At 38.7% G+C, this 72,089-nt stretch overlaps 3 protein-coding genes and 2 non-coding genes across 9 annotated transcripts in view; 2 read left to right on the forward strand and 3 right to left on the reverse strand.

Moving 5' to 3' along the window:
- Positions 1-1,606, reverse strand: part of LOC149831271 (single myb histone 5-like) — a 9,903-nt gene extending 8,297 nt beyond the window's left edge. Inside the window, exons 1-2 of one of the 4 annotated variants that reach the window (XM_090013784.1) lie at positions 1,437-1,606; positions 390-477 (exon numbers count right to left, since the gene is read on the reverse strand). The gene's annotated coding sequence lies outside the window, so the exon portion shown is untranslated. Of the gene's footprint in view, positions 1-83; positions 484-1,436 lie in introns of those variants that run through there. The other 3 variants (XM_090013783.1, XM_090013786.1, XM_090013785.1) reach the window with 3 other exon arrangements.
- Positions 1,607-17,587: 15,981 nt separating this feature from the next.
- On the forward strand, positions 17,588-19,452 carry LOC149831272 (photosystem I reaction center subunit psaK, chloroplastic-like). The gene is made up of 3 exons (XM_090013787.1): positions 17,588-17,746; positions 18,921-19,004; positions 19,164-19,452. Exons 1-3 carry the CDS (start codon positions 17,657-17,659, stop codon positions 19,389-19,391), a joined length of 402 nt encoding a protein of 133 aa, XP_089869913.1. The 5' UTR covers positions 17,588-17,656; the 3' UTR covers positions 19,392-19,452.
- Positions 19,453-23,068: 3,616 nt separating this feature from the next.
- Positions 23,069-23,149, reverse strand: LOC149831273 (small nucleolar RNA Z195/SNORD33/SNORD32 family). The gene has a single exon (XR_016433500.1). It is a non-coding gene; the product is annotated as a small nucleolar RNA Z195/SNORD33/SNORD32 family (small nucleolar RNA).
- A 245-nt stretch (positions 23,150-23,394) lies between these two features.
- LOC149831274 (small nucleolar RNA U31b) lies at positions 23,395-23,475 on the reverse strand. Its single transcript, XR_016433501.1, has one exon. It is a non-coding gene; the product is annotated as a small nucleolar RNA U31b (small nucleolar RNA).
- Positions 23,476-57,947: 34,472 nt separating this feature from the next.
- On the forward strand, positions 57,948-63,112 carry LOC149831275 (uncharacterized). 2 transcript variants are annotated; one of them, XM_090013788.1, is made up of 7 exons: positions 57,948-58,208; positions 59,185-59,252; positions 60,017-60,060; positions 60,468-61,471; positions 62,031-62,120; positions 62,206-62,267; positions 62,770-63,112. In XM_090013788.1, the coding sequence occupies exons 1-7, from the start codon at positions 57,993-57,995 to the stop codon at positions 62,873-62,875; spliced, it is 1,590 nt and encodes a 529-aa protein (XP_089869914.1). In that variant the 5' UTR covers positions 57,948-57,992; the 3' UTR covers positions 62,876-63,112. The 2 variants fall into 2 exon arrangements, with proteins under 2 accessions (XP_089869914.1, XP_089869915.1); XM_090013789.1 differs by lacking the exons at positions 62,031-62,120; positions 62,206-62,267; positions 62,770-63,112 and adding an exon at positions 61,610-61,657.
- The last annotated feature ends 8,977 nt before the right edge of the window (positions 63,113-72,089 follow it).

Consider the following 72,089-nt stretch of genomic DNA (forward strand, 5'->3'; position numbering starts at 1 on the left):
AGGCATAAAAAAATTCAGTTAAAGATCTACAAGACAATTCGAAAACAAACAGATGAAACAAAGCATCCAAAATCTCAAGTCACCTCCATCTTCATCCACTAATTCGCAGTGACTTGTTGAAATCATCAAGATGAGAAATTATTTTCTACTACAACCCAACCTAAAAGGCCATCTCTACCCACAAAGGTGAATGTCAAAAAGACAAATTCACCAACATGAAATGGCTGAAATATTAAAGAGCAAAAGTTGCCATGACCTAAATCAAGTAAAAGAATGGAAGATCGTCTAAAAACATAAAAATAATACTTAGCAAAATGATGATGGTCTTAGAAGAAGAAAATAAGCGACAATTACTCGCTCAATTCTAAAAGAAAAAAACCCAAATCCACCTGAAATTAGCTGCCAAACTCTAATTTTCCATCCCTTCCGGAATTAGTGTAGCACCCCGTACGGAATTTCTAAATACAAGTATAATACCTATTAAAAAAGAAACTGGTATCAATGAATTATCAATTTCAAATAGCATAATACATATTCCGTACTATAAAACCAGCATAGTTCTCAATAGAATCTTTAATTCTACCCGAAAAAAGATTAATTGAAAATACGAATATCCCTAACAAGAATTGAAATTAAAGCTCAAATTCTTACAGTCGATAACATCTGGCTACGAAATTACAGAGAGAACAAAATTCCACATTATTGCAAAGGAAAAATCCCTTCCGCTTTTATTATTTAAATATCTCGAAAGAAAATTACTAGATCTTGAAAAAAAACCTTATATTAGCTCCAGAACTAATAAATCCAAAGCGAAAAACCGTCTAAAATCCTTAATTGGCTCCAAAATGATCAAAGCTAAAACGCAAAAAATCGTTCAAAAACCCCTTAATTATAACCGAACCATCAAATCTAAAAGCCAGAAACCGTCCCGAACCGAAAAATTACAGTCTGTCTGATACCAGACAAGATAAAATTAATGAAACTACCGATTTCAACCACAGAGATCGTTAAAAAAAAAGAGAAAATAAGAAAAACAAAAAATCAGGCAACCAAAACACAACAGAATTAGAATTCCGAAACGGAACCCCAATTCCTCCAAGAAACCCTAAAATTCAAGAGAACTCAAGATCCGACGAAGCGTCCACATCCTCCCCGCATTTTAAAAACCCAACAACGAACGCAAGAAAACGGAGAAGGCGGGGAGATTCCCCAGATGCAGACGAATCGGGAGGGTGAGACGCCGTCGTACGGACGGTGTTGCGTCGAGAGAGGGAGAGGTTGAAGAAAGAAAAAGGGAGAAGAAAGACACGATTACGTGCTTAATAAATACTGAATTAAAAAAAAATCAACGAAAACTAAAAAAAGAAGGAAGAAGAAGAAGGATCAGAAGAGGAAATAAAAAACAAAATAGGGTAGGGAGGAATTAATAATAACACCTTTAATTGTGGCCATGGGCGTGATCGGTTGCCGAGTTGTTTCCCCAGCTAGTGGCTTTTGCGATATTTTTTTTTTCCTTTTTTTTTGTTGTCTTTCAAATCTTTTTGTGTCTATCGTCGAGGGGAGGTGGGCGGTAGCGAAGAGTTCGCCATTTTGGTCTCACTCTCTCTCTCTCTATTGCATTCCCTTTTATACCGGCGCCTTCCCTTAATCTCATTTTTTTTAATCTCGCTAATTTCATTGTTAATCTATTTTTTTTTTCTCACATAGACCGCCCAAAGGCGCATAGACCTAGCCGCGCTGGCTCAGCTTGCCATACTTAAAGATCTCTGTCAATGTGGGCGTAAAACTTTGAAGACTTACCCCTAAAAATGGCAGTGGACTGAGGCGGGGTGTGGAAGTCTCCACCTTCCCCCATCTCAAAATCCTACCTTTCATCCCCGCTTTCATTCTTGGTCCAAACGGTGCGAGGCAGGGTGGAGCTCAATTTCTCCTCGGTCCACTGCCATCAGGGACTACGCGAGGTGGGGATCAAGGATGGGGACAAGGTGGGGTGGGAAAAGCGTAAGTCCATCCCCGCCTCCATCCCTCATGAGTTTTGATTTTAACTTCTATTCCCGCCTCCATCCCTCATGGGTTTTGATTTTAACTTTTATCCCAGCCTCCATCCCTCATGGGTTTTGATTTTAATTTCTATCCCAGCTAAGGGCGTAGCGAGGATTCATGTGAGGGGGGAGGCAAATAGGGGTGTAGAAAAAAAAATTGTGTGATAGTCGGGGGTTCGGGGGCAGCCCCCCCCCCCCCCCAATTTTTTTTTGAGATAAAATAAAAAATGGCTACAATTATCAATAAAAATCTATTTCATATGGAGAAATCAAACTATTTGCTGCAGTCAGGGCTGGGCTAAAAAATGGATAAAAATCTATTTCATATGGAATCAGGGCTGGGCTAGGACTGGACTTTTAAAAAAAAAAAATTAACTGTTTCGGGAGGCAGGACTGGGCTACAGCCCCCCATCCAAACACGGTGAGGCTCCGCCTGTCCAGTGTCATCCCTACTTACCCCTCAACCTCAGGGAGTGGCCAAACTTGGGCTTATGAAAGGGTTGATGCCCATGGGTTTTGAACCTAGACTGCCCCGTCAAATATGCCCATTCCACTATGCCAAACCCCTTGAGTCTACTGTTAATCTGTTTTACGTTATTGTTAATAATCATGATTTTTATTTTTAACCCTTTTTTTCTTATTTTTCTCTGTCGATGGCGTGGCTGCTTAAAAAAAGGGGCTTCACGTGGGAACGCGTTGCTGTGGAGAATTTTAGGTCTGGAGCAACGCTGTTAGTATCGCTGGGAATCGGGTTGAATCTGCTCATTCGTATCGTATCAGCCCAAAATTGATACCAAACAAAGCTGATTCAGCTTATTTAAAAAAAAAAACTTAAAAATCGTTGTAATTATTTTTTAGTTTTAATAATTTAAATATTATTTTAATATGTATTAATATGCATCATCCCCTAAATGAAAACTGGCCATTCAGATCAGAGTCTGAATCGGCCGATTCTCTAAATCGTTTTGAAAATGGATTCGGGCCCACAGTCACACAGTAACACACAAGCTGAATTTTTAAATTGGTTCGCTCAACACAAAACCTAAGTCCACTATGGAGTCTCTCTCCATCTCTCTTTATTCATGCACGTCTCCCCCCTTTTTATAATAAGATCCAAGGCTTACACATTTTGGTGGTCTCTCTTCCTTCACACAAGGAGATCCAGTTACAATTTGAGTTAAACTCTTTACAATTAGACTCATTACAAGACTTTTTTTTCTTCAACAAAGAGTCTTTCCTGGATAATAAGTCTTTATGAAACAAGGAGTCCTTGGATGAAAAGTCTTTCTGAATAAGTGGTCAAAAATTCAACTCAACGTGTAGATTAGTCGGTTGAGGATCCAATTTAATCAGGTTTGGACTAGGGTCCGGATCTAGGTCTTCCTTCACACGCCCCCTCAAGCTAATCTTTCTAAGATTTAGCTTGTCTCAGAAATATTGAAACTTTGGTCCTGGCAGAGCCTTGGTGAGAATGTTTGTTAGCTGAATTTCAATCAAGATAAACTTGACTTTAAGATCTCTATGGACACCCTTTTCTCAAACAAAGTAATAGTCAATCTCTATGTGTTTTATTCTAGCATGAAACACATGATTGATTGTTAAATATGTAGCTCCCAAATTATCACACCAAAGGATTGGTACTTGTGGAGAACTCAAACCTAAATCTTTCAAGAGTTGTTTAAGCAACATTAGTTCTGAGGTTGCCTCAACAATGGTCTTGTACTCAACTTTTTTACTTGACGAAGCGATTGTATTCTGTTTGGAAGAACTCCAAAATAACACATTATGTCCTAAAAATGTGAGATATCCACTGGTAGACTTTTGATCATCTTGTCAACTTGCCCAATAAGCAGTGGCGGAGCCAGAAGTTTTTTGTTGGGTGGGCAGACTTCGGGTGGTGATCATCGACCTCTGTCGGTGGCGCAGTGGCACGAAGCTTCCATGGTGGTGAAGATCATACATCGAGATCGAAAGCCTGTTTCGGTAGTTGAGCCACCTCCTTCTCGGTGGTGATCCAGCAGCAAGCCGAAGGTCTTCCAACTGAGGTGCCTCCTCAGCTCTCTCTCGGAGGGGACGATCCTCGCCACAGCATCGAGGCAGAGCAACTCTGTATCGCAGGGAGGCGTGATCTCCACTCCTGCACGACCCTGCTCTGATCTTCTTCGACAAGCATTCACAAGGAAAGAATGCAATCCAAATCGTGGGGAATGAAGAAGAAGACTTGAGTCGTATCATATTTCGACTCGGTTTCTAATTTTGGGGTGGGCGACCGCCCACCCATGCCCACCCCTGGCTCCGCCATTGCCAGTAAGCATCTAAAAACCCTGTAAGTCTAAACAACTCTGAATGTGTAACCCATAGTTGAGCATTTCTTTGAGGTATTTTAGGACACGTTGACATGTGTTCAATGATCCTGTGTGGGCTCATGCATAAATTAATAGGCCTTTGTTTACAATAAAGGCAATATCTGGATGAGTAAATGTGGCATACTAAAGAGCTCCCACAATACTCTTGTAGTGTGTCAAATTTTCTAGTAATTCATCAGAAAATCTTGAAAGGAAAACATTAGCGGGAGTAACAACATCTTTGCAGTCTATCATGCTTGACTTAATTAAGAGATAATTAATATATTTTTGTTGAGTTAAGATAACCCTTGACTTATTCTAAACAACTTCAATACCCAAGAAATAGTGCAATGTGCCCAAGTCTTTAATATAAAATTCTTGAACAAAAGCTCGAATAACGTGTCTGACCTCCGCGTGAGAACTTTTTGTTATAATTATGTCATCCATGTATATTAAAATGTACATCTTTACACCACGCTTGTGGTAGATAAACAAAGACGAGTCGGCTTGAGATTTAACAAAATTTAGTTTTTACAAGTATACATTTAGCCTTTCAAACCATATGCATGGAGCCTGCTTTAAACCGTACAAGGCCCGACTAAGTTTATAAACATAGTCAGGATGTTGTCTGACTTCAAAACCTGAAGGTTGGTGTTTGCAATAGGTAAATTTGCACCATTGCCCACAATATCATTGTCCTTCCCATGACATTCAGACTTGTTCATCAAGAAGGGGTTAAAACGACCAACCCCTCTTTCACAATCGCCACGACCACTACAGCCTCAACCACTACTTTTTTTTAGAAAAGAAGGTAGTCGTAGTTGTTTTTTGTTGAGAAGGCTGGGGATTTAATAACTAAAGTCTCTTTTCTTGATTTAGTAAGAGATAACAAAATTCATAAAACTTCAGGAGCTTGTTGAGAGTGGAGGTGGTAACAAATGTTTTTGTCCTCCTTAACATTTTGAAGGTTATGTTTTAACCGAAGAACTCTTAAGCTAGAGTGAGACATGTAGTTTTGTTCTAACGCAATCCATGCACCACGGGCAGAGGGAATACAAATAATCTGCCCTAGAACAACTTCAGTAATCGTGGCTTTGATCCAACTCAACACGAGTTGGTCTGCCCGTATTCAAGTAACAAAATCAAGATTGATTTTAAGCTATTCACCTTTTGTAACGTATTGACATGGCACTAGATTCGATCCTTCAACATACTTGATGAAATCTTGATTGTACATAACATACTCTATTTGAGAGCACCATAATAGGTAGTTGTCTCATTTCAATTTGACACAGACTAATGAAGAAAATACATTCCATTGAATCGAGGGAGAGGACAAAGTTGATGACATTGCTACCAGCAAGGGGAGAGACAATGCTTCAACACACAAACTCGTTGGAGCCGGTAGGCATTGATACCATGTAAAAACATGAAACCTAGGTAAGATCCACAATCATACAAACACACACACAAGACAAATTTTTAAGTGGTTCGGTCAACACAAAACCTACATTCACTACGGGTCTCTCCCCCTCTCTCTTTATTCATGCACTAGAGAAAGGGTCTCTACCTTTTTTATAATGAGATCCAAAGCATACACCTTTTATGGGTCTCTCCTCACATAAGAAGACCCAGTTACAATTTGAGTTAAACTCTTTACCATGAGACTCATTACAATACTTCTTCTTAGATAAGGAGTCCTTCATGGATGAGAAGTCTTTTTGAGACAATGAGTTTTTCTTGGATGAGAAGTCTTTCAGAATAGGTGGTCTAAGATTCAACTCAACATGTGGATCAATATGATGAGGATCCAATTCAATTGAGTCTGGATCTAGGTCTTTCTTCGTACGATAGTCACACATCCAGCTCTGCTCAAAATATTTAGAAAACCACCATTTGAGCTCGTGAATTACAAAGGTGCATGTGTTCCATTGCTGGAATAACTTCTTCATGACAAACTCCCAAATAGAGGCATAAACCGAGCAGAAGATAAACAAATGCTTTCAACTTTTCTCCACCCTATAGCAAAGTAAACACCTACTGGCTAGAGCAACACCAAGACGTTGGAGTATGCTTTAAGTTAATAACCTCTTATCATAAGCTAGATAAAAAAATCCAAGTGTCTCTAGGCAAGCAACGACCATGCCAAATGAATTTTCTCTATTATTCCAATAAAGATTCCTAGAAAACAATAGAGGCCACACGACGTCACTGTGCTGAGAGAATCTCTATTGCATTAAATTAACATACCCTAGAATGAGATTCAAGGTAGCTTGACCACTTCCCACCACATAGTAGACCTATCAAATTGAATAGTTGAGCACATATTTTATTTTCCCATAATAGCTCATATCCACAAAATGTAATAAGATAGATGAATTTCATATGTCAATCCAAAATTTAACACTCTTACCATCTTCGACCTTCCAAGAAATATTTTGTTGAATACAATCTCAACCCCACCACAAGCCTTTCCATAGTCATGAGTCTTGTGAGTTATAATGAACTATCCACATACTACTCTTATGGAGATATTTATCCTTGACAATTTGACCCCACATAGAGTGTTGACAGAGGACAAAACAAGCTAGGTAAGCAAGGTTGGAGCGATTTACCTCCTCCAAAGAAAGGATACAAACACCACCCTCATCTCAAGGCCAACAAATGGTCCTCCACTTAACAAATTTTGGATGAAACTATTCAAAAGAGCTATTCTAAAGAAAATTTGCAAAACATTTCTCAATTTAACTAGAACCCATCGAGGAATATGAAAAAAGAAAAACCAATGGGTTAGCTTACTAAATAATGTTGGAAATTTTTTAAAATAAACTATATTTTATGATGGATATGTATAGATTTGCTTCATTTATTGCTTCTTATCAAAATCATTTGAAAAAATGTTTAGTCACTAGGGGTGGCAAAACCTGACACGACCCGCTAACTCGCCTCTTAGGCGGGTTCGAGTTTGGAAAAAATGAACCCGTTTAATAAACGGGTCGACCCGCCTAACCCGCTTATTAAACGGGTCAGGTTCGTGTTAGGGGTATGCCAACCCGCCAACCCGACTGACCCGTTTAATAAACGGGTTAGGCGGGTGGGTCAACCCGCCAACCCGTCTGCCAACCCGCCAACTCGACCCGTCAACCTGACCCGCGAACCTGTTTACCCGGCCCAACCCATTTATTAAATGGGTTGGCGGGTCGTGTCGGGTTACCCGTTTATTAAACGGGCCAGGTTCGTGTTTGCCACAGCCGACCCGTTTAATAAACGAGTCGGGTTCGGGTTGAGGTATGCTGACCCGCCAACCCGTCGGGTCGACCCGCCAACCCGTCGGGTCGACCCGCCAACCCGACACGATTGCCACCCCTATTAGTCACATATCAAAGAGGGAAAGAAAGTTTTGGTGGTTTAAATAAAATCTTTACTCTTTATCTTATACTTTGAAAACCCTTGTGTCTTAGGGTGAGTTTGGTCATAAGAAGGGTTGGGTGTAAGGGTGCTTGAGGCGCAATATAGTGCTTTGAAGGTGCACTTTGCACTTTACAAGCTTGCAGTGGCGCGAGGTGCATTTAGAGGCACCTAGGTTCATTTTGACTGCACTGAGCCCACCTTCACCTTTTAACTAATCTAGCTTTGACTTTGTTTCTCTCTTGGTTTGTCCTATTTTAAAGCATTTAAATGGTGTTTAAGGGGCTTTGTGACTGTTTGAAGGTTTTGGTGGTCTTTGACCATTGGTCAAATGTGGGTGATGATTCAAGCTCATTTTTGTCCAATTTTCTAAATGTTAGTTTTATGACTATTTAATATCATTTATCGCCTAAATCAATTTTTGCCTTCCTAAGTCTATAAGGACCCTTTAGTTTTGTTTTCTTGTTCCATTCAATTTTCTAATTTTCAAGCTTTTCACTCTTTCTAATCTTTTGCACTTTTTTGGCTTGCAAAGTTTCTGAATGGGAGAGGTCACCTAATCTTGCAAAGCAATGACACTCTTGAGGTTTAAGCTTAGTTGTATCGTGAGAACTCACTCATGAACAAACCCAGTTCGCATATTCAAAAATTTTAAAGTCTGGAGATTGAAGTTTTAAATATAGCGATCCAAATCCTGATTTTGCTACTGTGTGTACCAACATATAATACATGCTGAATCAAGTATAACTCACTAACATAGGAGAGACATTGAGCTTTCCACCCTACCAACTTATTGAAAATACATAAAATGAGATCTTGATAGTGCTGAAATATTAGCTTGCCCTGAAATAACGAAAGGACGAGATATTTGAAAGGTAAGTTCCCTCTTTGCCAACAAAGAATAGAACATATTCTCCACTTCGACTATCATTAATATAAAGCTATATAAAAAGATATTTCTCTGCATTAATACACATATCAACATGAAAGGTATTCTCTTGATGGAATCAATGGAACACCTATTGGTTTTACTTACCAACATAGCATCATTAGCCAATAAGAAAGTACTTAGACAATGATGAGGAAGTTTGGGTAGCCCAATAGCATCCCTATGTACCTCAAACTAAATTCTTCTAGTTAAACACTCAATCGCTACTAGGAAGAGGTACACAAAGATGGAATCGCCTTGGCAAATACCTATCGAACTAGCAAAAAATTGCTCGGGAGAACTATTGACTACCATAGAAAAAAAGTCATTGAAATGCGTAGCATAATTTTTTAAACCCATAACTAATGTAACCCAAATCTCAAAAGGGCCTTCTCCAAAAAAACCACTCTACCCTATCATTGGCTTTGGAAAGAGCAATCTTTAAGCAAACAAATGGCTTTTAATATTTCATGATAGAATCAAGCACTTCATAGGCAAGAAGAATATTATCTTGAATAGTCCTCTCTAGCAAGAACACAACACAATTTTGAGACAACAATATGGCAATAGTGACGGCTGACCTCTTCCATATAGTCTCGATCATAAAACATGTGGAAACCTCCTGCAAGAAGCTGCAACACAATAGAGAGTTGAATAGTGAATGGTGCGGGGATGCACCCATGCTGCACTTGGGAATCCCTTCAATCCATTCTCATGCTTCACCTATGTTTCTTAATACCATATTACATGGTTGCATCCTATTTTTGCTTAATAATCTGATCACACCATTATGAATTTGCTGAGGTTCATTGGTTTTGGCGATGACTTGCAAATTGAAGAAAGCAACAAGATTAGCTTCAACCAGAATGTGATCGACTGTCTCGCACGGTTCATCGAAGAAAGATTCAAAATCAGCATCTAGCAACACATGATCCATGACCTTGCATGGGTTAACAAAGAGTGATGCAAGATCAACTGCTAGCATTACATGATCCATGTTCTTACATGCCCCAAGATCAACTTATATTAGTGTGTAACCTTCTGATGTATTTTCCTCAATCTTTTCTTCAAAATTATGTTGTGAATTTATGTCTATAAGGTTTTTTTTTCTCAACTTTCTATTTCAGATGTCTTTTTCTAACAATTAGCTTTATCATTTTTCCATGCATTCTTCAGCCAAATTATGTCTTCGTTAAGTCTATACATGAATAGTTCACATCCCCAAGCTCGTATATTGAATATACTCCATCCTACATGCCAAAAAGCCTCCTTGAGATGTCTTTGTTTGTCAAGAGCTTACGAGTTTATTTTTTTAGCTAATTGTTCATTGATTGCAACATATCTATATATCTCAATTGTTGTATCCATCTCAGTCCAGAATGGGATCCACTTCAACACATATATATCAAACTCTGTGCATGACAAGTTGATGTTCCAACGGGTAAAAAGATGACTAAGGTCACCAGTCTTCATTGTTGTCATCGTAAAGTACCTCTCTGCACATTGTTTTTGTATTTGTAGAAGACAATAGGGTATTGTAAGAGTAGGGTTTAGGTTAAGTTTTAGCTTAATCTTGGAATAAAATATCTTGAAAGTATGTGGTTAAAGTTCGGGGTCAATTATCTACGTTTGCACGAGTTTAAGGGGTCACAAGTGGAAACTGGTCAGGTCTAACAAGTTCAAGTTTACACAGTCTTGAAATCTATAGATTTTATTCCAGAATTTGTATATTGGAATACAGGACACTAAAAATCATGAAATTTGGTCTAGCCAACATCTATAGGAGTTCACATACCAAAATTCAAGCTTAAACTCTCAAGGACTAGGGAGTTATGATTTTTTGACGTTGACCATTTCTCAAGATTTTGACAAGGCATTAGAGAAGGATTCATTGCTGAATTTTTATTTATGAGTAGATATGTTTAAAAATTCTAAAATTTGTACAACAGGTAGTGGATAGGTGCATCAATGGATGGTACAAATTTTAGGGTTAAACTTTATAGATTTTATGAGATATAAATTCTTGAATGAATGTCAGTTTCTGGCTTGGAACAAGGTAGGTTAAGTTAGGGCAGGGGTTAGGCTCAAGATGGGTTGTCAAATGGAAAGAATTTTAACTTCCATAAGAAATTTCAGAAACTTTTGAAATTTGTATGTCAGATAGTGAATTTTTTTTGGCAAGATCCAATTCTTTGGCTCTTAGAGATATGAATTTTTTAACATGGAACAATAAAACATGTTCAAGCTTTATTAGATAGAGAATGGAACAAGTGAGTTTGGGTGCAGAATTTTTATCTCTCCATGTGAAACTTAAAAAATTATGAAGATTGGTCAAAATTTAGGTGACATGTGGGGCTAAGTATGAACCAAGAATCATTGATTAAGTTCTGACGGATTGGGAGAAACATATTCTTGAATCTTTGCTAAATTTCAAGACTACACAAGATATATCTCAACGGTTTCCAATGAATGCACATGGAATCAATCTTCAAGAAGCACCCAATTCAAATAGCAACTCAATTTGCATAAATTTCTACTTCAAACAATCAATCATCAACTAAATGTGTCATATGTAGAACCAAAACAAGAACTCAACAAGACCTTATGCAATTCTCAGAACCTTGTTTTTAAAAAAACACATCTCAAAGAACTATGCATAATCATGTTAGCATTTCTAAGAAACTCACTGGGCCTGGTGCAGTTGATACTGAACACGGGTCCTCACTGGAGCACGATTGAATGTGATCTTGTGGCTGAAATGGCTGGTCCAAGATTACTACTGTTGAATGCTAGAGAAATGGCTGGTTCAATATGATCAATTCCACGTCATCGCCACCTTCTACCAGAATGTTTTTGTCAATATAATCCTGGATGATGTTCTTGAGAACAAAGCAATTCTTTGTGTCATGTCCAACTGTCTGGTGAAACTTGCAGAATCGGTTCTTCATCTTTCCCATGACGATGGGAGGATCATCCACCTTCAGGAGCTTCACCATATCTTTAGCAAGCATATACTCGAGCACAGTCTCAAGTGATTAGTCTAGGGGGTAAACTTTCTCTCATAGCTTTACCCTTCACGCTTTGGTCTTGGCTCTTGCTGGACAATCTGCTGAGGCGGTTTGTCATTCTGCTGGAACGACTCGCCTTTCTTCTCATTCTTGCCGGGATTCGAGCTTCCCAAACTACAACTATAAGCTTTTCTATTGCCCTCACGATGGTTCTTGCTATTGTTGCCGCCTGACTTGGCGGAGTAAGTGAAATGGGTTTTCTTCTTCGAATCCTGATCTTGTTCACTCTGATGAGTAAAGATCGTTCACCATAATACCAATCTATTATACCCTCAAAGAATTTTGGGTACATGTTGGACGCACCAGAGTCAGAAATGAAAGAGGGACCAATTGATAGATCTAGATTGCAACAAATGAGTACTTTAATTGAAGTCCCTTATATTCAAGCAGATCAAACTTGTTGTGACTTAGGCTTAAGCCTGTGGGTTATGAGCCTTAGGTCAGTGCTCTGGTTGGCATAGTGGAAAAGAGGTGCTAGGGTCCTTGAGGTTGCGGGAGAAGATGTGTGATAGGTTTGGGTCAAATCAGCTGGCTAGGTAAGGACTATGTTGACTCGGTGAGAAACATGGGTATGAATCTAGGTCCAGAACTTGGGGGACCTGGTCTATGGGTTCTAGGGTTGTTTTGAGACATGTGCAAATATCTGGTACATGTTCTAGAGGTCTAGGATATAAGGTATGGCTTCAAAGTTGGCTGGTGAGGTTGAATGGTTAAAACTGTATGCATAAGACTATTTCGGGTCAAGGAAATGTTATTAGGGTTCAGCGAAGCTTCTCAGTCTTGGTGACAATGGTTTAGGGTCTAGCTCAAGATATAAACAAGGCTGGTCTGTTGGGAAGGGTGTAGATAGTCTGAAGATGTCAGATCCATCCAACAAGTAGGTCAGGTTCTCAGTAGGTTGCAGTTTCATGTTTTCAAACCCGAAATTTATGTAAAGGCTAGGTTAAGGCTAAGATAAAGGCTTAGGGTGCATTTACATGTCTACAACAGGTTGAAAAAGTGTCCCACATGTTCTAGATCATGAACACACAGTCCATAATGAAGAAATATTGCCCGCCTTGTCGGGGAAGCAAGATCGCACGATCCAGGCATCAAAAGCTTGGGCTATGTGATCAACCCGTCTATGGAGGCTTATCCTCATGTGAACCAGAGGGAGATAAGAGAGAAGAGAGTAAAAGATCCTGAATCATAAATCATAAAAGGGGGGCCCATGCCTCTATTTATAGTGTTTAGCATGGGTTTGAGTTAAATTCGAATAAAAAAGTAAAATACAAACTATAAAACCCATACAATCTCTAACTGCCAAAATAAGACCCAATTGAGACTCATCGAAGTCCTTCCTTAACCAGATCCTAACTAGGGATGGCAGTGGGGCGGGGCGGGGGACAAGGTCTCCACCCCCGCCCCGCCTCAAGATTTTATCCTCCACCCCCGCCTTTATCCCCGGTTCATGTCCTCCATCCCCGGTTCAAACGGAGATGAGGCGGGGCGGGGATATTGCGGGGAAAAGTGGTCGGGGCGGGGTTTGGGCGGGGATCGTGGCGGAGACGGGGCGGGGCGGGGAAAAGTGTGCGTCCATCCCCGCCTCCACTCCCGGACGGGGATGGATTTTAACCTTCGTCCCCGCCTCCATCCCCGTTTCATACCCTTCATCCTCGGTCCAAACGGGGCGAGGCGGGGCAGGGCCCCGCTTTCCCCCGGTCCACTGCCATCCCTAATCCTAACTAGACCTTATTCTTATAAAAAAGAATAAATTAGAAAAAAGAGTTATTAACTTTTGTTGGTCCCTCTTTCCAATTCTCATAATTTTGAAAGTTTGGAAAGTAAGGGACTTCTCTACCTTTCTTTTCTTTCTTCTTCTAAATTGGTGCCTCCTATGGGCCCCACTACTTTTCTTTTTCTTTCTTGGAATTTGCCCTCTCCCCATTAGCCTCACTTGCCTTGTGTTCATTGACTTTTTTTTTTGGGAAAGAGTTATGTTAGCAGCTACATCACCTCCTTGGGCCCCACTTTGATTTGTAAAGCCTCCTTAATTGGATGAGGTGATGTTTGGATTTACATCTACTCTTGATTTTTGGGGTGTAACACATGCAAACTTTCACTTTTCACTTCTTTTTTTGGCTAATTCCTAAATCATTTTTCTCTACTCATTCAAACGGTCTAGCTTCTTTTAATTTATACATTTTATCTATATTATAGGTAATAGGTTTTTGTAAAAGAAGTCTTAGTTAACAGATATTATGTCATATGTAAATAACATCCATGAAGGGATTTAATATTAGATGCAAAAATCTTGCAGTCTATGACTAATACAAATAAGTACAAAATTAAAATTAATGCTTGGTGTAGTCCAACCTTAATTAAAAACATGTATGTTCAACAAAATTTTTACAACGGTTGCAACTTTATCATCTATATACTAAATGATTTCAACATTTTTATTGGGATCTTTTTTCTTTTCCCTTCAATGGCAACTGATTTAGTTGTTTTGTAGTTACGAAGTAAACTTTCCTAAATCAATGATGAGCATATGCAAATCTCTGTTTCTCCCTCTAAACTTTTCAGTGAATGACCTCAATAAGAAAATAGCACCTACGAGCAATCTTCTTAACAAAAAACCAAGTTGATATTTTGATAGATATGATTCACTTCTTAAATATTGCTATATTATTATCTCTTAAAGCCTTACATAATAATTCATAAGTTTAACACATATATGAGTGATGAGTAGCTCCTAAATAGTCTATGTTCAAAACAGTCTTAAACACTTTTAATGAATATAGTTGTGCATGTTTTTGTTTAATCTTAATGTGTAAATTCATTCATCATTGCTTAATCACTAAAAAACATGCTTTGGATCAAATCAATTTGATGAGAAAACTCGATTTACTTTTCACCAAGTTTTGGTGCAATATGGGTTGTTCTTTTATCGCTCTAAATACTCATCTAAACACAAAAAATGCCTAATCTAATGCATGCTTTCTACTAAGTAGCTCCTAAACCATGGCCACACACCCTTCCCAAAGGGAGTAGGCACGCTTCGGCTTGGGCAAAGAATAACACCGATAGGATTTGGACCTAGACTGCCTGCCTAGTGGCCTAGGTCCCATCCCACAACGCCAAACCCCTTTGGTGCTTTTGCTTTTCGGTTGAATAGGCATAATGAGCTTGAATTAGGCCAACTGTACCCTTAATCAATCATTTAGATGCATTAGAAAATATATTAAAAAAATAAAATTAAATAAAAAATCGTTGAAATGGTCTGAATTAAAAATGATCCAATTCCAATCGTTTAGAATGAATTCTATAGTTTTTTGAAAAAATGGATTCACTTAGTGAATTGATTTTTAACAACTTTGCTGTAATGACATTACTAAATTAGATTATTCTCAAAATGATTCAGAAGCTCAAGCTTTGGTGGATCCCACATACTCATGATTCTATCCTTCACATTAGTTGCATCGTCGTAAGCACAAGTAGTGAAAATTAAACCCATTTCTTTGTTAATTTTATCCAGTTCAATCATGGATTCAACAAGAAAAATAGAAAATAATAGCTGACTTATGTGTATTAATCAAACCCTTAATGTTCCAAGCATAACATTAAGGGTACGTTTGGTTCGATCACATGTGATTCATTTCCTCATACACTTTAGAAAGTGAATTTCATTTTCTTTTTTGGCAAAAGCAACCAAACGTAAAAATTACCCTCATGAGAGTGAATCTCATTTGCCGTGAAAGTGAATCTCATTTGTGTGAGATCTCATGAGACCTCATGAGATTAGAATTCTCATGAGATTTAGAAAGAGAATCTCATTTGTACAGTACCCCACAAGCAACCAAACGTACCCTAGAACTCAAGGGCTGGAATTAGAGATGTAGATGTGACATAGAAAATTAGGAAGATCGTTCCTGAAACCTACAGATTTGATACCCGACACAGAAGCTTATTTTCTAAGAATATCTAAGAATAAATGGGAAATCGTAAATAAATGCATGAAATTAAAAGGAAATGCAGAAAATAGCTAGAATTTAATTGAAAATCACAAAATTAGAAATTATCTCAAATTCAACTCTAATCTTGACTCTGTCCCTCTTAAGATGAGAGATTACAATCTTGATGTTTCAAGATTCCTATCTTGATAAACACCCAAATAAGGAAGCATCCTAATTCTTCCAAACTGCTAAATGTCGATATGGATCTGTGATTCTGTTACATATATCCGATATCTATTAAATAAAATCTAAGTCAATCTAAATGGTAAAATGGATAAAAAAATTGACCCAATAATCTAATCTAATGACCCAAATAACAAAAGACTAAATCACCAAACGGATCCAAGTGGACCCAATAGACCCAGCTTGCGACCTGCTTATGCTCTGCATCAAAACGGGCAAGATTCGGCTCCGATTTAGTCATTATTGAGTCTGATCTAATTAGATCTGACATAATCAGATTCGGAGTCTGATGGGATCAGACAAAACCAAATCCGGATCTTACTAGATTAAATCTGAATTTTACACATAATCAGATTCGGATTTGTTGGATTAGGATCTCGGTCTAATTATGATATGGACTCAGATGCTCAGCCTGTTTACTGCTCAGTTTTAAAAGGGCCCAAACCGAACCACCCTGACCTATTCCTATAAGATCCGCCCCGAACCTGAACCGACAATGTCCTGGTTCCCCTAGGCCTTAACTGGGTCCAGATTCAAAACCAATCTAATCCACATTAGTGGATTCATGTCCATGACCAGATCCAACAAAGTGTAAATAAAATTTCCATTGCAATATGCTTATTTCTTGCATACATACCAAACAAGGGAAACTAAGTTTTATGCAATAATTTAAATCGTTTCAAACAAAGTTTTACGATAACAATAGGCCTTACATGTCTTTCCTGAATCCTGCGACCTAAGGGTGCCGACGTATGCCGCATTACCATAGGACCAATTCAGGTCCAAATTCAGATTCCAAACTCTTGCAACAGATCAACCATGACCCAGATTGTAGCGAATAAATTTGCACGGATCTTTTAAATGTCTAGTCGGGACTGGATCCAAACCCGTATTTGAATAAATTTGGACTTGGGTATTATTAAAGAATAGGTCGGATCTGACCCAAGGGGTTTGGAGTAGTGGGATGGGGCCTAAACTATTTGACGGGCAGTTCACGTTCAAATCCCATGGGCGTCACCCCCTGCATAAGCCGGAGCTTGGTGACTCCCTCAGGTCGAGGGGTAAGCCCTCTGAGTTTTATGCCGATATGGACAGTGACAGCCGGCATGTCTAGGTCTCTGCGCCTGGAGCGGTTTCTCCAAGTAAAAAATAATAGGTCGGATCTGAGCAGGAAGCTGAGTCAGTGTACAAACTGATACACATTTTTTTTTTGGATAGTCCAAAGGAAAATACCCATCACTGAACCTACATTGGCTGGTCTCCGGTTGGTAAAACCCTTGAGCTCTCCCCTGCCCATCAGGGGAGTACACCCAGGTCTGACCTTGTGTCAAGGGATGGCACCACTGGATTTCGAACTCATGACATCTCGTCCACTTGGTGACATTTACATATCTCGCCTACCAGATGAGCAGAGCCCTTGTGGGGATACCCATTTGTGTTGTGGGCACCACACACACAATGCACAACCCTTGAGCCCTTATCTTCAAAAGTTCCAATCAAACACAGCCATGTCATCATCCAGTATCTGCAGCATCCTGGGTTTCATTTCAAGCCACAACCCTTCCTGTGGTTGCAGCATCAGCTTCATTTCCAATTTTATTCATCATATTATTAATAGACACCCCCAAACACATACACAAGAAAGATCACATAGGCACAGAGAGACAGAAGGGAAACAGAGATTGTCATGGCAACCAAGCTAACCACCCCCAACGCTGTCATGGCTTCCATCCCTCAATTCCATGGACTTAAAGCCAGATGCCGCGCTGAGACCCTGGTAAGTGCTTCCTTATCTGCTGCAGTGTTTTACAGCTAACACCATAAACCGTATCGGCATGGCCGCTGCCGCGGAATTTAGGCAAGCTTAGCATGTTTGATCTTGAAGCTTCTTTTTTTTATATTTGCATGGAGAAACTGCTCCCAAGATTAGAGACCTAGCTGTGCTGGCTCTGCCTGCTGTACTTACGATCACTGTCTTGGCAGCGTAAAACTCCATGGGCTTACCCCTTGCCCTCAGGGAGTCGCCAAGCTTCGGCTTGCACAAGGGGTGACGCCCATAGGCGGAGCTGGGGGGTGGGGTGCAGAACTGGGCTCTAGCCCAGTCCTGCCTCGCGAACCAGTTAAATTTTTTTTTTTTTAAAAGCCCAGTCCTACCCTGATTCCATATGAAATAGATTTTTATCCATTTTTGTAGCCCAGTCCTATCCCAGCCCTGACTGCAGCAAATAGTTTGATTTGTCCATATGAAATAGATTTTTATTAATAATTGTAGCCATTTTTTATTTTATCTCAAAAAAAAAAAATTTTTTTTTGCTACACCCCTGTTTGCCCCCGCCTCACATGAATCCTAGCTAGGCCCCTGGTGACGCCCATGGGATTTGCCTAGGCCCCATCCCACTGCATCAAACCCCTTTGGAGCTGGGCCATGGACTGGCTCAACAAACACCATGGCAGCTAAATCATGATCCACGACAATTGTACAAAGCACCCTTAATCCAATTCCCACCAACTGCTACTGAACTTAACCTAGATTCACCTATTAAATTGGTAGAGCTGGAATTTTATGCTTTCCAATTCATCCTCGATGCATACTTTGGTATTTTCTAAACCTTTATTTCAAACCAAGTTAGAATCACAACTAATTGTTTTTTTGAGAGGCAAGCCGGGGTTAGGCAGACCCCCTACCAGTTATACAACTATACCATTGGGTTTTGAATCCGCAATGTCCCAACACAAGGTGACGTGCACTAGCTGCTCCTACCAGACAAACGGCGGGGTCGCAGTGTGACAAAGCCTTTCAGGCTTAACTGACAACACATGTTTCAGCACAACACATCAAGCATTTGGCCAGCTGAAAGCCAAACCAGCATCCCCATCCCAGTCCTAGCCATCCATAGTTGCAGCCAGGGTTATAACTGTGTAAACTAACTTTTCTTCTTGCAAAAATCCAGGCACTGCCACAAACAGTTGCTTACAAGGGAAAAGGTGCACTCGGAGCCAGGTGCGGGGACTTCATTGGCTCACCTACAAACTTGGTAAGAAGGGCTAACCCGATGCTAAGCTACCAACATGCTGCTGCAAAAATTGCTTCCCTAAAACAACCTAATTTCATCTGTGTTTCAAGAATGAGCCCACTGGCATCTGAATCTGATTAGAGGCTAATGCTTTTTTCCTCCTTGATTCATGTCAAACAGATCATGATAACATCAACAACCTTGATGCTCTTTGCCGGCCGGTTTGGGTTGGCCCCATCAGCAAACAGGAAGGCCACAGCAGGATTGAAGCTGGTGCCCAGGGACTCTGGTCTTCAAACTGGGGACCCTGCTGGGTTCACTGGGACTGACACCCTTGCATGTGGGTCTGTTGGCCACATAATTGGCGTTGGTGTCGTCCTTGGTCTCAAGAACTTGGGTGTAATCTAAAAATCATGAAGTGTATTTGCATCTAGTTCAATTTTTCTTTCCATCGTGTTGAAATATCAAATCTATGATCTTTTCCTTTTTTTTTTTTTAAGGACAGCTGGGGTTAGGCAGACCCCTACCCCTTATACAACTATACCATTGGGTTTTGAACCGGCAACATCCCAACACAAGGTGACGTGCACTAGCTACTCTTACCAGACAATCGGATCCCCCATTGGTATCAAATCTATGATCTTCCCTTTGGATAAAACAGGGACTATCTCTGCACCGCATAATCAGAGCTGATAATGCTCATACATGAAAAAGAGTGAGTGATTGCGTAGATTAGGGCTGGTAAACGAGCTTGAAGTGTTGGCATATTCTTGTGGCAAGCCAAGCCAAGTTCAAGCTCATAAAGAGCCCAAGTCAAAGAAGTCGAGATGGCTTTTTTATAAAAAAAATGCATTGGTCTTGGAGCCAGGATAACAAAAAAATACATGTAAATAAGTGAAGCCGAGTACATATTGTTCATTGAAGCATGTTAGAACAAGATTTTCACCAGATGAACATAAGTGAAGCCACAAGCGCCTCCAGCTTGTTTCCCACCCATAATTAGTGGGTGTCAACTGGTCGGATTTGGTTTGGACCATTTTCGGGTATGGTATCAGTCCATATCTGGGTCTAATTAAGTCTACTACAAGAGAAATCATAGGCAGACCTGATAAGAACTACATGAGCCAGATCCAAACCATATCAGGTAAAATAATATTTTTTTTATCATTTTTAAATTTAAAAATTATGGTCCTTAATCGAAACCCAGGTTGGACCTGAGTCTGGTATAAAATTTCACAAACTATACCCTGATCCATGTATTAATCAGACCTTCATGTCCTGACCCAGGTCTTAATCGGGTCTTATTATTTGTCACCATACCCTAGCCCTATAGGGTTTGGTATGGGTCAGGTCGACGTAAAACGGCCGTAACACAGATTAAAAATAAACATTGGTAGCAGACGACATACAAGAAATGTTGTCAGTAACAAATCAGCCTGAGGGGCCGATTTGAATTGAATCGGACTAAACAGGTTACTCATGGATTTTCTTAAAAAACAGCCTAAACCAAATTCATTGATTTGTGGATTTAATCGGTCATTCACGGATTTTCTTTAAAATCAGCCTAAAGGCTAAAACGGTTGTCTACTTTTTAACTTTTATGATAATAATGATATATTTTGTACATTACATTGCCTTAGCATTAAATGCATATTTTGAAATTTCATGGACCCTAAAAGTCATTTTTTGATAATTTGGATAATTCTTACCAATTTATTATTTGTACATAAAAATTTTTAAAAACCAAGGATTTAAGTAAACCAATTAAAACCATTTGTTTAAAATCAATACAAGCCGGTTTCTGATTTTAGGAAACCAATCCCAACAACAATCCGCATAAGCTACATCCAAACACTAGATTTAAGAGCACAAGCCAAAAAATTGAGAAATATACATACAAGGAAGAGTAGAACTTGACAGAAAAAGATTCCAATTACTTGAGGTAAGAAGGATGATACAAGTTATCACAAATACAAAAAACGGCGTTCAACAATAAGCAATACAAGAAGCAAGATCGGTACTCCTTGTCGATCAATAGAAGCAGAAACCGGTACCATCGCATTTCGCTCCCAGGAGAAAGAGAGAGAGAGAGAGAGAGCATGGATGAAACATCGAAACTCAAAATATCCAATTACAAATGACAAACCGTCAAAAAGAAAAAAAACTAAATCAATAAATACAACTATCGATTCTCCGACCCTCTTAAAAAAAAAAACTTCATACTCTCACAAACGAAAGGAGAGAGATAGAGAACTGCCAGAAAATGAAAAGATGTTCTCTAAGGTCTGTTGGTAGTACAAACAAAGACATTATCACACCCTTTTACATGTGAGACAACCTTCCCCCGGAACAAAATTCTGTAGTTTTACCATTAAAATCAATTTTCAAATGGGAAGACCTGAATTCTTTTCTCTATTGAAAAATAAATTGAGTCAATCAGACACAAAAAAGAATCACCAATTCAACTGTGAACAAGTATGGTAGGGCAAAAATATCCTAGCTCAGGCATTGCCTTCACATACACTTTCAAACTAAAACATTAACTTGTGCCAAGACTGATAGATGCTGCTAACTGATCAATCACTCTGTCACCAGCAACATACAACAGATTTGCATCAATGAACTGATGAAACATTACAATAGGACATGACAAACAAACGGAACTCCGATGTCTATAACAGGTAGAAGACATTAACAATAAGCGGTTCATGCAATTGAAAGACCAATGAATGGTGTTCAGTGAAATAAGAAAACCCATAACTCAAAATTTGAAGAGAGCGTTTTGCTGGTAATTGAAAGGGGCAAGTTATTTTTCTGTGAAAGGCAAGAATACATGATAGATTAAATCTATACTTCATATCATAGAACGGACTTTAAATTGATAGAACCAAAGAGGCGATTAAGGGGCCCTAAGGATCGTCCTTCATTGCTAAACCATGAAACAACCAGATGATAGAAAGGGGATAGTCCCCTGCTTCATGAATGAGCAAGTTGACACTTTAAGATATCCAAAAAGACCAGAGGAATTGAGGACCACCAATCACAAATATAATGCCCGGGATGGCTTGTATAATTAGAAAGTAGAAACACAAGAGGCCAATAGTAGATAACAAAGCTAGAGAGTATTGACTTTTATGAACAAAACAATATTAAAAGTTGAAGTGAAAAAGACATAGATGGCCGAAAGAAATGTAGGCAGGGAAAAAGTAACAAAAAACTTGTGATAGCAAGTAATCTGTGTCGCAAGCCTCTGTCTATCAATCTCTGCCTGTTTTACGAGATGCCAAGCTACCATGTAAGAATCAAGGCATCAGATACAGCAGGCACAACATAGGATAGAAGAAATCACAAGACAGTGGAAATGAAGAAAATTTTGTATCAAGTAAAGAAAACCCATCATTAAGCACCATGAAAGATATGGGAATGTGGCAAATCAACCCAGTAATTTAACAAACTTAAGAAAATACATTAGCATCCAGACAGTGCACCCTTCAAGTAAGGTGCAGCAATACCCAACATATTTTTTCAAAAAAATTGAGTTTATTTTTAATCAAACACTAGAACATTGGCTAATTGAGAGTAGAAAACACATTTTAAATAATGTGATCGTGACTGTATAAAAGCTATTTAATATCTTCAGTGAAAAACGGCCCAAAAAATACCAAAATTTCATAAATTGAAAATTTTCATCTTTATTTCAAGAAAAAGATGATCCAACAACTATGCAGACCTGGTTGAAACAGTTAACGGGAAAAGCAAAACAGTAGTAGTTCCACCATAATCTGAACCTAGAACAGAGAAAAACCAGCTCCAAGAGAAAATATTTTTTCTGTGCAACCTCAGCCGAAAGATGGTGAATGGTTAATGAATAATCATTGTCACGCTCAGTAACAAAACTCGATATCATCATTGATTACACCAACATAAAAAATAAGACAAGAAAACTTTAGGTCGTAGTTGGTTGCACCTATTTATTGTACCAACAAATAGAACTCTCGATCCAACGCAATTTTAAAGAAAATATGCGCACCCAGAGACCCTTCAAATTCTCACAAACAACAGAAACAAATTAACGCAGAAAGAGAGAGAGATCAGATGGTAGTGCATGTTATAGATTCATCACTCTGTTACAGATTTGATTGGGTTTAACCATCATCATGTCTCCCCAATTCAGTACCCCAAATTGAAAAAAGATTTAACCTAGGAAATGATGAAACTCGCACAAAGAAACAGAAAAGGGCGAAACAAAATAAAAGAGAAAGATACTGTAATCCTTTCAAAAGTACAGAACTCAGGGCTAGATTTTCTACTTGTACAGAAAAAAAACGAGCAGAATCATAATCTTTTTCCAACGAAAAACTCAATTTTATGAAAGAACAAACTTAGAGAGAGAGAGAGAGAGAGAGAGAGAGAGATCAGATACAGGGTCGATCACCATTATCGCATAAAGAATGCGAGTAAGTCTGGGGCGACATCAAATATCATCATCTTCAACACCCATAAGAGAGAGAGAAGGAAAGGAAAATCTGCAGGATAAGAATGAAAGGAAAGAAGGGAGACGACGGAAAGAAGGGAGAAAGGAGAAATATGGTACGAGGGAAATAGGTGAGCAAAGAGATCAATAAATAGGGTTTGGGGGATTTAGGGTTTAGGGTTGGATGGGTACGTAAACGGATCGTTTAGGATTGTAATATCCGTCAAATACGGAACTTTTGACAAAACGACGAACTGCTGTTTGGGAGAGGAGTTTGAGGGAGTCGATATTTTGGGTCAGTCGATTCAACTCCTTGAAAATACTCATTTTAACTCCTCTTAAAAAGTTGACAAGAATTCTGGGCTCCTAAATTTTGGATGATTGAAATTTTTTATCTCATTTACCTCAATAAATTTTTTATCTCATTTACCTCAGTAAACAATAAGATTTTGCATCAGTAAAACTTAAATTTTTATAATATACATGCATAAATAATATATATATATATATATATATATATATATATATATTATGTATGCATACAAAATATATGTACAAGCGGAGCTGACGCCTAATTTATTAGCCCTAGCCCAGCCCAAATACCATGCTACAAGTTCTCAAACATACTGAAGAATCAAGAGTAGTTATAAGCTCAAATCCTTGAAAGAGTTGTTCTTTGGCACAGTCATTAGGCGGTCAATGAGTCGGGTTAAGGTTGATCCAGACCCTCCCATGTAAGTAATAACCAGGTTCGGGTTTTGTCTACCTAGACTCATAAATTTAAAAACGTATTTTTATTAAAAGTATATATAAAATACTCAGATCAGGTTGAATACCTGGCCAAAAAACTGGGTTGGGTAGGGTGTCAGACAAAAATCATGACCCAAACCCGGCCCATATATTGCTCGGGTCAGGCCGAGTTAACTCAAATATTATTCATGTTTGGGTGGGATTGGGTACCTAATACAAACCGGATCCATTGACAGCTTTAACGGCCTTTTTTACACATGGCAGCCTGAGTCTCCCGCCCAAACAGAAAACATTGCAGGGCCGTTATGTTTTAAAACTATTAAAAAGAAATTAAAAAAACAAAACAAAACAAATGTCAACTTTCCCCCACCGTCATAGTGTTTGGATTGAAATTGAATTCCTAGACATTCCAATTCCTTTGTTCCGGATCTTTCATAGATTTGAAACTGAATTCCTTTTTGTTGTTTGCATTCAATTAACGAAATGAAAATTGACTCTCTCTCTCTCTCTCTATATATATATATATATATATAAATATATATATATATATATAACCTTGAAAATCTAGATCTGGATCTAGCGGGAAAATATGATTGTATTGCATAAGATCTACTAAAAACAGTAAAAATATACTATTTTCAAGCAAACAATTGTAAATAAGTTGGGTTGAGGTTGGTTTTGCATTTACATTTAACTCGGAAAGAAGTTCAATATTAGGTCAAGAAATGGGACCCTAGGCTACTGGATCTATTGAGAAAGGCTAAATTCTATTCTTATTTTGAGTTTAAAGGATAAGATGGATCGGGTTAGGCTTATTTTGGATCTCATAACATATCCAAATTCTATTGAAAAATAAAACCATATTATACGAAATTCGCTGAAAACATTTAAAGTATGTCAGTCTTTTGGTGAAAATTAAAAAATGGGACAGGTCAACCTCATTGTAGACGTCGATCTCATTTGGATAACACAAAGATCCGGATCCAGTTGAAATTTATGGCCTGCTGGTACTGGATTAGCTAAAACAGACTAATCCTGATTTTTTTAAGCGACAATGAGGTTAGGTCTGATTCCAAATCTAGATCTGACTTGGATTTAACAAAAAGATTACGATCCACTTGAAAATTTGAAACTTATTGTAGTGGATCTGATAAAAAAAGTTAAGAGCAATTGGTTTTTAAGGAAAATTGTAAGCAAACCACGTTAGGTCTGGTTCCTTATTAAGATCTGATTTAGATCTCACAAAAAGAACCCGATCCAGTTCAGAAAAAAAGGGCTTGTGATAGTGGATCTGCTGACGGTAGGTAATCGTTATTGTTCTTTAAGTGAAAAAGATAATCGAATCAGATTGGGTCTAGCTCCAAGTCTACTATCACAAGATAATTTGGATCCCAAAATATGATCTACATCCAATTCAAAATACGGCGATGTGCCACTTAGTTTTTTGAAAGCAGTTAAAATGTAATCTTACTATGTTAACCAGAGAGAGAGAGAGAGAGAGTAGGAAAATCCTATCAAAGACGCTAAAGTTAAAGAGAGATATTAGAAAATTTTATGAAAATTACCAAAAGTAAAAAATATGGCCTATATCAAAAGTTGCCTAATGTTAAACTGTACATATTCGAAGTTACCTCTCGCGTAAAAGGAGCATGTATCAGGTATTATTTTTATTATTATTTTCTTTTAATTATATGTATCAAACTAATTAGCTTTGAATTCTATGATCACCCTGTTGAATTGAATTGAAGGATGTCCTTTTATTGCCCTGTCTGCTCTGTGACAAATATCGCTAGATTTATAAAAATCTGGTCGCTATATCGCGAGAAATTGCCTGAAAGTTTAAAACCGCAATTTCTCGCGAGATTTTCAAACAATAACAAATATCACGATATTTATATTTTTAAAAGATATTTATCATGAAAACCCTGAAGATTTTTATTTTTAAATGTGTTTTATTTATATTTTCTTATAAAAATTGTTTTTTTATATTTTAGTATTTATTGTTTATTCCTGAGATTTTGCCAAAAAAATGCAAGATTTATGAAAAGTTTCAAAATCTCCTAAGTTTTTTTCCTGCCAAGATTTTGCCGTTTTTAACTTTTGTCACTATGCCCGTCTGTTCTAGTGTTGTTCAAGTGTAAAAAGTAAACGGGTCATAGTTTCAAATCAAAATCTAATTTAGACCTCATAAAAAGATCTACACCTGGTTGTGAAGTAGGGTCATGCTGTACTGGATCCGCCAAAAAATAGCTAAAATCAGTTACTTTTTAGATGAAAGGAGTAAACATGCCAGGTTAGGTTTGTTTTATGATCCAGATTTGACTTGGATCTCACAAAAAGATCTAGATCCAAATGATAAATAAGACCCTACTATACTGGACCTGTTGGATACAGGTAAAATCTATTATTTTTTAAGTGAAAAGTATAAACAGGCCAGGTTAGGCTTGGCTCCAGATCTTGATTTGATTTGGATATTACAAAAAAGATCCAGATTTGGTTCTGACATGAGGTCTCACAGTACTTGATCTGATGAAAACGGTTAGGTATGGTTTTAGTTTTAAATTTGATCTGGATCTCACGGAAATATCCATGTTGGGTTGAAAAATACAGTCCTGCTACACCCTACACTGGCCTCCGGTTGGTAAATCCCTTGAGGTCCCCTGCACACCCAGCTTCAACCTTGCAGCAAGGGACGTGTTGGAGATAAGATCAAAAGAGATAGCAAGTTCTAAAATGAAGTTGCAATCCAGACGATATCATCCCAAATAAAACCGTCATTGCCTTCCTATCCAAATGTGTGATTTACATAGATTTTTGAATTTCTTTGTAAAAATAAACTTGTAGATAACATTTTCTATTTTGTAGCTATATTTTTTGTTGTATTTTGTTTTCTGCAATCCATAGGATCATTTTTCTCATTTTTATCATCATTTTTCTCTCTCAGCGTTACGGATAACCATTTAAAATGGTATCAGAGCAGTGGTTATTTTGTACTGCGATTGTGAATTAGTCCATCGTCTTTAGCAAAGTTTTTTGTTTTTCTCTTCACGAACAAGCTGCTCAAATCACTGTTCGTGAATCTGCTGATTGTTTGCAACATCAGCACTGCTCTTAAAATCCCTGTAGAAGAGTGACCTGATCAATTCCAATGGCTTCAAAAAATAGAAAGATGTACGGTAAGGGAGATGCAGGCTTGAACATCAACGAGTTCTTCTTTCACCACTCAGATAATCCAGGTATTCTTTAATCGAAAAAAATTATCCGACCTGAAAACGAGCGATGTGCATAGCCTTGACTGCCAAAAACAAGCTCGAATTTGTCGATGACTCGATTTTGAAGCCTGATTCCGCTTCTTGGCAAAGATGCAACAATATGGTTTTTTGGTGGATCTTAAATTCAATCCACAACGACTTGTCCTGCAACGTCATATATTCAGACATTGCGTTTGACGTTTGAATAGACCTTCATGATCGATTTTTCCAATGCAATGTACCATGTATTTTATCAAATTCAGTTTGATATTCATCAACCATAAGCAACTTTAGGGATGTAGGACAAATTAGCTTCTTATGTTTCATGTCCGACATGTTCTTGTGGAGCAATGAAAACAGTTCAAGAGATATAGCAAAGAGATAGATTAATACAATTTTTAATGGGTCTATAGAAGTCAAATTCTTCTTATGGACCTAATTCCATCAGTTTCAAAGGCATATGCACTTGTTGTTCAGGAAGAAAGGCAAAGGGAAATGTGTGTACGTCCTCTACCATCTGATCATATTATGTTGGCAACAACCATTGCATTCGGGAAAAGCAAGAATGTGCCTCAAAATATGCACTCAAAAGAAACTCAAATAAGGCCTCGTTAGAACCGCCCAATGCCCAAATGCAATCACATCAAAGTCTGTTATCGGCAGCAAGGTTATCCTAACGCTGCCAACAATGCAAATGAAAACCTGAAGGCAAATTCATTGACCATCGGAGAGGCTGCCATACCTCAAATGACGCCTGAACAATATAAGCAATTCATGGATTTAATATCTCAAGGTAAATCAAAACCGCTGGCCAACTTAGAAGGTAAAGCCTTGACTCTTTTCTCACACTCTCCTTTTTTTGTAGTTGACATAGGCGCCACCAATCATATAGTATAAACCTTCTCTATTCTTAATAGTTCATTACATGTCCACCATTTAGATTACCCATCGGGCTATCTGTACCTGTTACACACATGGATAACATCAATTTAAATCCATATATTTGTTTAACTAACGTCCTATGTGTTAAATACAATTTGATTTTTATTAGCAAAATCACACATGATTTGCCATGTGATATCATCTTCACTAATAAAAATTGTATTTTTCAGGACCGTCACTAAAAGTGCATGGTTGGAATGGGCAAACTGCAAAATGGCTTATACATGTTTGAGACCAAGGGTGAAGTCGCTCTCTCTTTTTTTAGTCATGGTCATATTTGGCATTATCATTTTAGACAAATTTTTCATTCTCGTATTCAGCCGCTTATTGATTTCAATAAAATATTTTGTAGTGAATTTGATGGTGTATGCCCAATTTGTCCACTTGTCAAACAAACTCTACTTTCTTTTTCAAATAGTAACATTAGTTGTACATCACCTTTTTATCTCATATATATTGATTTATGGGGAGGATACCAAACCCCATCGTTATCAGGTGCACATTATTTTCTAACCATTGTGGATGACTATACTCATTATACTGGGGTTTATTTGATGTGATACAAGTTTGACACTTTTTCATTGATCCAAGATTTTTTGCTATGGTTAAAACCCAATTCAAAACTCAAATCCATAAAGTTCAAAGTGATAACATGCATGAATTATTTTCTAACGATATGCAGACATATCTTTGGAGCCAAGGAATAATTCACCAGCATAATTATGTCTCAACGCCCCAACAAAATTGGGTAGTTGAGCGTAAACACTGAGACCTCCTTAATATGGCTAGCTTGTGCTTTACGCTTTCAAGTTATTTTGCCAATTAAGTTTTGAAAAGAATGCATATTAACCGCAACTTACCTCATTAATCGTGTACCCAACAAGGCTCTAGAGGGAAAAACTCCATATGAACTTTTGTTTCACAAGAGCACTTACTATAAGCACCTTAAAGTTTTTGGGTGGTTATGTTACGCTCATAATTTCAATCATTCCCATAAGTTTGATAGCATAGCCAAAAAATGTATCTTCGATGGATATCCTTTTGCCCAAGGTGCATATCGTTTATACGACCTTGAATCATATACTGTTTTCACCAGCTGAGATGTAGTTTTCCATGAACACATCTTTCTTTTCTCGCCTACCATGTGTGCATCAAATATTGATGGGGTTGTTATTCTACCCGTTGCCATATCTGAGTTCATACCCGACGACCATCATCCAAACCAAGTAGTCGATGTCAACCCTCTTAATGATACCCAACCGACTCCTTCAATAGAACCCATATCAAGTTCTCACATTGATCCAAACTTATCTGACACCATACGACCTAAACTGTTGGATTCTACACCACTTCGATGTTTCACCAGAAAGCGAAGTCAACCTTTCCATCTCAAGGATTATAAGTGCTAGGTTGCAGTTTGCCTACCCTGATCGAAAGCTCAAAGTGTTACAAGATATCCCATTTCACATAACCTCACCCATGACAACTTTTTGACTACTCATTGTGCCTTCCTTGTAGTTGTTATTAAAAATCTTGAACCATAAACTTTTACCCAAGTCATGAAATGTATGCTTTGGTGAGAGGCGATAGCAGTTGAAATTAGGGCTCTTGAAGATAATCACACTTGAAGGGTTACTCAACTTCCTTCAGACAAACACTCAATTGATTGTAAATGGGTTTATAAATTCAAGTATAAATCAGACGACTCTATCGAGTGCTACAAGGCACACCTTGTTGCCAAGGGATACACCCAAATTAAAAGATTAAATTACCATGAGACATTTGCTCTAGTGGCCAAACTTGTCATTGTTTGTTGTCTCTTAGCAGTGGCAACTATTAAATATTGGGTACTCCATGAGTTCGATGCTAACAATACATTTTTACACAGCGATCTTGATGAGAAAATTTACATGTCCTTACCGTCCGAATTTAGCCAACAGGAGGAGCAATGAGTTTCTCAGCTGACAAATTTATTTATGGTCTCTAACATTCATCTTGTAACTGGTTTGCAAAGTTCTCCAACTTTGACCATTGGATTTACAGAGTCCAAAGCCGATTACTATCTCTTCTTATGTATCACCAAACGTGGATGCACATTTGCACTTGTATACATAGATGACATCATCATCGCCCGAGACGATATGGTACAAATCGACCAATTAAAAGTACTCATCAATAATGCATTTCGCGTCAAAGACCTAGGGGTACTAAACACAAAATAAATATACCTTAGATATTCTTGGGGATCAAGGTTATTTGGGAGCTCAACCATTGGAGTTTCCCATGGAACAACATTTGGAGCTAAACTGAGAGGATGGCGTGTTACTAAATAACCCAACTCATTATCGTCGCCTAGCGGGGAGATTGATATATCTCACCATAACTCAGCCAAATATAGTTTATGGTGTAAATATTCTAAGTTAGTTTATGCATGCACCAAGGAGGCCACACCTAGATGCCACTCTTTGTCTTTTGCGTTATCTCAAATCAACTCCTTGCCAAAGGATTCTAATATCAACAAACAACAAGCTTTAGTTGTCAATATATTGTGATTCATATTGGGCGTAGTGTTCAAAAACTCGAAAGTCTACTTCAGGATATTGCACTATGTTAGGCTCAAGTCCTATATCTTGGAAAACAAAAAAGCAGACAACAATATCGGAGTATAGATCGATGGCCCTTGCCAATTGTGAGTTGACATGGTTAAAATATTTATTAAGAAACCTACCAATCAAGCATCATCAACACATGATGATGTTTTGCGACAATAGGCATCATTGCATATCGCAACAAATTCAGTTTTCCATAAACATACCAAACATATAGAAATAGTCTGTCACGTCATAAGATAAAAGGTCCAGAGCGGAACTCAGTTCATTCCCACTTCACTTTAGTGTGTAGATATAATCACCAAGCCATTAAGGTGTGACCAATTCATTTATTTCAAGTTCAAGTTCGGCATTATCAATCGGCACACTCCAACTTGAGGGGAACACGTTGGAGATAAGATCAAAAGAGATTGCAACTTTCAAATGAAGTAATAAGTGGCAAATTGCCAACAAGGCTGACGATATCATCTCAAATGAAACTATCATTGACTTCTTATCTAGATATTTCAATTTATTTTAAAGATAAACCTGTAGATAACATTTCCTGTTTTGTAGCTGTATTAGAATCATGGGTTACCATCCTATATAAAATCGTTTTATCTCAATTTTTCTCTCTCATCATTACCGATAACCATTTAACAAGGCGGGGGTGGAGGTTAAAATCCATCTCCGCCAGGGATGGAGGTTCTAATCTTGAGGTGGGTCGGGGGTGGAGACCTTGTCCCCCGCCCCGCCCCACTGTCATCCCTACACACAATGCAGACCGTCCAACTCTACAAGAGTGTCACATGCAGTTGTAGGGATGTAAACGGTTAAAATTAGGAACTTGGCCAAACATATTCAAATTTGGATGGTGAAAAGCTGTAACCAGGCAAATGGATTCGAATATCTGTCAAATTTGGATATTTGTCAGATTCAGTAGCAAAAAATCAAAACCATTTCTACATCCCATTATAATCCCATTATAATCAGATGTGGTTTTTGACTAAACAAATGGAATAGAATTTGGTGGGATTAATTGGCATCCCTTATTTCAACCGGTGTGCATGTACAAATCCAATGCTTCAGAGTGTAGAATGGGAGCCATGATTAACACTAAAATTATCACTAGCCTTCTCAATCAATGACAACATATTAATTACATACAATAAAAGACCATGCAGAGGAGAGAAAGTAGAGACCAAAAATTTCCCAACATTATGGACACTATTGTCTGTGACGCTCGTATTACAATGTGTAGACTATCATCATCATCATCATTTCATACAGAAGAGGAGGATGAACCCAAGAAGTTGCATTAAGAACAAACTAGGGTTCACGCTTAACTGTGTGGTAGTAGAAGCCACAGTCCTGCATGGACAAGAGAAGGGGAGGCGTAAAATTGTCAGCAGATTGGCCGAAATTGCACCACGAGTCTGTCCAAAGGTAAGAAAAAGACCTATATATGGTTGATCCTACTTTGGCTAATCATAACTTTTACTGGGCCTTGTCCAATTCAATCCATGTTTTGATGGGAATGCAAACCATAGTCACAAATCTTGTTCTTAGAATTTTCTCCACATGAAAAAAATATTGCAATAAATTGATTTTTTCTCAAAAATACCATAACAATGGTGTTCCCGTATAACTAAAAATGTAAAAAAAAACAAAAAAAAAACAGGTTAATATTTGCTACTCTAATAATAGGTAAGGAACCCCTAGTGAAAAGATATAATATTTTTAATTTTGTCAACTTTTTTACCCTCCATAAGTGATCTACATATTGAGTTTAGTAGAAACTGACCTTTGGATCGAGTTACCAAGGTTAGACAAATCAAAGGCCTATAATGTACCAATATTTTAAACTTTAAAAATATATATTTTTACAAGGGTCGATTTCTACTATTGTGATCATGTGTGATCATGTACAACACATCTATGAGGTCATATTTGGTCAAAACAACATCCTCATATGAGTTCAAACTAGAGGGTTCCTTACCCACGAGGGTACCATGAGTCTATTGGCTTGAGCTCTTTTACCTAGTCAGACCGAGTTTGTGAATTCCAATTTAGGGTTGACTAGAAAGATCTTGCAATGCCTTCACTTGGCTCACACCAAGCCTAGATCGATTGGTTCGAGCAGAGTCATAAAACTTAGAACATAAATAAAGAGAAGAGAGAAGATATGAACGTACCCTGCCGTAGGATATCTACACGATCCATAACCTGTCATTATCAAGTAAAACGTTAAGTTCATGGAATAAAATTACACAAAATCTAAATAGGCCAATGCATTGGAACAGATACAGTCAAAATGTACACAGCCAAATTACTGGTTCCGTTCCATCACCACCACACATCTCACTTGATGGAGGCTTGCATGGGTCATGGCCGTCTTTTATTTTTTGAAAGGCAGATATGCATGGGTCATAGCCGTCTTTTATTTTTCCTCACAGGGTTGAAAACAAACACCCACCTGGGTCTACCCCACCATTTTAGCAGGACACTGCTTGTGAAAACTTGTTGGACCTGGGCATGTTTGTTTCACGTAATTTTCATGGAAAATTGGTGAGCTGACACCCCTTTCACTTTCTCTCCAATTACGAGTAAACAAACATCAAATCATCATAGTAGGAAACTGTCATGCTCGTGCAAGTGATTCCCAATTTTTTTCACCACCTACCACTTTTAATCTAGAAATCCTACTATGATGACCTGGGCATGTTTGTTTCATGTAATTTTCATGGAAAATTGGTGAGCTGACACCCTTTTCACTTTCTCTCCCATTATGAGTGAAACAAACATCAAATCATCATAGTAGGAAACTGTCATGCTCTCGCAAGTGATTCCCAATTTTTCCCACCACCTACCACTTTTAATCTAGAAATCCTTTAGTACCCTCCCCCGCTCCCCCATGAAAGGATTCTCATGAGAAGGCCGAGCTCTCAAGTTTTTTCAGAAACCTGTGCACATTCCCATGAAAAGGCCTTTCCTTTCTATGAGAATGATAAGGAAGCAATTTTTCCATATCTTCGTGTAGTTCTTTAAACTGAGCCTTTGATACGGAAGGCTCTTCGCATCCTTGCCCTTAAACAAAATGGTAGGAAAATTCTGCACTCCTAACAGGTGGGTCCAATATTCTTTGGATCCATTGGGCTCCAAAATGCTTGTATGCCAATCGGTCAGAATTGGACCTAATACAAGACCCGGTAGTCCAAGCAATTCCTATGCTGCTAAACTGAAGGCCGCTATCAAGCCGAATCTGGTTCCAAGAGCCAAGTGAGCCCTAGCCCATATCAGGTGAGGTCTGACATGTTATGGCCCAACTTTCAGGTACCTTGGTCCATCCGGCCAGACCTGGCCAAATTATGCTGTTCACTTATTTAATCGGCCAGGATTAAGCAGACCCTGGACCAGCCTGAAGCCACACATTTTGCGCAGCTCAAAATGACAAAAATACCCTTCATAGAACAAAAGAATTGCTTACTTGGGTCTTTGGAAATGATAGTTGCAGTCCCACCAAAATTACAGGCGATCGGCGAATTCCCGTTCTGCTGGTAGTAACTGTTGAATGCATATGAGGCATGTGACACGAGCGTATCTGGCTGGTAGCAGGACTGGCCGGGCTGGACCAGAGAACAGTCTGCCATTCCCAGCCCACAAGCCCAGTCAAGTGCATCTTGCAGATCAACCGATGAAACTCCGGTGAGCGCGACGCACCATGACGTCCCTTGGAGGAACGTGTTGTTTCCTTCCGGCGGTGACAACGTCGGAATGGGATTCACGGACTCCGCTTTCATCTCGGGCCTCCCATGAACTACTGCAGAAGCACCAAATATGTTCAGGTGCATGTTTGGGTGCAACGTGAAATGCAACCAAGTTCATTCACCAAGTTAAAAGCCTTTGAATCACATGGAACCTGCCCAAGTAGGGATGGCAGTGGACTGGGGCAAGGGCGGGGGCCCGTTTCCAGCCCAATCCACTGCCATCCCTATGCCCAAGTTCATGTGCTACCGGGACCAATGTTGTCAGTATCGGTATCGGCCCCAAATGGTACGATCGACAGATACCGATACTCAAGTGAGTCGTTATGTATCGGCCAACAAATAATAATAAAACATTAAGTGCCAATCAGAACGTCACGACAAGTGTTAAACTACACCCATTTAAAATATTGAAAAATATATTTTGAGTATTTTTTACATTTAATAAAAAATAGCAGATTCAGGGGTGTTAAGTCTGCCGATAAGATGAGTATCGGCATGCACCGATACTGACAACATTGACCGGGACTACTTTGGCATCAAAGGGTCAAAACTCGATGAAGTTCATGAATTCCTATGTCTTCAACTCTGCCAAGATTTTCTAGTCATTAGGGACTACTCTCTAATCAACTAGTAAGAGCTTAAAAAAATCCTTGCAAAACTGGACGAAACGTTATGTGAAGCCTAAAAGATGTGCCATTTCAAGGATTTCAGTCTTTCAAATGGTTGCAGGAAACCTGAAAAAAACAAGACGCTCGTAGTGGGTGTTTGGATGTATGCACCAACATCTCTGGGATAAATAGTGGTGACCATTTTGCTCCATAGAGAAATATCCCAACTTATCCCAGTTTTTCTGGATAAGTAGGTCTATCAGGGAAGACTAATTGAAACAGCGCTTGGTGAATATGTCCAAATTTGGAGATTTGGTATTTCAACAGTCAGGAACCGTTTCCTCTATAAATTTCACAAGAGACTTCATGGAAAAGAAGAGATTTGCTTTATGAAACTTACAAAAAATAACCTCCAACATATTTGCAGAAAATTAACATCCAACCTGAGGTTCTATTCAATCCAAATCCAAAGCCGTTTGAAACAATATTTGTCCTCCAAAAAACAGTATAATCAATTCTCCATGGCTAGCAAAACCAACTTTTTAATTAATGAATGCCAAAGAATGAAGTACCAAGAATATTATATCATGGTAGACCCACCAATTAACCCTGGGATACCCACCTAAAAAAACCAAGTAATCAAACCAAGAATAGAATAGACATATTCAGCTAGGAAGGCAATATGGAAACGGCAAAAAACAAAAACGGTAATTTCCTGAAGGAAAAAAATATTTATTCCACTGAATAAATTCCCAAAAAAGTTAAAAGGAAAGTCACAACGTCCAGAGAAAATGGATAAACTAATTCAAATTCCGGTTACAATAAATAAAAAATAAAAGTGAAGGGAACTGAAGAGAGAGAGAGAGAGAGAGAGAGAGAGAGAGGCTAACAGGGTAATAAAAAGAACAGCACTAAAGAATTAAAATAGATCAGGAGAGAAAAAGACAATAGAGAGTTTTCCGATTATAGATCAGAGAAAGCAACCCTATTCTTTATTCCCGTTTACAGAAGTTATATCAGAAAATGAATGACCATTGTGGTCACCTCAAGCAAGTTTATACAGTGAAAAAACGAGCAAAGAAAGAAAAAGTTTAAAATGTAGCATTGTTTGGGACTACGTAAGCTAGGCTTCTACAAATACATAAAAAAATGAAGAAGCCTCTAGAAATAAAAAATGCATAATAAAAAATAGAAAGCCAGAGCATACACATTAAGCACCACATGATAAAGAAGTAAAAATAAAAAAAAGGAAACAAAGTGAAAAGATGTTGATATTGTCAAAAAACAATAGTTCGATAATGGATTTTGCAGAGAATAAAGTGAACATATCAAAAGCCCATGCTTGAGTAAGAAGAAAAGTCTCTTCATCTATAGAACCAGCAGTAAAACATGAAAAAAAGAGCAACGGTAAAATGGTAGATGTTAAAAAGAAGGCATATGAAAGTAACAACATCCATATGTATAACTGCAAATAAATAGAATAAAATAAGATTTTTTTTCATCAGGAAAGAATGTTCATAATATTGAAAGCAAAAAGAAGAATGGCTGGAACAAAAACAAGAACAAGGGTATGTGAAAACATAAACAATGATGGTAAGCAAATAAAAAAAACCATTTTGATAAGAAAATGCTTTCCTTTGGATGATATAAGCTGGGGTGGGGAATGAAAGATTTGTTAACGGCACAAAACACAATGAAGGAAAAACAGATCACATATTGAGAAAAAAAAAACATATGGCTAGAAGATGAATGAAGACTTAAACCTACTGAAAGATGAAAAAAAAACAATGTTTGAGAATCCACAAAACCATAGAAACCTATACAAACACAGCAAAAAAAGCAAAATCCATAACAACCAACAAACATATAGCTAAAGAATGAACTAAAAATATGAACAAGAACACATTTTTAAGCAAGAAGAAGAAGAAATCATTTTTCACTATAAACCAAAAAAAAGACATCTTCATTTAAGATACATAAATTTTTTTTTTAATAAAGGCATATAAGGTGAATAAGAGCATACCCATGAACAAGAAGCAATGAAATACCAATATTCTCTTCACTATTTCACCAAAGCCCAACCTTTGTTGTAGCCTTGAGCCCTCCATGTCTATGAGAGGAATGAAGAAAAGAGCAAACCCATGTGACACCTTGAGCATTGAGGTTTATATAAGAATACTAGTCATTGGCATAGTTGGTGTCTTCCTCTTTTGGCTCTGCAACTCTTCCCTCTCCTACTTTTTTCCTCTATTCTTTTTCTCACGTCTTTTCTTTTTGATGTATAGTTTTACAAGGAGGGAATAACGGAGATATTGAAAGGATTGTTTTTTTTATATTGCTCCACAGCCGTTTCATTAAAGGGTGCTACGACAGCGGAACTTTGTTATGGAATTAATCGATAGTTTAGGAAGCGGTATGAATCCATTGAGATGGCAATTTTGATTCCTAAAATACCCTTGGTTTTTAGGTGAAGTACACACAAGCAGGTGGATCTGGATCTTATATCTCTATTTTATGGAGCAGACATGCAGGATCCGGACTAGGTTGGGTACTGGAGCTTAGCTGTCCTGGACCCAACCAAGCAAAGCAAGTTTTTTTTTTATTTTCGACAGGCAGACCCCTACCAGTTGTATTCGAACTTGCAACGTCCCGACACAAGGGGACGTACGCTCCTGCCAGACAAGGAGAGACCCGGTTGGTAAGCAAAGCAAGTTTTTACTGCAATGCTTTAGTAGGTCCAGATCCGGCCTTTTGCTAAACATGTATGCAACACATGTATATAAAGTACTTTGGTCTTTCCTAAAATGGACCCGTATGGAGTCGGGGTGGCAATCGTGTCGGGTTGGCGGGTCGACCCGACGGGTTGGTGGGTCAGCATACCTCAACCCGAACCCGACCCGTTTATTAAACGGGTCGGCTGTGGCAAACACGAACCCGGCCCGTTTAATAAACGGGTAACCCGACACGACCCGCCAACCTATTTAATAAATGGGTTGGGTCGGGTAAACGGGTTCTCAGGTTCGAGGGTAAGGTTGGCGGGTCGCCGGGTTGGCGGGTCAGGTTGGCGGGTTGGCGGGTTGACCCACCCGACTAACCTGTTTATTAAACGGGTCAGCCGCGTTGGCATACCCCGAACCCAACCCGTTTAATAAACGGGTTAGGCGGGTCGACCCGTTTATTAAACGGGTTGGCTTAAGCCCAACCCGAACCCGCCTAAGAGTCGGGTTGGCGGGTCGTGTCAGGTTTTGCCACCCCTAGTATGGACCACTTCAAAAAGTCATATATGCAGGTGTTTTCTTCTTAGTTTCAGCCTATGAGCATGTTTATTAATTGGTTATTTTTTCACAAAGGATTAGGAAATCACCTTCGGAATAAAAAATTATAGTCGCATTATAGTCATTGCCCCGAGAGTATAAACCTTGACCACGGGCCTAGTGGCTGCCTCAATACCAAATCCCTTTGGGCATGGTTATTAATCGGTTGTTTACAACATAAATCAAACTTTATTTTTGACAAGTGAAGCAAACTCCTCAATTTTTAGATTCTTATAAAAAAAACTGTGAATATGTAAACAATCTCTAATCTATTAGACTTTTTCCAATAAATAAACTTTAAAAATAGCATCTTGAAGGCTTGGTTTGCAAGACTAGATAAAAACAAAAAAAATACTACAGCAGGATGCAACCATCCATACTCAAATTAGTAGGATATACCAATCAATCTCTTTCTCCATATATATATATATATATATATATATATATATATATATATATATATGAGTGCTAAATGAAACATGCTAAATAAGTTTTTAGGGTTTTTCTGTTTTGTTTTTTAAATTCTGACCACACAAACGTGATCTATGTACTTGATTCTATAGGGATTAGCTCTTGAAGCTTTAGATTCTTAGGTGGGTTTCTATAACCTTCAAAAAATCAACTGTCCAAAACCTTTGTAAATTTTTTAGGCTTCAAATATCATTTTTTTCATCCAAAACACATGATCCAAGCGTAGATTCTTTGTAAATCGACCATGCCCAACACATTTATGCGGTAGAAACTGTGAAAAAAATACCAAAAGAATAGAAAAAACCCATTTAGAACATTTCTCTCTCTCTCTCTTTATATATATATATATATATATATATATGATAGCATTTGCTGTTCTCGTGGGTATGGAACTCTCTAATTCGAACTCATCAAGTGAGGCTGTTTTGACCAAATATAACTTTATTGATATGTTTAGCATTGTCAAAATAGTAAGAATCATCCCTTTGATGGTAGTTTTTAGCATAAAATTATATTTTTTTGTGGTTTGAAATTTTGGTATATTGTTGTGTCTCATTTTTTGGGTATTGTTTATACTGTACTGCATTTTCTGCCTAGGGAGGATAAAAAAATATCGTTCAAGAATTGATCCCTACTGTTTCGTCCATATTAAGCATATCTATGTAGTCATATTTTGTCAAAATGGACCTGCTCCCTTGAGTTCCACCAAGGAGTTTGTAACGCATACTAAGCACGTCATCTCATTGTCCCACTCCTGTGTTTGGGATTATGCAAAAGGCTTATGAGTCATGATCTAGTGCAATATGATTGCACAAAAATTTGTGCTTTAAGCATCATATTGCTCTTCATCCATCAGGTCTTGGGTCCCACACCTGACAGGCCCTGTCCCCCAGAAGGAGGTGCACAAATATTTGTGCAATAATATTGCACAAAAAAAAAATTTACTGTTGCGACTGTGTCGTTGCATCAAATCAGCCCAAAATTGATTCGCAATTAGCTGTTTCGTTTTTTTTATGTTTTAAAAACTGGGTTTAAATATTATTTAATATTTTTTGACATTTTATTGACACGTGTCATCTGGTGGATAAAAGTTGTCCAATTGGGCTCGTTTGATAATCTAAATCGACCGATTCTCTTGAAAATCGATCCAAAGCCGATACGGATTCTGACATCATTGCGTCAAACCGAGTTTTCTAAGGTCAAAGATTCAATATCAAATCTTACCGGCATTATTGCCCGTCGCATTTTCACGAAAGAGAAAAAAGGTGTTTTCTTTGAGCATTTTCGTCATTTTTCCTTACGTTCTTCTTTCGACAATCCAAGGTGTCAAGCAGTCCAACTCAAGGACGGAATGCTCCTTGCTCATTATTCTCAATGTCATAGACGTTCTCGAGGGGCACTCTGTTCAACGAGTGGTATTTTAGTCATTCATTGACAACGTGCAGCCACTGACAGCCCTGTATGACGTACACAATTTCATTCGGACAAGAAAAGGCCTTTACATTTCAACAATGACGATGGTGTCCTCCCTTCTTAACAGATCTGATGAAAGGCCATTTTCGGCATTTCATGCTGTCTGACCAATAGATTGAGCTAGATTTTCTCATCCGAGACTCTGACTCTGAGTTCTGAACGCCTCTTAACTCAGGAAATCATGACGAGGACATTGCTTTTTGATCGTGGGTGGGAATCATTTTAGGGCAAATTTGGAAGCAAGAAAATTTTTAATTTAAAAGAAAAATTTTGCCTTGGAGAAGTTTTGATATAATAATTTTTTTTCAAAATGAAAAACTCTCACTTGTTTGTATAGTGAGAGAAAAACAGAGTAAACAATATGAGAAAAATGAGAGAGATTGGTTAACTTCACCCGGTTTTACACAGAGAGACCTGAAAATGATGGCAGTGGAAAGAAGATGAAAGTGAAAAAAGCTCTTGTTGCGGCAATCCATGGAATAAGATGCTTTGTGGACGAATGGTTTCTCTAATGCAAAAAGAAATTTTGATAGAAAAAAATTTTCACCTCTCCAGATGAAGAAATTTTTCCTATAAAAAGAATATTTCTTTCAAAAAAATTCTTAAGTTTGGAACAGGTGAAAAAGTTTTACTTTGTCTTTCTTACTTTCACTTTTCCTACTATTTTCTCACCTCCAAACATGCCCTGGGTATTCTTATTGGCGTCAAGGATGAAAGATGAGTATAAATTTTATATGATAATTCTCATGACCCTCACGACTTTCTCATAGTTTGTTGAGAGCCTATGAGCTGCTCACGTGGGAGTCTTGGAGCGTTCATGTGATTTCGAGTCACATATTCCATCTAGTGATTTGAAATCACATCAGTCTGAATGTGATTTATGTTTTTCATTTTTATTTTCTGATCTTGCAGACAATCGAAATCTCATGAAAAGTTACCAAACATGCGCGTAAGCTAAGGTTTGGGTCGCACACCATAGTGACAAACGTTTTAAACGACAATTTCTAGTTTTACACAAACTTGCGAGAAATTGAAAAATTTTCATAAGTCTCGCATTTTTTTGGCAAAATCTCGGCAATAAAAAAATATATTAAAAAATATATAATTTATTTTTTATAAGAAAATATTAATCAAAAATATTTAAAAATAAAAAAGACACATTTTTTGGCGATAAATAGCCGTTTAAAGCATAAATATCGTGTTTAAATCACGATATTTATGTTTTTTCATAAATCTTGCGATATTTTGAAAATCTCAAGAGAAATTGCCGTTTTAAACGTTCAGACAATTTTTCGTGATATTATCGCAGGATTTTTCATAAATCTTGCGATATTTTGAAAATCTCAAGAGAAATTGCCGTTGCGGTTGAAGGGGAAGTTTTATAGGACGACAATTAGACCCGCTTTACTATATAGTACGGAATGTTGGGCTGCTAAGAGACATCGTTTTCAAAAAATGAGTGTAACTGAGATGCATATGCTTCGATGGATGTGTGGAAATACATTAAAAGATAAGATTCGGAATGAGAAAATATGTAAGAAGGTAGGCGTTGCATCCATTGAAAATAAGATAAGTGAGAATCGTTTACGATGGTTTGGGCATATTCGGTGAAGGCTTAATGATGCTCCAGTTAGAAGGATAGAGAAATGGGAAAATATATTAGCTAAAAGAGGTCAGGGTAGGCCTAAGAAGACTTGGATGAAGATGATAAGAAAGGATATGAATGCTTTGAACCTCACCGAGGACATGACATTGGATAGAAATGATTGAAGGACTCACAATGATTTTCTTTTTGGTTCATATCGCCGACCCCAATTGTTTGGGATGAAGGCGTTGTTGTTGTTGTTGTATTATCGCAGGATTTTTCATAAATCTCACCATATTTGTCACTATGGCAGACACCCTGGTACCCTGGCTTACCTAGATCTAGTTACTAAAGTTTGGATCCAACCAGGTTTAATAATATATAATACACCACTAGATTTAATTTCAAGACAGTGAAAAACCGAGGGCTCATAATTTATGAAGTTGATTATATTTGCTACAATGAGATATGATGATGAAAACTGTTAACGTGGTAGATGTGTTCAACATAGTCATTTTTTGTTGTGAGTTGCCTCTTGGATCTTGTTTTTTTCTACGAGAATGTTTTTTTTTTCTTTCAATTGAACACTCATTAACTACGGCTATCGATTTTTCAATCATGCAAAACGCTTCCTCAAATATCAGAATCCTGCAGTATAAATGCCAATCGGCAGAAAATATACCATGTAGGCCCAGATCGACTAAAAAAATAAAAACATAACAAATATGCAACACCAGTTCAATTGTACTTAGGTGGCAATCGGGTCCGGTAGGCGGGTTGTGTCGAAGGGTTGGCGGGTCAGCATACCTCAACACGAACCCGACCCATTTATTAAATAGGTAACCCGACACGACACGGTTAACCCGTTTAATAAACGGGTCGTGTTGGGTAAATGGGTTGGCGGGTCAGGGTCGGGTAAATGGGTTGGCGGGTCGGGGTCGAGTAAATGGGTTGACCCACCGGCCTAACCCGTTTATTAAATGGGTTAAGCGGGTCAACCCGTTTATGACATGAACCCGTTTAAGCCAAACCCGAACCCGCCTAAGAAGCGAGTTGGTGGGTCGGGTTGGCGGGTCGTGTCAGGTTTTGCCACCCCTACCTACAATTGCCGCAACATAGCTCTATCTACCAAAAGTGGGATATAAATATATAGATACGTATAACATGATTTATTTACTAAGTTAGTAAGTTTAATCACCTTTCACATATCATTATATTAAATTTTTAAAAATAATTATAATGTACGACAAAAATGATATGTTTATCCAAATACCTTACAATTTCTTAAATCCTCTTTATGTCTAAGAGTTTCGCATAATATATAGGTATGTTGTACTGATCTCTTAGCCTTTTCCTAAAAGTATATTTGCACGATGATTTTGCAGACCTGATGAAGTTCGCATAACCAAATTTGTGAACCTCATGTAGCTGAAATTTACGTTCATTTGCAAATATTGCATGAAATTCGCATATATGGACGACATTCACAAGCTATAGTACAAATCTATTTTAAGTAACTGATTCTCAAGGAGGTCTGCAAATGTGTTGTGATATTCGTATATTAATGATTGTGAATGTCCTCGACCTTTGCACTCGGGTCGATTTTGGTAAATAAGGTACGACATTCACACGCTACCATGTGAATCTCTTTTGAGTAAATGATTTTCAAGGAGGTCAACAAATGTATGACAACATTTACATATAATTTTTATGAATGTCTCCAACTTTGCACTCTTACATGAAGATAGCAAATATGATGCTACTTTCATAAATAATGTACAACTTTCGTGAAGAGTGCTTGTGGATCTCCTTAAAATAAATTATCTTTAATGAGACCTGCAAATATGTGTTGACATGTGCAAATTTTTAGCTTGCAAATTTTGGTAGAAAGCTATTTTATTTTTGTTTTTTTTATTGTTTTTCAAAATAACCCTAAATCCTCTTCCTCTATAACCCGTAATCATTTTCCCTCTCTATTTTTGTGAATTTTTTTGCATCATTGGGATGAGGTTGCAATATCTTTCTCATCGACTTACCCGATTTAGTCAAAAAGTGAATCCGATAGAAACAATATATATGCATATTGTTATATTTTATTTCAAATGTGTTGACATGTGCAAATTTTTAGCTTGCAAATTTTGGTAGAAAGCTATTTTATTTTTCTTTTTTTTATTGTTTTTTAAAATAACCCTAAATCCTTTTCCTCTATAATTCGTAATCATTTTCCCTCTCCTGTTACTATGATTTTTGTGAAATTTTTTGCATCATTCGGATGAGGTTGCAATATCTTTCTCATCGACTTACCCGATTTAGTTAAAAAGTGAATCCGATAGAAACAATATATATGCATATTGTTATATTTTATTTCAAACTTTTTTTTTTAGATATGAACATTTAATTGCCTTGCATTATGTGTGTTTAGTTGTTTTGATGGATGTTTTATGTATATTTTTTATGTTTTATTTAATATTTGATATTAAATTTACAGTTTAGGGTCTTTTCACATATATATTTCGCATTCAGAGAGAGATATAAAGATAGAGAGAGAAAGTGATAGCTGTGAAAGCTACCTATGGGATCACGCTGGCCATCCATCCCATGGCATAATGGACAATTAGCGCAAAAATCGTTTAAAAAAAATGCTAAAACATGATTTTTGCATATTTTAGCTTTGATTTTTTACCAATGAAAAATGAGACCTTTAGCAGCGGTAAAAAATCATCTCTCAAGGCCAAGCACATTTTTGCCCCTTCGTGTTTTTTTGTTGTCGTCCATCACGCCTTGGGATGGACAACCAGCGTGGTTGTGCAGGTAGCTGAACAATTAAGGGTTGCACAGCTCTCTCTCTCTCTCTCTCTCTTACCTTTTAGAGACGGTTGATTATGTTTTGCTTTAGAAGTGCTAAGTTAAATATGGTTTCACTGTTTCGTGCCAGAGAACACCGATACCTTCCAGTGATAAGTTAGTTATGGTTTAACCGGTTCTTTCTCCTTTCATTGATCATATTTCCTCCACCACTTACATGGCTGTTATGCCCAATGTTGTATCGTTGTGAACCAACTGATTCATATAGCCAGTAATTCGATACAAAAATGACCTCATTCAGATTTTTTTTTTCAAATAAATCATAAAAATGCTATAAATTAGTTTTTAAATGTTTCCAATATTTTAAATTATTATTTTAATATTATTGTAACATGTGTCAATTGCTGGTTATAAGTTGGCCGATTCAGCTCGATTCTAGGCCAAATCAGAATCGCCTGATTCACCTGAATCGTTGGCCGACCGATTCCACGGTTGATGTTATGCCCTTAAAATCCATGCTCCTGAAAATTTTATTCAACTTACACATGGGAAACGCCCAATAAGTAAATATTTATAGGAAAGTGTCCTTTCCATTTCTTAGGGTGCCACTCACCACTTGCCTAAAATTGTGGGATACCTTGAGATATTGAATTATGGGGACAGGTGCACAATGGGACATGCCAACTCATGCTACTTTACTGGGTACAGCAATCCCTAAATAACTATGACAAGCAATTCAAGATTTTAGCCCTAATGGGTTTGGTGTAGTGGGATGGGCCTTGGTCGCTAGGAGGGTGGTCTAGGTTCAAATCCCATGAGATTACCCCCTGCACAAGCCGAAGCATGGTGACTTCCCGAGAGTGAGGGGTAAGCGCTCAGAGTTTTAAGTATGGTTGGCAGAGCCAGCGCGACTAGGTCCATGATCTTGAGGTGATTTCTTTGAGTAAAACAAAGTAATTGAACAATTTTCAGGTCTGACTAGTTTAGTGGTTGCATCCTTTCAGCCACTAAACTGTTTATTTGACTATTTACTCATGTAAGGCCTCATCATGGTATGTACAAAACTTGGTTGAGTCAAGTGAGTCATGATTCTTATGTTATTTTGGATAAAGCTTGTATTTTTTTAAAGGAATTTTGGACAAAGCTTGTAGAAATGCAGAAATGCTAGTCGCCTTGCATGCAATTGCAGTCTTTAGTTCTAGTATTTAGATTATCTGCTTGAAAAAAATAAAGAGAAATTCTTACCATTGAACATAATGAAAACTCAATTCCCAGAATGCTATGCCTCCAAACACACCTTATAACCCTCTGAACAATGGCCCCAAGGGGTGTTTGGCCTAGTGGGGTGGGGCCTTGGCTGCTAGACCGGCTATTCAATTCTCATGGGTGTTGTCTTTCTGCGCAATCCAACCTGTAGCATAGGACCCGGGGGGGGCTGCCGGCACATCGACTGTAAGTATGGCAGGTTGAGCCAGTGTGACCAGGTCTTAGTGCCGGGTAGTTATAAATAAAAAAAAAAAAAACTCTGAACAATAGACCATCAGGTTTTTTAATATGCTTGTTAAGTATTACAAAATATATTTTAGATATATTTTACATATAATTTTTTGTAATCCCGTTTCTTCCATCTAAACTAATGAGTTTTTTCTATAAACAAGCTAACTCAAACTCAGCTCATTTAACTCAGGTAAACTCGGCTCGACTTGCCGCAAAAATGAGCCAAGCCCTAGTCAGGAGGACTATTGATGCATACAAGAGGTTGACCAGTCGGCAGTGGGGATTGGATATGGATGGAAAGTGCAATTACTAGATCAAGATTTGGGATTAGCTATTTAATTAATCTAATTGGTTATACCTTTAAATGCATTAGGCTTTGGATGTCGGTCAAATATAGATCAGATTTGGGTTCAAACTTAAAAGTCCAAAATAAAATGGGACATGTTTAATTAATTAGATCTAGAATGTTTACCAATATCTAACTAAATGGTAGTCACCGGTTGAACTTGCAAAAACAAAGGTCCACGTACATTACACCAAATTTTGCAGTTATGTTGAAACAAATAGACTGAAGGTGCAGTTCCTATAGAACCATATTCACTAGATGAAGCTCCAACGTATTATTTTCTGCTAGATAGCTTTGCACACATGATAGTAGCAATTATTTACAACTATGTAAGAATGAATATATATATATATACACTAAAAATGGTAGGTGCCTGACCAAAACGAAGGTGTGCTAAGCGTCCATCGTGCTACGCTGAGCAAAAAAATCCAGCTGAAACACCATTAAACATTGTCACAAAAAAGTGTCAGACTTTTAGCAGCGCTGAAGGTCCCAGACCTTTAGCAATGATGACTTTTTTGTCGCCACTAAAGGTGTTTCAACAAGATTTTTTCATTGAGCGTCCATCGCGACACACCATGGATGCTTGGCGTGCATCTACTTTGATAAGACAACTGCTCTCTCTCTCTCTCATCAGGGGCTTGAATTGCCCTCAAAAGCGCATGTTCCATGCTAGTTGGATCCGGCAGGAAAACCCTGACCTTGTCGCTATCTGTGAAACCAAGATGACAGAGGTTTGTCGCTCAGTAGTATCTGAGATATGGCGTGACGCAGTGTCTTTCTTCAAGCCATCGTTGCTATTTGCAGGCGGTATCCTTGTCCTTGGGAGGCCGTCCCTTGGATTCTACCAGCTTGATGAAGGCACATTTTCTCTATCCGTCGCCATTCCCCTTCCAGCTAAGTCGATGCCAGCAGTGGTCACCATGGTGTACGGTCCGCACCGACCGAGCCGTTGAGAGGAGTTTTGGGAGGACCTGAATAGGATCCTTCTGTCTTTCGGGGACCAGCACCTCATCATGGGCGATTTCAATTGCCTGTTGTCCTCCTCCGACTCGAGTAATCCTATCTCCTGCTCGGCTTCTATGCTTGGGTTCCAAAATTTCATTCAATCAAACCAACTGTATTCTGTTCCGCATCATGGTGAAGCTTTCTCTTGGTCCAATCGTCGCGCTCGCCCATGCTACCGCTTGCTTGACCGTGTTCTCGTCTCTTCTGTTCTGCTGACCTCGCTAAATGACCTCTCATGTTGTCTTCTCCCTCCATCTGTCTCTGACCATAGTCAGTTGGTCATCCGATGGGGGCATGGTTTTTTCCGCCACATCAAATTCAGATTTGAGCAATGGTGGATCACGGAGCCAGATTTTGAGTCTGTAGTCCGTCTATCTTGGTGTGGCTCGTGCACCGCAGCTAGGGCGGCAACTCGTTGTGTGGTTAAGTGTCGCCGCTTGTCTCGAGCAATTAAATCATGGCTTATCTCGAGGCATATCAGTAAATTTCAGCATATAGAGGATTGGGAGTGTGAGCTGCCGTCGATCCACCAGTCTCTCTCAGACTCGGCCTCCATGTCGAACTCAGGTATTGCCTGCCTGAACGCTAGATCCGCAGAGCTGACTCTGCTTTTACGGTCGTGGCGCATGAAAGAGGAGATTCGGTGGAGGCAGCGGTCTCGTGCTATTTGGCTTAAAGCGGGTGACGGAAATACTCGCTTTTTTCACTCTGTTGCCTCTCATAGGCATCGTAGGCATGCCATTCCTTCCATATGCATTGAAGGTGTTTACCACTCTGGGGATCAGGTTCTACCAGCGGTGACTGATTTCTTCATCAAGCTTTATGCTAGAAACCCCTCGGCCGGTGGGTCGATGGGTACGGACTTCATTCGTTGCATCGACCATGCGTTATCCAAGTCTTTGCAGGTGCCCTTTTCGGAAGACGAAATCTTTGCGGCAGTTACAGCTTTGTCCGGGTGGAAAGCCTCTGGTTTTGATGGTTATCCTGTGGACTTCTATCGCACCTTTTGGACGTGTGTTAAGGGTGATATCCTGAGTATGTTCGCTGAGTTCCACCGCAACAGTCGATTACCATCTATCTATCACCTGACCATTGTATCTCTTATTCCGAAAGACGCTACGTCGGTGGACATAGCGCGGTACCGTCCTATCTCGGTCTTAGGGGGAATCTATCGGATCATCGCCAAGGTATTGGCTACCAGGATGCGATCTGTCGCTAATTAGATCTTTTCAGATGCTCAATTTGCCTTCATTCCCCATAGACGGCTGCAACATTCATTTATTTTGACCACAGAGGTGGTTCACTCTATGAAGTCCAGCAGGAGGCCGTTCTTTACTCTGAAACTTGACTTCCACAAAGCGTATGATTCGGTACACTGGCCTTTCCTCTTTCACATGTTGGAAAACTTTGGATTTGGTTGGCGCTTCTCTAGCTGGGTGCGTGAGTTGGTCACTAATGCACAATCCCAAATTCAGATTAACGGGGCCTGTGGTAAGCAGTTCAAGGTTGGGCGTGGTATTCGGCAAGGATGCCCCTTGTCCCCTCTGCTTTTTAACGTCGTTTCTGAAGGCATTGTAGTCTTGCTCAAGAGGGCCATGGGGTGTGGTTTTATTAAGCCACTAGGAGTTCAGGAGTTCCAGATCAATATTCTTACTTACGCCGATGATATGATTGTTTTCGGCGTTGGATCCATCGAACAGATGTTAAGAGTCAGGCTAATCATCCTCTTCTTCCTATCGATGTCGGGTCTCTCGCTAAACAATGATAAGTGTTGCATTTCCATGATCAATGTTCCCCCGCATATGCAGGCCATTGGGCAGAAGATCTTTCAGTGTGCCACTTCGGATAAGTTTTTCTCCTACCTTGGTCTGCCGCTCCAGCTCTCACGGATTCCATCAGTTGCTTGGAACGCCACTCTCCAAAAGGTTCAGACTAAAATTGCGACTTGGCAGGCCTCCTACCTTTCGATTGCCGGCAGACTTACTCTCATCAAGCATGTTTTAAATGCGATGTCAGAATTTATTATGTCTATGTTCCTTATGCCTGTAGGGATCAATAAGAAGCTCTCTAGAGTATTGACCAGGTTTCTGTGGTCTGGGCAAGGTAACAATAAAAAACGTCACCTTGTGGGTTGGGAAACGATAAGGCTACCGCAGAATAGAGGGGGTTTGGGGATTTCGGACTCTAGGTTAAGAAGTATTGTCCTGGTTGTTAAGCAAAGTTGGCTTGCGCATCAATCGGGGTCCCCTTGTGCGAATTTCCTTCAGGCTAAATATGGATCAGTGGAGTCTTTGTTTGGGGGTCGGCAAGCAATTAGGTCGCCCATTTCGCATCTGCGGAGATCGTGGATTCAAGCTTGGTCTGCTGTGTGGGGTGGTGAGGGCGACGGCGTCGCTCAGAGCCAGTTCCTTTGTAGAGCGATCACCCCGAATGGCTCCGTCTGCACTAAAGACACCTACCTTTCTCTCCTTCCGGCAGGTGTGAATCGGTTCCATATGAGAATTATCTGGGGCAAAGGTCCTCCTCCGAGAGCGCGCTTCCTTGCTTGGCTTATTTTGCATGATCGGGTGCAGACAGATAGCTTCCTCAAGTCTATAGGTTTCTGTATTGTGAGTAAATGTGTTCTCTGCGAGAGGGCCGAGAAATCTGCGTTGCACCTATTCTGGGAATGTCAGGTCTTTCAAGATATTTTTAAGGGTACCTGGAATAAACCGGTCGTGTCCGTGCGCCAGGAGTCTTTCGCTGTAGACCTCTTGTGGGGACCCCAGCCAGTTCGTAGATGTAAAAGTTGGCGGATCATTTGGAGAACTTGGTTGCTCTCTTCCTGGTGGGTCGTTTGGATGTCGCGCAACAATGCTATTTTCAGGCAGACACCGGTTAATTTCAACAAGTTAGTAAATTATATTTTGGCGGATGTATACGCATCGTTACGCATATGCCTTCCGGATCTTCAACGCTACTTGCCGCTAAGGCCTCCCCCGGATCTGGACTGATCGCCTCGGATTTTATCTGTATTTTGTGTCTATTTTTGGCTTATGTGTTCTTTGTCTTGTTTGTCGGTTTCAACGGTTGTTGAACCTGTCTTAATGTTGATATCTTTGATTCGTCTCTCTCTCTCTCTCTCTCTCTCTCTATATATATATATATATATATATTAGAAAATTGATTCCTCCTGACCGTTCATACAATGCGGACAATGCTGATTTTTTGATCTTTCAAGCCATGGTTGCTAAATCTTACCTCACATATGTATTTAACATGTTTCATTTGCTAAGAATTGATTGTCGGGTCATGTTTTTTAAAAAAAAATATGAATTTTATTTGTTTTTATATTTAAACCATCACTTTTTGAAGCCATATAAAAACCTACTTACATGTAATAATCTGCTAAAGAACCATATAAATCACACCTGTAAGGTTAGATTCTAAATAAAAGTTAAAATCTCTCTCTCTCTCTCTCTCTCTCTCTATATATATATATATATATATATATATATATATATATATATATATATATATATATATATATATATATATATATATTCTTTATTTTTTTTGTTAGGTCACCGTTAGGACCCTCCAAAAATTATAATTTTAGATGTTTTATGCTCGATCTATATTATTGTTTGTTTAATAGAGAAGATGTATTGGATTAAGCATCTTTATGCTATCTTAATTAGTAAAAAAATCAACAGATGGCATCATACCGAAATTTTATGATAAAATATTCATATTTTTGCATTAAATCAGTTTGAAATAAAGTTTATTTTTTAACATCTAATGGTTCAAATCAAGTACAAAATAAAGTTTATTTTAAAATAGTTATTAACGGTGACCTAATGGAAAGGGGGCAGGATAATCCTCATTCTCCATATATGAAATGGACCACAACCCAAACATCACGATTTTGGTTTGCTTTTCAGTTCATTTTTTTCTTGTTCTAGATGTCATTCGGCTAGACCATGGAAGGCTCTAGAATTTTTTGTAGGATCCATCTGTAAATTAAGCTATCCATTCTATGGTGTTTGGCCGTTGGTGCATGGACGAACGACATCCAAGGCACCTCTATTGGACCTAATCATCTCTCTCTCTCTTTTTTTTTTTACTAGCTTAGCCATGTTGTCATTTATCATGCAGTATCCTGAGCGGTTACAAGCCGTAGCCATTTTTTTTTCTTTTCCCCAATGGTTGCAATCTGGATATGGGATTATTCATTGCCAAAGATTGATAAAAATATGGTTATAAAATTTTATACCAGGCCCATATAACCCGAATTTCAATTAAGACCCACAAATTTTCAATATAAAAATGATAAAATATAGTTTTACTGGGTATGGTTCGGGTTTGGCTCATGTCGTTTTTATTGGATCCAGGTATGACTTTTCTTATATTGGACCTGGTTCAGGACTTGATACCATACTCAAAAGCTGAGTTCACTTATGGTTCAGTCCGAACCAAGCCCCGCCCTTGACACCTCTACGAAGGCATATATATATATATATATATATATATATATATATATATATATATATATATATATATATATATATATATATATATATATATATATATATATATATATATAGAGAGAGAGAGAGAGAGAGAGAGAGAGAGAGAGAGTAATGAATAGTTGGGTAATTAGGTTCTTCATTTTATTTTTAAATTATGAGTTTTTTTTATTTTATTGTTAAATTATGACCGCTGTTGAAGTGTTCGATTCTGACACATGTGTGAGTTTTTATAAGGTTAAAAAAATCAATGGTCCAATTTTTTTGTAATTTTTTGAGGCTCCGAATATTATTTTTGTTTCTCAAAAACACATAATTTAAGTGTGGATTCCTTGTAAATCAATCATGGGGCAACACATTTACAGGGTTAACACAGTTATAGCGTTGAAACCAGTGGCAGAGCCAAAAGTTTTTCGTTGGGTGGGTAGACTTCAGGTCTCTAGGACAATGCTATGGTCTTGAAGGACGATCCATTTATTCAGACCAGTGGCAGAGCCATAAATTTTTTGCTGGAGGAACAGTCGTTCCTGGAGAGATAAAACTTAAATAAGCCTTTGAATTAAAATAACAATTGTTACAAACACAAACAACTAAATTTATGAACATAATAAGATAAAACTTTAAATTATACTTTTAAACTAAAATAAAGATTGTTCGCTTAAGAAATACAAACAACTAAATTCATGAAAATTTTACAACAGGTATCTTCTATTTTTCATATTTTGAAAACAATTCATAATTGCATCATCACTGATGGTATCAAATGTCTCCTTCTCTATGTAAGTAACCAAAGCATCATTGATCCATTCATCTCCCATTCTATTACGTAGACGACTTTTGATATTGTTCATAGCTGAAAATACTCTTTCAACACTTGGTGTTGCAACTGACAAAGTTAATGCCAAATTAATCAATAGATACACATGAAAAAATACAATGTGCTTTTGAGTTGCTACCATCATATCTGCTAGCTCTGCTAAAGATTTTAAACTTGAAAACTGATCACTGATTTGCATTTCTGCAATATATATATCCAATTGTTTTTCAAGTCTAATTATGTTTACTCTAGAAAAGTCTTTAGGGTAAAGCTCAACAAGACGAATCCACTTATCTTTATCAAAAGCATAAAAAGAATTCTTTAGACTCAAGCATGCCATTGAAAGGAGGAGCTCTGTATTTGCTTCAGTGAAACGATCATTCAACTCTTGAAGTTGCAAATCAATAATAGCATAAAACACATCAATATGATAATGATGCAATGTGGTGATCTTTTCAACCTTACGTCTTGGTCATCCTTAAGGTGTGTATGAGCCCCCTAGATCAGGAAGCAGAATATCAAATCTCTTACAAAATATGAACACTTTGTTTATGAGAGAGTCTCATCCATTATCTCTCAAACCTTGAAAGCACTATTTTGATGTAGTGACTAAACTCATAACTTTCACAATGTCTTGATCTTTTCACTGAAGTGCTTGTGAAAGATCATAAGTTATTCTCAAAACTTTACACATCAAATGTAAGCAAACAACAAATTCAAAATCTTGCAACTAATGATACAAAATAATTGCATCTAAACTTTTTCCTAAATATGTATCTTCTACAATTCTAATACTTGAATAACAGAAAAATACATACTGAGTAAATTAACCAAAGCATCGTAATGAGAACCCCACCGAGTATCACCAGGTCGATTGAAACTTATTTCTTGATTTAATCCTCATCCTGTTTCAAGTTCACCCAATGCAAGTGCTTCAACAATTCACATAAATTCTGCTTCTCGAATCAGCTCAGATCTCTTGCATGAAGTGGAGAAAAAAGTTGACAACCTGCCTAATATATTGAAAAACACATCAAGCAACAAATTTTTTTTAGCAACACCAATTAATGCCAATTGAAGTTGATGTGCAAAACAATGAATATAATATGCATATGCATTTTCATGTAATATAAGACTTTTCAATCCATTAAACTCCTCTCTTATACTACTTGCTTCATCATAACCCTCTCCACGCAAACTTGATATGCTTAATTTATTCTTACAAAATGCTTCTTCAACTGCTTATTTCAGTGAAATAGACTTTGTTTCAAGAACATGCACAAGTGTATGAAATTGTTCAACCACTCGACCTTTTTCATTAACAAACCATAAAACAATAGTCATTTGTTCTTTAGTTGATACATCACGAGAATCATCAAATAAAATAGAAAAAAAAAGTATCTTCAAGTTCCATGATAATAGCATTTATGGTTTGTATAGAAGCAACCTTTACAATATCCTTTTGTATGTCCTTCTCGGTCAGACTATCGTAAAAATACTGCATCAGTCGCCAACGAGGCATCTGGTTGTGGGGGCACTTGCGAAGAAGATCTTTCATCTTCTCCCAAGTCTCGTGGAATTATTCTTCTTCAATCTGAGAAAAATGGGTGATGTCTTTGCGAAACGGATTCATCTTACCAATTGAGAAGTACTTTTTGAGGAACTCACGTTGCTTTCCTTCCCAAGTGATAATCTGAACCGTGTCGAGAGCCTTTAGCCAGTGCTTGTCTTTATCCTTGAGAGAAAACATAAACAACGTCAACCTTAACGCGTCATCGCCAAAATTGTTCATCCACACTATAGAGCAGATCTCCATAAACTCATCAAGATGATGCTAGGGATCTTCATTGCTAAGGTCATAGAACGATGGTAACATTTGAATGACACTGACCTTTATCTCAAAATGATTCACTCCTACATCATGTCTCATGATGCAGGAGGCGGAAGTGTACGTATTCAGCATAAAATACTCCCTAAGAGGATGGATGAACGATTGATCATCGGACATGGTAATGGGACGAGAGGTTCTCCTAACGAGAGACTCGGGGTCCTCAATAGGCGCAACAAGCTCAGGGTCGAACGATCATCGCCCTTGCATGCACCAAGGAGTAGACCAGTGCGGCAACCATCCTAAACTTTGGGTTTCTACCTAACTAACACACTAAGTGGCCAAACCACAAAGTGAGTAAAACAAAAGGCAATAATGGAAATCTAGAAATAAACAAAACACCACACACTTGCACTGAGCAGGGAATTTGTGAAAAGCAAACTAAGAGCACGATACCAATCGTGCATAGTCACCTCTAAGGGTATCCTAATAGGTGGACTGTGCAAGAAAAGTAAACTGGTCTATACGTTGTGCAAACACATGATTCTAATCCTAAGTACGAAAAGCAAACTAAACAATCCTAATTAATCAACAAAAAAATAAACTAAACAATCCTAATTAATAAATTGAAAGTAAACTAACAACCTAAAATACGAGAACAAACACAAGGCAATAAAGTGAATACTTGTATTTCGCTGTTCCTCGACAACGACGCAAAAATTTGATGTCTCTTTTTGTTTTATGAAATATTTTAAAAAAGATTTTTAAGTGAAAATTCGTGAAAGCCAGACACCAAAAATAAAAACTGGCTCGCACGAGTGATGAAGTCCGAGTCGATCTCACTAAACGGGGGATACTTGTATTCAAACATGCAACTAAATTACGCTTTATTGCCAAAAATAAAGAAGTATGAGAACATAAACTACTTAACTATTACATAAATATTATCCTACGCAGAGGGTTTAAACTGGTTTTATTACAAACCCAAGATTAATTGAAAATCAAATTCCTAATCTAATAAGAAGAACTAAAAATGTCTTATGTGCTCGTGCCTCGTGTCACGTGTTGGATGCATGCCACCACGTGTCTCGCTTGCTTGCCTTCACTCCACTTTATCCTGCAAAACATGAACACACAAGCAGTGAAAGGCGAAAGACTATGCTAAAAATGTAAGATACGCAAAAATAAAAGATATGCAAAATATAAAATCAAAAATACCTAAAATGCATAAAATGCCTAAAATGCGATGCCTAAAATAAAAATACCTAAAATGCCGTGAAGATGCAGAATGAAGTGTTGCCGTGAAATAAAAAAAAAACACTGCCATGAAAATCAAAAGAACAAGCTGCACCTAAAATGCCGTGAAGATGCAGAATGAAGTGTTGCCGTGAAATAAAAAAAAAACACTGCCATGAAAATCAAAAGAACAAGCTGCCGTGAATTGTAAAATGAAACAGTCGTGAAGTTGCAAAACCACTGCCGTGAAAATCAAAATGAATTGGAGATTTCGAAAAACCATAGTACCGGATATCGAGGATGACATGCAATACGATAAAATGACACGAAATGACATAAAATAATCAAAACGATATGAAATTGTATGAAATAATATATGAAATGCAGACCATGGGTGAGGGATTTGAAATCCTGGACCCTTGGCAGAGACAAGGAATTGAGAATTCCTGTCTGATGATAAAAAATAATAAATGAACATCAGACCCGATATTGGATCTGATCTAAATATGAATTGGGTCTCGGATATAACTAAAATTTTGAAGAAGGAATTGATCCGAGCCCAGATTAACACTTGTACCAGCTTAGAGAATGATAAAAATGATGTTCTAGATAAAATGATCGGAGAAATGAATTTTCCCCTCAGGGCATGGAGTGACACTGAAGACTAAGGTTTGAACTGGTTTCGACCGGTTTACACTGAACCTTAGAGTTTCTAAACTAAGATGAACTAAAAAGATACTGACTCAACTAAAATCCTAGGCTGGATGATCTATAAATTATACAATTCTTAGAGAAATGGTGAGAAATGCACATTGGAGTGAAGTAGACCACAAAAATGCATTGGGTTTGAGCTAAAATAAAGGTCATTAATACTGAGACGAACTAAATCTAGAGCTCAAACACTATCTGGACTGACAAGACTCAACTCAATTTTAGCTGAAATGGGCTTCGACAATATGGGAAATGGATTTGAGTTGAAACCAGACTACTTAAACTCCTGGTGAGCTTAAGTTAAACAAAGAAAAATAGGGTCGACTGACATTAACTGGCTCGAGAACAATTGACTTAGATTCGAGCTAGAAATGAGCTCATTTCTCAAGAAATGAACTAATTTTTGCTGAAATGGTTAGAAATGAACAATGTTTGCTCATCGTGAGCTCAAGGAAGCTAGAAATGACAGACATTCTAACTGTTCTAAACTCAGAAATGAGCTTGACTAGGTCTGAATAACAGTGACCTAGGGGTGAAATGAGAATTTTACTGACAAAAACAGCGAGATGTCACCTAAACTGGGATCGACCTTGTACCCGACTTCTACACTGACCTACAAGGGTTGGCATCTGTTGAAAGGGGGTGTCTAAGAATGAATGAGAAAAATTTTGAGTGTTTATAAACACCTATCTATTTCTCTCTCTCTCGATGTATATATTTGATTTATTATTCAAAGAAAACACATCCACGTTTGACACTACATCAACACCCTTGGGGAAGAACTAAGATTGGATTTATATTCCAACACTTCGGGTGCGACCCAGATTAGAATCGGAGCTTCTTGTTTGATCACCAAACCCTAAACTTACAGGGTATATAGTACGGGTCGGATCCGGGTCTAACCAGACCCATTGACACCCTAGGTATCATATGCAGCCGTGACGGTCACACTACAAAAGGTGAGGAAGCTTCGAGAATTTCCCTCCTCCCTCGCTTTGGTTCTTCGCTTCTGCTGCTGGCTCCTTGACTGATGGTAGAGGGCGCCTTCCCGTGTGCCCTAGTTTCCATGGAGCCTCGCAACGTGATGCTCGAGAAGAAGAAGAAGAAAGTGAGGGAAGAGGTGAAGGAGAAGAAGGGTGTAACTGAGACCTCCCATGTCGGCCTCCTTCTTGCCGTAGCTTCGTTTCTCGACCGGCACGGTCTCCCGAAGACGCTCTCGGCGCTCCGATCGGAATCTCAGATTGAGGTGATTCACCGCATCATGATTTTCTTCCTTCCTTTCTTTCTGATTTTTTCCCTGGATTTTGTGGCGTTCTGTGCGATTGATGGGGTTAGTTTTTTTCCACTTTAATCTTGTAGACTTTTGGTCGTTGTAGAATGCTTGAATGCATGCTTTTCGGGTCAGGTTCTGTTTTGGTTCGAATTTGATTTGTCTCAGATGCAGGTTCTTTACTCGTAGTATGGATTAGATAACTTTGTTAGTGATTTATCTCATATTTTCGTGTAATTTTGCTTCTGTAAACCTGAAAAATGTTGACGAATTGATCCGTACATCTCGATGTTATCTGTATGAGTTTATAAGATGAACTCGATCGTATCTGTATGAGTTGTCGACAGTTAAAGATGAATGAATCGGTGATAAAAAGAAAGAAGAGTGAGTGAACTGTGCATCTCTTGCTCCATGGGGTCTAGGCATTGTGAGAGAAATCTGATTAAAACATGACAAGTACCGTGACGGTTATTTGTCTACAATCGGCTGTATGTATAAACGGCTTAGCAAACTCCATTGTTGTTTTTTGTTTTTCGTTTTTCTTGGTCAAAATGACCTCGTGGATGTGATCTACATGCTGTTTTTAATGGAAATCAGCTTTTGGATAGCCGGAATCCTACCTGTGTACAGGTTTTTTACTGGAGATACAAAAATTGACTGTTATAAATGCACTAATTTTGGGCTGACGTAAAAAAAATAATCATTTAAAAACTTAATCGAACAGTCGATTTCCATTAAATCGGCCATGCTGAACACATATATCAGGTTAGATTGATTCAAAACATGTATCATCGAGATTGTGGGTACAACCGAATGTATTAAGTATATGACCTAAGTTACCTTGAATGTTTATGATAGCACATTGACCTTGCTTTTATCTTTTGTGTGAATCTTTATTTATCTATGGGAGGTCAGGATCTTCAATAATTTGACTTGTATGCACTTTATGCAGGTTGACTGTTCAATGACAGTTCCTATAAGTCTGGAAGATGTGTACCGGAAGTATATGAAGGATAGATGGTATGGATAGTTCTTCTACTTTTTCTTTTGTGACGTTTTCTCCTATGATCAGCATTGTTGTTTGATTATGCATGGAGAATAAACCTTAAGAATCAACTCATCCTGGAGTCAGAATTATCCTTAAGAATCAACTCATCCTTGAGTCATTATCTTCAATAGAACAAGCTGAGAAAGCTAGGTGTAGGTCAAAGTGTATACGGGTATTGCATGTTTCTATTGGGAGGCATATGTCTAGGATGATCAAGGCACTGGGACTTGCACTTGTGTATTTGTAAAATACATGTGTCTGTGTGTGCTATGAGTGTGTTGGGTGCATGCTTGCCTGTTGCTCACGTGCACATGCATGTGCACGTGTGTGCATGCTATCAGAGAGGGAGGGCCTCTTAGTTTCAATGTTCAACTATTTGTCTAAGTAATTGGCTGTAAAAACTCTGGCTTATATGTATGTGTGTGTACACATGTATTTGTGTCTTTGCACTCTATTGAACTAGCTGCAAAGACAACTTGCTATTTCTTTACTCCTGTGAAGTATATGATGTCCTCGCCCTTTTCTCCCCTCTTGTACTATTTGTGTATGATTTCAGAATACAGAATATTTAATCCTCCTTTTCTTGTACTGTCTGTGATTGATTTCAGGGAAAGAATATTTGATCTTCCTTTTCAGTGGCCATCTTATTCATGACTTCAGACATATTTTATTTTCATATTGTTCAGTTAAGATCCTTTTTTGTGAATATGCTAATACTTTCTGAATGTTCTTGTAGTGATAATTCTAATGATGGAAGACCCAATGGCTTAAAAGAGGAAGGTACTTCTCACCACTTCTTGTAGTTTTCATATTATAAATCTAGAAAGTGAACTTGTTACTTAAATGTGTGTTTTCCGGGTAGTGATTTCATCCTATAGGTGCAATGGGGCTTGTGGGAAGCTGCTGTTCCGTTTGTTTACATGATCTCTTTCCCGTAGGAAATATCATGGGAACTTGGGCTTAAATTCTGAGTTTTGTTTCACAAACAAACTGAACTTGAGAAACATGGACTTGACCATCTCTGTACCTTATTTTATATTGTCAGAAGGATGGTATTACACATACACATGCACAAATGCGGTCACACAACACACCTAGTTGCCCATATTTAGGCTAGATACACATGCTCTCTATGCTTTTCTAAGTTTCTAAGAAGATATCTGACTTGAGGCAAAACAAACATGCAGATAAGCAGAGCGGTCAAGTTGTTGCATCTGAAGAAATGCATAATAAAAAAAGGAAGAGAGGCAAGGAAAGTGAGAGAAACATGTTCTTGGATACTTACAACCCTGAAACTGATAGTGGTAAGGCTCTACCAATTGCTGATTCAAATGAGATGCATCCAGAACCTAAAGAGAAGAAGAAAAAGAAAAACAAATCGACCTCTGATGGTTCTAAGGCTGATGGTACCAAACAGAAGGGGGAAAATGTGAAGACTGGAGAGTTGGAGAATTCAGAAGTTGTGAAGAAAGTCGAGTCTATCAGTACTGGTTTGGATGGGAAATATGTTGATGTGACTCCATTGGAGGAATCCCTTGAAGAACCTAAACTTAAGAAGAAGAAGAAAAGAAAATTGTCTTCTGATGAAGTTTCTGTGCACTTGGAGATTACACGAGGTGCTAATATGGGTGAGACTGAGATGGTATGTGATGAAGCTGCAACTGGTGGTAGTGAGATGTTGCCCAATGGTTCACTTGTAAATTCTAAAGATAAGAAGAAGAAGAAATCAACTCCTGAAGAATTGCAGGGTGTTGAATCAGAAGATAAATGCTGCTTGACTTCTCATGAGGCTGTTTCAGGTAAAACAATTGGAGAGGATGGTAGTGGAGACATGGTGAAGGAGGAAAAGCATAACTCATTTAAAAGTGAAGATTCAGAACTTAAGAAAACAAAGAAAAAGAAAGAAAAGATAAACAAATTGGCGGATGAACCTATACAGCCATCTGTAGAGGCTTCACAGAGTAATGGACAGTTAGATGAGTCTGCTAAAATGTCCATGGTGAAACAGACTGTAGGATCAGACAACATGGAAGGCAGAAATAAAGCAGATGATAGCCCAAAAATCTCCAATGGTCATGCTAAAGGCAACCTTGGGGATAAAGGTCATGCTAATGGCAACCTTGAGGATAAGGGACAACTTGGGAGCTCCACAGCTAAAACACAGAAGAAAGATTCTAAAGGCTCAGCAGTGGTACGTATGTTTTATATATTCCTAACATCTGGAAACTGACGTCAGTGGATGATGTGGATTAAACTGCAATGAATTGTTGCTCTCTCTCTCTCTCATCATTGCTTCTCCATGGAATTTTCTAAAATGTCGAAGCTGCAGCCTATAATAGATGAGATCCTCTGTCATGCTTAATGGGATTGTTCAAGTGAAAGTGGAAGTGCTTTGCAGGCTGTAACATACCTAATTAAATATGTAAGCCTTTTGAGAAAATTTTGTTCCCTCAAAAAGAAAAAACACTGAATTCTTTAAGATGGTAAGAGTTGGCAGACCCACAATTTTCTGTTATCTTTTTTTATTTAGTTTTTGAAAATCGCAGCAGAAAATTCTTGTTGACTTTGTCTTCATGCGTTCCTTTTTTCATGAAATCACACCTTCACATTTGTTCTCTCTTCCTTCCTTTTTGCCCCTTTATATGTGAATCAGCTTTCAACATGACTAAGGAACTTCTCCAGTTAGCTTGGACTTAGATACCTTGAAATCCAGTTATGTGATTCTGACCCTACCATTATTCCTGTCGCAGCCTAAGACTGTTAATGCATTTCGGAGGGTTAATCCCGATGAAGTAACCTTTGCAGATGAAAGGCTCCAAGATAACTCCTATTGGTCCAAGGTATTTGCATTTTCCCCTTGGATTTATCATGGGATCTTGCATATTGATTCCTAACTAATTAGTGATTGGTTTCTTTGAATCGCAGGGCGGTGCAGAATCTGGTTATGGGGCAAAGGCCCAAGAAGTTCTTGGGCAAGTTAGAGGAAAGTAAGTGCTTTTCTTGCCTTATCAGCATTATATAGAATATCGTTTCAATTTTTTATAGGCAAATTGAACTCCCTTTTTCATGTGTTTGTATGTCCTTGTGCACTTTAGTAAAATGACACTAGGAGGTGATGTAATTCCACTGCTTTTATTTGAAAACATCAAGTCAGCAAATCGAAATTTGTTTTACCTAATCCCTGGCCAATTATCTGTGTTGTGCACTTCAGTAAATGGTTCGAGGTGATATAATTCCACTGCTTTTAGTTGAAAACATCATGCCAGCAAATTTAAATTTGTTTTACTATTCCTCCAACCAAGGTTGGAACATGCTTTTGGGGCAAGTTGGTTTTCTGATCCTTACAAGTGTTTTAATTTCTCAAGTTCTATTGTTGGGCATGTTTTGTGTAAAATCGGTGATAAAAATCACCATTATTCAACAAAGCGTAGTTGATATAGAACACTATTATTTTTTGCTGATTTTCTACCATCACTCTGGAAATTCTAGGGACTTCCGGCATGAGAAGACCAAGAAGAAGCGTGGGAGTTACAGAGGAGGACTGATCGATCTTCAGTCACATTCCATAAAATTCAATTATTCGGACGATGAATAAATTTCCGTGAACTGTGGGAATGGTGAGCTTGTTCGAATCTTTGGTCTATTGTTATTTCACGGAGCCACTGATTTCTTGTTATTTACCAGAAGCACCTCTTATGGATCGTGCTATGCCTGCTTTCTGGTCATTTTTTGTGTAGTTTTGATACTGTGGTTCTACAAAATCGACTTGTAAAAACTAATTATTTGTCTGGCTGAAGAGCTGAAAGGGCTACAAAATGTTGCACATCAAAAATGCTTTGTTCTGAAATAACATTAACGTAACGGGGTATCTGTGTTTTTCGTTTTAGGCTCTGTTTGGTGATCGTGGAACTGACCCCGCATTCACCTAGGAGTGGGCAGCGGGCCGGGCTGCCCTATGGGCCAAGCCGACCCAGCCTGCCAAGGGCTGGGTTTGGGTCAAGATTTTAGGCTCAGGCCCGTTAGCTACCGGACTGTTATATACGTGGGCTGGGTCCGGGTCAGCTTGCGGGCTACTGGGTCAGCCTGACAGAGGCTTTAGCTATTAAGAGATATCTGGTTGGGGTCTGTCTGACCCCAGCGTGCCTATCAAAACAAAAATAAAATTTTTAATTAATTGTATAGTAACTTTGTAATTATTATTATTTACCTAATTAGTTACATTAATTTTATGAAAACTAGAAATATAATTAGTTGGGTACATGGGAACTTGTTAATTATGTATTATTTATGTAATTAGTTGGTTTTGGGCCTAGCCTGGCCTGGGCCCGGCCCACTTCACATTGGTCCAATGGGCCAGGTCCTGGGCTGCTCTTCAAACCAGAAAACCTGGCCCATTAGTAAATGATTCTGGTCATCTTTAGTCCAGACTGCACTTAAAGCCCGATGGGCCAAGATCTAAATGGGCTCAGGCCCGGCCAGCCAGATGCCCACCCCTACATTCACTGAATCTCAAGCATCTCCGTTGTTGGGAGGGGAGAGGGAGATGGGTGCGGTGTTGGTAAGGGTGATGGATTTCAGCATGTTCCCAAATGTGCCGATTTCATAACCACTGTAATCACTTCTCCCAGCAACGGCTCCCAAACATAGAGCCAGGAATGAGATTTTTAGAGTGCTAGCTGAATGGGTGGTCGTGGTCTAGTCTTTAGTGCGTGGATCTTGGTCTAATCTAAGTGACTCATTAGTTTTGATTAGGTGAAGATCTCTTGTAGTTGATATCATGGGAGTTTTATCTAAAACCAATATGGTCGTTTGTAGTTTTAGTTTGGCTGATACTCGTCTCCTTTTCTTGTTATATTTTACAAGTCATCTAAGTAGTTGTATATTTTATTTGACATTACGATGCTGGATATTTTGATCGGTGCATGTTCGTTGAGGGCACGTTTGGAAGAGAAAAACTCTCAAAGGAAAAAGAAAGTTTTGCCGATGAGAGTTTTTTATATGAGAAGTTTTCCAAAAGAAAGTTTTTTGTTTGTTTGTGTAACATGAGAAAAACATAGTGAAAAAATGTGAAAAAAAAGAGAAAGGAAGAGGAGGGTGATGGTGATGGTAGTGGGTGGTGGTGGTGGTGGTGGTGGTGAGATGTGGTGAGATGGGTGGTGGGTAGTGTAAAAATAAATTTTCTCCTGGTAGGAAACATTTTCCACCTCCCATTGGAGGAATGTTTCTTATCAAAAAGTGTACTTTCTAGAAAAACTCACAAAAAAAGCCTCGTTTGGAAGAGTCGAAAAATTCATACGGATTTTTTCATTTTGCATCATTTTTCCTACATCTTTCTCACTTTCAAATGTACCCTAAGTGTGAAAGTGATTCACTTTCATATGAAAGCGTCTACTTCCCCACTTCACAGTAATCCACTTCCAAACATGGCAACCCCTTTTTCAAGTAAAGGGGAAAGGAGATCCCAGTCAAAGCCCAATTAAGGGGGGCATACAACTCCAATTTTTCATTCGTAACTGTTTTAGATAGGAAACATTCCTCCTAAAGGAGGAGGGTTGTGGTAGGCCTGTGACAGCCAACATAAAAACTTAGTCATACCCTATGAATATGAACCAATATGAGAATTTCGTTGGGGCGTTCCCTACTGAGTGACGCGCTGAAGGTAGTGATAAATGGGCAAGGGTTGTTAGGTCGTTGCCCGGAAGCGACGGGTCACACCGGCGCTCGGGTGTGGTGTCAAATAGGCAAGGGTCCCTTCACTTTGTTGGATGGGTGGGGGTAAAGAAGTTAGTCAAAGACTATAAAATTAGGTTAGCCACTTGGAACATAGGATCTTTAACTGGTAAGTTGGTAGAGTTAGTAGATGTTATGTGTAGGCGAAAGATTGATATTTTATGTCTACAATAGACCAAATGGGTAGGTGAGAAAGCAAAAGTGATAGAACCTTGGGGATATAAGATTTGGTATACAAGAATAAATAGGAATGGAGTAGGGATTGTTATGAGTCGTGAATTTATAGATAATGTAGTTGAGGTCCGTAGGAAGGGTGATAGGATTTTACTTATTAAATTAGTATTAGGTTCGGATATTATTAATATTATTAGTGTTTATGCACCTCAAGTAGGTTTAGATGGTTCCATTAAGTGTCAATTTTGGGAAGATTTAGATGGAGTAGTACAAGGGATATCTTACAGAGAAAGGCTTTTCATCTACGGTGACCTTAATGGGCATGTAGGCATTAGTAGGGATGGATTTGAGAGTATCCATGGAGGCTATGGTATAGGAGAAAGAAACAAAAGTGGAGAAGGGATTTTAAATTTTGGTTTGTCCTATAATATGATCTTAGCAAACACTTGGTTTAGGAAGATGGAGTCTCACCTAGTAACATTTAAAAGTGGGGTTAATACGAGTCAGATAGATTTTTTCCTACTTAGAAAGAGAGATAGGGGTTGTTGCATCGATTGTAAGGTTATACCGAGAGAAAGTGTAGCTACACAACATAGAGCCTTAATTTTAGATCTTAGAATTAGACAATGCCGCAAAAGAGATAGACATAGGATAAATCCTAGAATTAAGTGGTGGGCATTGAAAGGAGCTAAACAAGGAATGTTTGTAGAGCAGGTAGTTAAGGAAGCTGATTGGTGTCTCGACGAGGATTTAGAATCAATGTGGAATAAGATAGCGGGTGGCATGAGAAAGGTGGCTAAGGAGGTATTAGGTGAGTCTAAAGGCGATGCACCGCTAGGTAAGGATACATCGTGGTGGAACGAGGATGTCAAATTAGCTATTAAGGTTAAAAGAGAGTGTTATAGAAATCTAAGTAAGAGTCATGATAATGAGAATTTGGAGAAGTATATGATAGCAAAGAAGGAAGCTAAAAAAGTAGTTTGGAACGCGAGGGATAAGGTATATAAAGAGGTTTATGACAAGTTGGATACCAAAGAAGGCGAGAAGGATATTTATAGGCTTGCAAAGATGAGATAGGAAATCGAGGGATCTGGGTATGATTAGATGTATCAAAGATGAAATGCAAAGGGTTTTAGTCAAATATGAGGAGCTTAAGGATAGATGGAAAGATTATTTTGATAAGCTATTTAATGAAAGTCTCAAGATCTTGGAGACTTCTCCATTCCTTTTCATGAGATGAATCGTGACTTCATGCGTAAGATTCAAAAGAAAGAAATTGCAGAGGCTTTGAAGAAAATGAAATCAAGAAGGGCAGTTGGCCCAGATGGTATACCTATCGAGGCTTGGAAATGCTTGGGAGAGAAAAGTTTAGAATGGTTGAAAAATCTTTTTAACAAGATTTGGCGGACAAATAAGATGCCTAATGAGTGGAGGAAGAGTACTTTGGTGCCTTTATATAACAATAAAGGTGATATACAAGATTGCACAAACTATCGTAGTATAAAACTCATGAGTCATACTATGAAACTTTGGGAGAGGGTGATTGAGTCTAGGTTGAGGAAGGTTGTCATGATATCGGAGAATCAATTTGGTTTTATGCCTGGTAGATGAACTATGAAAGCTATACATCTTCTTAGATAACTTATTGAGAGAAATAGAGAGAGAAACAAAGATTTGCATATGGTTTTTATTGATTTAGAGAAGGAATACGATAGAGTACCTAGGGACGTTCTTTGGTGGACAATGATGAAGAAAGGTGTTCCTCTGAAGTACATTAGTATAATTAAGGATATGTATGAATGAGTAGTAACCAATGTCCGCACTTGTGGAGGGGTGACAACCAATTTTCCTATAACGGTTGGGTTACATCAAGTATCTGCTTTAAGCCCTTTCCTATTTGCTATAGTGATGAGTGAGCTTACGAGATCAATTCAAGAAAATGTGCCGTGGTGTATGTTGTTTGCTGATGATATTGTTTTGATTGATGAGTCTAGAGCTGGGGTTAATGCTAAGTTAGAATTATGGAGACAGACATTAGAAGCAAGAGGTTTTAAGTTGAGTAAGAGTAAGACAAAATACATGGAATGTCGGTTTTGTAAGCAACGAAGTAGTGATGGGAGTGTAGTGAAGCTTGGTGAGCAAGAAATACCAGTGGATGATTGTTTCAAATATTTGGGATCTATCATTCAAAAGTATGGAGAAATTGATGGGGATGTAAATCATAGGATAAAGGTTGGGTGGATGAAATGGAAAAGTGCAACTGGAGTGTTGTGCGATCGTAGAATGCCATTGCGGTTGAAAGGAAAGTTTTATAGGATGACTATTAGGCCCGCTTTACTATATGGTACAGAATGTTGGGCTGCCAAGAGACATCATATTCAAAAAATGAGTGTAGCTGAGATGCGTATGCTGAGATGGATGTGTGGAAATACAATAAAAGATAAGATTCGGAACGAGGAGATACGTAAGAAGGTAGGCATTGCACCCATTGAAAATAAGATGAGAGAGAATCATTTACGGTGGTTTGGACATATTCGACGAAGGCCTAATGATGCTCCAGTTAGAAGGATGGAGAAATGGAAAAATATATTAGTTAAAAGAGGTCGGGGTAGGCCTAGGAAGACATGGATGGAGGTGATAGGAAAGGATATGAATGCTTTGAACCTCACCGAGGACATGACATTGGATAGAAATGATTGGAGGAAAAGGATTCATGTGGAAGACCCAGAATGATTTTCTTTTTTGGTTCATATCGCCGACCCCAATTGTTTTGGGATGAAGGCGTAGTTGTTGTTGTTGTTGTTTGTTGTAACTGTTTTAGATAGCTATGCTCAACTTTGTGCCTTTTTCGCCAAGCTCTTGTATATGAATGATTGATTTTCTGCGTGAGAAAAATGGTTCGTCCTGATTTTTTTTCTTTTGTGCGATAATAAAAAATCATCAAGGTTGGATGGTGACTTTTTCATTTTTTTGAGATACGATCAGAGTCAGCAGAAGCTATATGAGCTATAATACAAGCCATTTAATTGCATTTTTAGGACAAACTAAATTGATGGGTTGGGCTCGAACCTCCGTAGCCCATCTTTAGGCCCATGAGCCTAAAGCGATGCCACTTTTTTGGACCCTAGCCTAGGCCTTGCCCGTGAATATGATGGGCTGGGCTTGGCCCAGCCTGGGTGGGACACTGGCGTGCTCGTTCTGTCTAAATTGCAAGCCCCCTTGGTCAGCCCATTGCCTACCCCTGCCAGTGAGTGTGTGACTATGTGCTTATTTTGTGAGGTAGTTAGCTGAGTTAATTCCACCTAACCTTGTTTTGTTTTTCTTTTTTATGACAAGGAATCCTGGCTGTGGCCAGGAAAACCCCAGGTGGGCCCCCACGACCACCTTGCCTTACTTGGCCCACCTCAGAAAGCTATGGAAACACCCGTGTGCCAGTGGGGTTTGATCCGGTGCCTTCACCTCAGTGCCCTTTCAACAACCCTGTTGGCTATGCAGGCAACCTCTGTTTTCTAAGTTGAACAGAGAGAGAGAGAGAGAGAGAGAGAGATTGATTGATTGATTGATTTTAGGTACTGAAGGGTATAACCAAAAAATCTGCCCTGATGCAAATTCCATTGGCAAATGAATCAAATATTAGATCAACTTTCGTCCAAGGTGGCTCCGAAAACCTATTAGCAGGTCAGAGAGAGAGAGAGAGCCGAACTATAGCCATCAACATTGCGAAAACAGGTTCAACCAACATTGAACCCGTTGGAGAAGCCCAAAAAAGAAAGTAAGATACAAATACAGTTGATCGATGATCGTCACCCTGGTTCAGGAGGTGGCGATGGAGGTTGATTGCGCTGAAGCTCAAGAAGGTTGATGCGCAGAATGGCGTACACGTCTGCCAAGATAAGGTTCACTATTTTATTGAAAACCACCGGAATATGCCGGAAGATGGCGTTGTTGCGGGTCATCCAAACGGCCCACCAGGATAAGAGAAGCCAAGTTCGCCAAATAATCCGCCATTTGTTGCACACAAACAGGTTGAGGACCCCACAACAAGTCGTTTGCGGACAATTCGTGGTGTACGCAGACCACAGGCTTATTCCAAGTGACCTAAGATGTTTTGAAATACAGTGCACTCCCAAAATAGGTGAAATACAGATTCTTCGACTGCCTCACACAATACACATTTACTCGGAAGATGGAATCCGATGGATTTGAGGAAGCTGTCAGTCTGCACCCGATCGTGTAGGATGAGCCATGCTAGGAAACGAGATCGAGGAGTCGATCCTTTTCCCCAGATAAGGCTGGCCGAGAACCGGTCTACCCCCGAAGGAAGGAGAGAGAGGTAGCATCCTTTAGCGCTAAAAGAGCCGTTCGGAGCAAAGGCACATCCTAAGAACTGGGTTTGTGAGTCAACAAGGCCATTAATAGAAAGAACTGCAGACCAAGCTTGGATTCATGATCGACGAAGCTTTGACATTGCTTGCTGACTCACGCGAGTAGCCCCAACCAACGATTTCACACCCCCGTATTTAGCAAGAAGAACGCTGGCACACGGGGACCCATGTTGGTGCGCAAGCCAGCTCTGTTTCATGACGAGAATCATACTCCTCAATCTGGGGTCCTTGATTCCCAAGCCCCCTGTATAAAGAGGAAGCCTTAGGGTATCCCACCCTATCAGGTGACGCTTGTTGTTGGAGCCACGTCCATACCACAAGAAGTTTGCCAAGACCCGAGATAGCTTCTTACTAACCCCCACATGAATATTGACATAACAAATTCTGGCATAACATTTAGGACGTGCTTGATGAGAGTCAGTCGACCCGCGATGAAAAGGTAGGAAGCTTGCCAGGCCAAAATTTTATTCTGAACCTTTTGCAGAGTCGAGTTCCAAGTTGCCGTTGTGACCCTGCTGATCTGACGTGGCAGACCCAGATAAGAAAATGAGTTTTCCGTTATCGTGCATCCGAATATCCGCTGACCCATAGCTAACATCGACAGAGGGGCATTAACCAAGGACATACAACACTTATCGTAGTTCATAGATAAACCTGACATCGACAGGAAAAAAGTAAGACAAGCTTGAATCTTAACATTTGTTGGATTAAAACCCTTCCAAAGATAATCACATCGTTGACGTAGGTCAGGATATGACACGGGAACTCCGATATACCGAGTGACTCAATTAGACCACACTCCACTACCCTCTTGACCAAAACTACATGTTCCTTAAAGACGATGTTGAAGAGTAAAGGAGACAGGGGACAACCTTGCCGAAGACCACGACCAAGTTTGAACTGCTTGCCCTTTACCCCATTGATCTGAATTTGTGACTGTGCATTGGTAACTAGCTCATGAACTCAGCTAGAGAAACGTGTGCCGAAGCCCAAATTCGTCAACATGTTGAAAATGAACGACCAACGACCAATGAACTGAGTCGTAGGCTTTATGAAAGTCAAGTTTAAGAGTGAAGAAAGCCCCCCCGCTGATCTTGAGAGAATGCAACACTTCTGTGGCCAAAATGAAAGAATGTTGAAGCTTTCTATTAGGGATGAAGGCGAACTGAGCCTCCAATAAAATCCTAGGAGCGACTAACCACCTCTTATTTGCCAAAACCTTTCCGATAATGCAGTATAAACCTCCTAACACAGAAATAGGTCGGAACCGCGAGATGTCTGATGCGACAACTTCCTTAGGAATAAAAGACACAATGGCTAGGTGAATGAATCGGCAGACGACTGTTGCGATAAAACTCAGTAAATACACTAAGGATGTCACTCTTAACACATTGCCAGAAAATGCGAAAGAAATCCACCGGATACCCATTAAAGCCTGAAGCTTTCCACCCAGATGAATCTCGCACAGCCAAGAAGATTTCATCTTCGGTGAATGACACCTGAATCGATTTAGAGAGAGCCTGATCCATGATCAAGAATAATGCAGTACCCATCCCTACAGGTTAGTGAAATAGTTGGTGACAATAGTGAGTATCTGATCGCCCGAGTAGGAGACACCGTCGATAAATATAGAATGAATCACATATCTTCTATGCCTATGAGAGGCGAAAAAATGAAAGAACCTTGTGTTCCCGTTACCTGCTTTAAGCCAAATCATTCTTGATCGCTGCTTTCAGCGTATCTTATCTTTTAGACACTAAGATTGCAATAACAAAAACAACTTAGCCGATCTAACATTGAGTCTTTCAATATCGGATGCAGACATTAAGGACATACCCAAGAGCGACTGATTGATGTTAGACAGCTCGCGCTCCCACTCCCCCATATTTTAAAATTTGATTATGTTATTGGAGACCAACCAAGATTTGATGTCGCAAGATAACCGAAACAGTTTAACCATGCACCGTGAAGCCGTCCACTCCGCATAGTAAGGTCTACTCCAAGATTGTTGGACTAACGATTCGAAACCTGCCTTCTTAAGCCACCATTGCTCAAATCTGAAGGTTATGTTATCAGAGAAACCTTGACTCCATCGGATAACAATGAGAGAGAGAAAGAGATTTTAGGTACTAAAGGGTATATCCAAAAAATCTGCCCTGACGCAAATTCCATTGGCAAGTGAATCAAATATTAAATCAACTTTCGTCCAAGGTGGCTCCAAAAACCTATTAGCAGAGAGGTTATATGGTATATAACTGATTCATTGGTTATATTCAATCCCTACCATACATTTCATTTGATAGCGATCTCTGCTGGCCCCCAATGCAATATTTAGTTTCCAAGTGATGTGCAGTGGGGATTGAATATAACCAGAAACCGGTCATACACCATAAGACTTAAGTTGCCCACAACAAGCTTTGGTAATGTTGCCTTTTCAATTAGATGTTTTTTTTTTCATGGAGGGGGAAACCACCCTCAGGATCAGAGACCTAGTCATGCTGGCTCAGCATGCCGTAATTA

Source organism: Nuphar pumila, chromosome 7 (assembly GCF_984573655.1).
Source record: "Nuphar pumila chromosome 7, dmNupPumi1.hap1.1, whole genome shotgun sequence".
NCBI classification, from domain to species: domain Eukaryota; kingdom Viridiplantae; phylum Streptophyta; class Magnoliopsida; order Nymphaeales; family Nymphaeaceae; genus Nuphar; species Nuphar pumila.

Bases quoted from the DNA above. Each gene is read 5' to 3' on its own strand.
- LOC149831272 (XM_090013787.1), top strand. From the start codon at position 17,657: ATGGCAACCAAGCTAACCACCCCCAACGCTGTCATGGCTTCCATCCCT. The intron at 17,747-18,920 runs GTAAGTGCTTCC...GCAAAAATCCAG, and splicing joins GATGCCGCGCTGAGACCCTG to GCACTGCCACAAACAGTTGC. The intron at 19,005-19,163 runs GTAAGAAGGGCT...CATGTCAAACAG, and splicing joins TTGGCTCACCTACAAACTTG to ATCATGATAACATCAACAAC.
- LOC149831275 (XM_090013788.1), top strand. From the start codon at position 57,993: ATGGTAGAGGGCGCCTTCCCGTGTGCCCTAGTTTCCATGGAGCCTCGC. The intron at 58,209-59,184 runs GTGATTCACCGC...CACTTTATGCAG, and splicing joins GATCGGAATCTCAGATTGAG to GTTGACTGTTCAATGACAGT. The intron at 60,061-60,467 runs GTACTTCTCACC...ACAAACATGCAG, and splicing joins CAATGGCTTAAAAGAGGAAG to ATAAGCAGAGCGGTCAAGTT.